This window comes from Solanum dulcamara, chromosome 11 (assembly GCF_947179165.1).
Source record: "Solanum dulcamara chromosome 11, daSolDulc1.2, whole genome shotgun sequence".
Taxonomy (NCBI): Eukaryota; Viridiplantae; Streptophyta; class Magnoliopsida; order Solanales; family Solanaceae; genus Solanum; species Solanum dulcamara.
This window is the reverse complement of record NC_077247.1, coordinates 14,751,468-14,823,556: the sequence shown is the minus strand read 5'-3', so window position 1 is coordinate 14,823,556 and position 72,089 is coordinate 14,751,468. Positions and strand designations below refer to the sequence as shown.

Genomic DNA, 72,089 nt, shown 5'->3' with positions numbered 1-72,089 from the left:
TCCATGGTCTAGCCCACTCATATCGACTTTTTAGCTACAGTTACCAGGTTTCACTCCGTGGTCCATCTTGTACGTAGTTAAATTCTTATTTTCCTTGATGAATCCTTTATTAAGTCTTCGTCTACTCTTAGTTATGGGTTAAGGTGTTAGAGTTGGATATGGTTCTGTTCAAGTCCGAGAAATGGTGACACCACTGGAATCCTCTAGTTTCATTCTCTTTCTCCTTCTATTATTCTTGTATCTGTGGGGCTTACAGGAGTCCATGCAGGTGTTTACTCCTTATTTGTGCATGAGCATACCTGTTGGATTTATGGTAATCCGGTAGAGTTAACTAGATTCTTTCTCTTTGTTTGCTAGTACGCCTATGTACATACCTACATTTACTTCTTGCCCTATCTTTGATTGTGATCTTTTACTCGCATTTCAGTTTACTTTTACGTATTTTGCTCAGTCGGCCTATGATGCCTATTGGGTACCTGTTGTTTTGGTACTCATACTACACTCTACATTTATTTTCGTGATGCAGGTTCGAGTACTAGCTACCGGTGTTGAGTTCAAGCCAGTTGCGGTCGTGATCCGATGCAAGGGTGAGCATATTGCGTCATGGATTTACCCATCTCCTTCTGTATATGCATTTTGCCTGTCTTTTATTTTTTGAGATAGCTTTGTTTCTGTGGTCCATGTTTGGGAGTTGTACTCTTCTTACTAATAGCTCTATACAGGTGACTTCCAGGTTCTAGGAGGGATTCATTTTGATTTTTGCATATTTAGTTGCTTTTGCCCGTTCATGTATGCTCCAGCTATTTTCATTACTGTTTTAAATAGATTTGTTTGTCTTTTACCCTGACATCCCATTACTTATAGTTTTGGGATACAGGTCGGCTCGCCTACTAGTGGATTATAGCAGGCATCATCATGACCTAAGAAACTGGGTCATGACAAGTTGGTATTAGAGCCCCAAGTTCACTAATCTCACTTGTACAGAGCTAACATCTTTTAGAGTCTTGCGAATCAGCGCAGAGACATCTGTGACTTATTCTCGGAAGGCTACAGGATGTCTTTAGGAATGTGTCTATTTTGTATCACTATCATGCAGTGTGTATCTTGTTGGTTTCTAGAAATCTCATTTTTCCACTTTTTTACAGAATGGCTCGCACATGTGCTAGAGGTAGAGGCCGACCACGGGGTCGTGCCAGGGTTGCAGCACTAGCCTGAGACCGAGATTAGACTTCTAAGCTGGAGATGGATCCACTAGTAGCTCCATTATATCAGCAGCCAATGGGCTTGGGACCAGCCTTCCACCGTTCGAGCCAACTGCAGCTCTAAACTTACAAGCGATGCTCGTACGGATATTAGCTGCCATTGGGGATATGTGGCAGGACTTAGCTCCAGTCGCTCCAACACCGCAGGATCACCAGCACCCATCCTCACCGGCTGTTCAGCCTAATGATTTGGAGGGCGTCATGCTACTCTAGGAGCAGAAGATGTTTGGGGTGTTCCTTCGACTATCACCACCGATATTTTCTAAGGATGTGGGTGAGGATGCCTATGAGTTTTTACTTACTTGTCGTGAGTGGATACATACCTTGGATTTGGTAAAGTCGAGAAGAGCTAACTTTAATGCCTACCTATTAGATGGTCCTGTCAAGAAGTGGTGGCATACCTACATAGAGACCAGGCTAGTTGGATCTTTACCGGTTATATGGGCTGAGTTTTCAAGGGCCTTCTTTGCCCGGTTTATCCCCAGGAACATCAAAGATCAACTCCGAGATCAATTTTCACAGTTGGATCAGGGCTCCATGACAGTATCAGAATATGAGGCCTAATTCCATGAGCTCTTTAGGCATGCCTCCATGATATTACCTACTTAGTAGGAGAGAATTCGGTGCTTTATCACGGGATTGAGACTCCAGCTACAGATTGAGACTAAGTCTTTAGTTTCAGCGGGCTACTCATTTCTAGAGGTGATAGACTATGATCGCACGCTTAAGCATCTCTATTGAAAAGGTTAAGGGGGAAGCGGTAAGAGGGCTAGGCAGAAAGATAGCCATGATAGGAGTCATTTTAGACCCCGGGAGTCCTATCATAGATCTTGCTAGAGATTTCAATTGATTCAGTCCAACAGTCTCTTCTAAGCCTCTCTTTAGACATCAGAGGGTGATTAGCACTATCAGATTGGTTCTAGTGTCGGTCTGAGTCAAGGTCGAGGTGGTTCGCAGGCGGGTTTGTCAAGCAGAGGTGGCCGACCCCCAACTTTCAGCCGACATGCACAGGGGTGCTATAAGTGTGAGGAGTTAGACCATTGGTCCCATGAGTACCCTCAGCGCAGGCTAGCCTTACCAACTCCACAGGCAGGTAGACCTATGCCAGCACCTCCAGTTAGAGGCAAAGGCTAAGGCCAAGACCGCAGGGGTGGTCACTAGGGTGCATGGGGTAGTCCCTAGGGAGGCAGGTCAGAAGGTAGAGTCAATGCGTAGGGTAGAGGAGCCTAGGCTCATTTCTATATTGCTCTAACTAGGGCAGATGATAAGGCCTTGGATGATGTGATCATAGGTACAGTTTTATTATGCCATCAACCCACATCCGCTTTATTTGATCCAGGCTCTAGATATTCTTATATATCTGTATATTGTGCCCCTCGACTGAGTATGAGTCCAGAGCCATTAGTTGATCCATTGCGTGTTTCTACCATGGTAGGTGATTCTTTAGTAGTGGATCAGGTCTTTAGATCCTATGTAGTGACTATTTAGGGGAGTGATGCTAGAGTTGATCTCATTTTACTTGATATTATGGATTTCGATTTGATTCTAGGCATAGACTGGCTATCCCTTCACCATGCGGTCTTTGATTATTATACCAAGACCATTACCTTAGCCATGCCTGGTATTCCGTCGGTGGTGTGGCAGAGCTCTTATAGTCGTACGCTGGTTGGGGTGATCTTTTTTATTCGGGCCCAAAGATTAGTGGCTAGCGGGTGTTCTGCATACTTGGCTTGTGTTAAAGATGTAAGTAGGGAGGGCCCTACAGTTGATTCAGTACCTACCATCCAAGAGTTTGCAGATGTATTTCCTATCGATCTGCATGGCCTCCCTCCTGACAGTGATATCAACTTTGTAATTGATGTAGAGTTGGGTACTCATATTATTTCTATCCCATCATACCATATGGCCCCCATAGAGCTCAAGGAGCTCTGTTCAACTTTTGAATCTCTTAGATAAGGGATTCATTTAGCCTAGTGTATCGCCTTGGGGTGCCCCAGTCCTCTTTGTTATGAAGAAAGATGGTACTGTGTGGATGTGCATCAACTACAGGCAGTTGAACAAGGTGATAGTGAAGAACTGTTACCCTATGCTTATTATTAATGACCTATTTGACCAACTTTAAAGTGTCGTGGTATTTTCTAAGATCGATTTGATATCCGGCTACCACCAGTTGAGGATTAGGGTAGCGGATGTCCCTACGACTATATTTAGGATGTGGTACGGCCACTATGAGTTCCTAGTGATATCTTTTGGGTTGACTAATGCCCTTGCCGTGTTCATAGATTTGTTGACCCTAGTGTTTGGGCCATACTTGGACTCATTTGTCATAGTCTTCATAGATGACATTCTAGTATACTCATGGAGCCCAGAGGAGCATGAGCAATATTTGAGAGTAGTGCTCTAAACTTTGAGAGATCAGCGGCTTTATGCTAAGTTCTCAAAGTGTGAGTTATGGCTTGAGTCTGTAGCATTCTTGGGGCACGTGGTATCCAAGAATGGCATTTGGTAGATCCAAAAAAGATTAAGGCTATTCGTGATTGGGCCAGGCCCACCTATGTGACTAAGATTCGTAGCTTTGTCGAACTAGCAAGATACTATAGGCATTTTTTGAAGGGTTTTCAACTATAGCAATGCTTCTAACTTGGTTAACTCACCAAGATGTCCCATTTGTGTAGTTGGAGGAGTGTAAGAGGAGCTTTCTAAGGCTCAAGGAGTTTCTTGCCAACGCTCTTATATTGACTCTTCTAGTTGAGAATGAGGGATTCACCATTTACTGAGATGCATCTGGCATTGGTTTGGGTTTGTATTGATGCAGCAAGGCCATGTTATTGCTTACGCATTGAGGCAACTTAACTTGCACGAGTGCAACTACCCCACTCATGACTTAGAGTTGGCGGCAGTAGTTTTTATTCTTAGGATTTTGAGGCACTACCTGTATGGAGTTCAATATGAGATTTACACTGATCACAGGAGCATTTAGTAAATTATGAGCTAGAGGGATCTTAATTCAATGCAGCACCGCTGAATTGAGCTCCTGAAAGACTATGACCTCTCTATTCTCTATTGTCTGGGCAAGAATAATATAGTAGAAGATGCCTTGACTCGAAAGGCGGTAAGCATGGGTAGTCTAGGCTTCCATTCTACTGTGTAGCGGCCATTAGCTTTGGATATCCAGTCCTTAGCTAACCGTATGATTCGACTTGATATTTCTGATTCCCAATGTCTGTTAGCTTAAATGGGGGCTTGGTCATCTCTATTAGACTGGATTCACAGTCGTCAGTTTGAGGATGAGGATTTAGTTGCACTTCGAGATCGAGTTTTGGGAGGTGATGCCAGCCTGGATACCTTAGATTTAGATGGGGTTTTGAGGTTCGATGGTCGACTTTGTGTTTTGAGAGTTGGAGGTTTGATTCAGATGATCCTTAGCGAGGCCCATGACTCTAGATATTCTATCCATCTGAGCACAGCTAATATGTATCGTGACTTGAGGCAGTACTACTAGTGGAGTGGCATGATGAGAGATATTGCGGATTATGTGTTGCGTTGTTTGAGTTGCCAGTAGGTTTTAGGCCAAGCATTTGAGGCCTGGTTTCGAGCTTCAGAGATTAAGCATTCCCGAGTGGAAATAGGAGCAGATCACTATGGATTTTATTATGAGGTTGCCTCGCACTTCCTGTAGTCTTGATTGTATTTAGGTCATCATAGATCGATTGACCAAGTCAGCATACTTTTTTCCTATTCATACTTCCTACAATGCTGAGAGTCTAGCCTTATCTATAATCAAAAAGTGGTTCTCCTTTATGGTGTGCCTATTTCTATCATCTCAAACCGAGGCTCACTGTTCATATTTAGCTTTTTGAGGACTTTTTAGAAGGAGTTGGGTACCCGTGTCGACCTTAGCACAACTTTTCACCCACAGACTGATGGTTAATCGGAGCACACTATATAAGTTCTCGAAGATGTATTGCGGGCTTGTGTTATAGACTTTAGGGGTCAGTGGGATCAGTTTTTACCTTTGGCAGACTTTGCGTACAAGAACAGCTACCACTCTAGTATTCATATAGCCCAGTTCGAGTCCTTATATGGTAGGCGTTGTTGCTCTCCAGTTGGTTGATTTGAGTCTATAAATCCTAGGCCGCGCGGCACAGACTTGATGCAGGAGGACTTAGATCATGTGAGGGTAATTTAGGATAGGCCTAGGAAAGCTCAGAGTAGACACAAGAGTTATATGGATCACAGACGTCGGCCGTTGAGATTTTCCATCAGTGATAGAGTATTTCTCCATGTATTGCCCATACAGAGCATGATGAGATTTGGGAGGTGGGGCAAGCTTAGCCCCAAGAATATGGGTCCTTTAGAGATATTGAGGAAAGTTGGCGAGGTTGCATATGAGTTAGCTTTGCCCCTGACCTTTTCAACTATTCACCTAGTTTTTCATGTTTTGATGTTTCGTCGGTATGTTCAAGATGTGTCCCATGTGAGCATGACGCTATTGACTTGGGTGATCATTTGAGATATATTAAAGAGTCAATTGCTATTTTAGCCAGATATATTAGAAAGTTGCATTCTAGATCCATTATTGTGGTTAAGGTCCATTAGAGGCATCGTCCAATTGAGGAGGCTACCTGAGAGATCGAGCATGAGATGCGGACACAGTTCCCCAGACTATTTGAGCCTTCAGGTACTTCTTGACTCTTACTTTCGCGAACGAAGATTCTTTTAGTAGTGGATATTATAATGACCATCTAGGTCATTTTTGAATTAAACCATTCAATCTGTCAGTTAGAGCATTCCTAGAGATACCCCAAGTCATTTATGACACGTGGCACTGACTGTTCGGTCTCCTGGTCGTTCATTTGGGTTTTAGGCTCATTTCCCTGTTTTAAAGCTTTTATAACTTGAAAAGTTGACTTCAGTCATAACTTCAAGAAAATGACCTCATAACAGAATTTTGATGGTTCCATCAACTCTAAAATGGCCAAATTAGGCTAGTAGCATGGTTGACTTGAGTATCGAGGCAATCGATACAAGTTTAAGACCATTTGGCGCTTTTGTCTTTGAAAGTTTGCCTATAATTGACTTTGGTCAATATTCTAGGAAAATGTACTCGGATGAAAATTCTGACAGCGCAGTTAGTTTCAGAATATCGAGTTTGGTCTAGAACAACCCTTTGCTCGCTTCCCGAGGCTTTCAGTCTAATCCTGAGGCCCGATGTGGAAGTTGGCTCAAAATGGCCTTTGGGTGTGGGACCCACTTTCAATTGTAATGACCTCGTATGGAAATTTCAATTACTCCATTGAGTCCGAAATATCAAATTAGGTGGGATAGTATATCTCATTTGTGCACACGGGGTTTCTAACGAATTCCGAGTACCCCATCAGAGGATTTGACATGCTAAGCTTATTTTTTCACCAGCTGTATCTGGTGTTGTCGCTTGAGTGACCCCTGGTCGCTAAAGCGAGTGTCGCTAAAGCATTTATGAGCTCGCTAAAGTGACCAATCTTGCTGGGCGAGGTCGCTTAAGCGACAACCCTGTCGCTAAAGCGAGGCCCGCCTTTTAGTTGGGTGTCGTTTAAACGATCCCCGGTGGTCGCTAAAGCAACACCTGAGGGTCATTCTTAAGACTTGATTTTCAGATTTTGAATTAAATTTCAAAGTGTGACTTCTTTTTCAATTCTGGGGCGACTTGGGCAATTCAAAAGGCTATCTTGCATAGATTTTCAAGGGGAATCCAGTGGTGTGTTCAGAATTAGGAGTTGAGGCTTCCCTTGAGGTAATTTCTCTGTTTTCCAGCATTTCTAAGTTCTTAAAGCTTGAGGTTGATCATGAATGCATTATAGTGTTGGGGATGATTTGGGGTGTGAATGTGTTCCTTCTTAGAGCATGAGCTAGGGATAGTAGTTAGAGCCTATTCTCAGAGTCAATTCCATGAATTATGGAGTGGGTCCCACAATTCTCGATTTTACACAACGAAATTAATCCGTCTTTGAATTTTATAATTTTATTGTCATAACAATCGTATTAACATTATGGTTCTATTGTTGATAGCGTGGCAGCATTCGAAGGCCGCTCGGAAGGGAAAGGCTCCAGTTTCATGAGTTGGAGCGCACGTGGTCGGCTTTCAGGTAGGCTACGGTTTTCCCCTCATAAGACTGAGCATTCTTAGTCAATTATATATTGATTTTTATGAGTTTGGAGGGGTTTGGGTGTTGAGCATGTTAATTTCCTAGAATCCATGTCCTAGGCCTTATTTCGGGTAATTATTGGACAGTGTAAGCATGACTCCTATTATTGTTGATCATCCATGCCTTGTGGTGAATACTGTGCCGGTGGTTATATTTTTGGAAGCATGTTTAGCCTTAGTATAGGCTTTGACTAGTATTGCCTTAGACTTGCATAGTTTTGGTGTCGTTGGGCCTTAGATCTTTTCCAACGTCGTTATGGGCGGTTAGCTCCATGTAGACTGATATAGCAGACTTGAGTTTGATAGTGTGAGCCTTAGCTAGGCAGTAACTCAGCTTGTGACTTTTCCTCCATAATGCCCTATTCTCCTATCGGCCCTGTATCATTCGGTTCTTGATTTTCGAAAGCTCTCTTGGTGATTTGGGGTATATTTGGTTTGGGCTGGAATGACATATTGATGGCACTTGGTTTGGAGGCACTCCCTGTGATGCACGGTTAAATGTTGATTCTAACTCGGTTTGGTTTCTTAGCTATAGTTACCCGGTTAAAGTCTGTGGTCTAGCTTACTTGTGATCGGTTCCTTAGCTACAGATACTCGATTCCAGTCCATGGTCCAGCTTACTTGTGTTCAGGCTTTCTAGCTACAGTTACCTAGTTATAGTCCGCGGTCTAGCTTACACGTGCTCGACCTTTAGCTATAGCTACCCAGTTAAAGACTATGGTCTAGCCCATTCATGTCGACTCATTAGATACAGTTACCCAGTTTTAGTCAGTGGTCCAGCTTGCATGTGGTTAAATTCCTGTTTTCCCAAATGGATCCTCGGTTAAGTCTTCGTCTACTCTCAGTTGTGGGTTGAGATGTTAGAGTTGGATATGGTTCAGGTCAAGTCCAGGAAATGGTGATACCATTGGAATCCTTTAGTTCCGTTCTCTTTCTCTTTCAACTATTCTTGCATCTATCGGGCTCATGGGAGTCCGTGTAGGTGGTTACTCATTATTTGTGCACGAGCGTACCCATCGGGAACCCAGCGGATTTAGTTAGATTCTTTCTCTTTGTTTGCTAGTATATCCATGTACATACCTATATTTACTTCTTGCCCTGTCTTTGATTGTGGTCTTTTACTCGCATTTCAGTTTTCTTTTGCTTATCTTGCTTAGTCAGCCTATGATGCCTACTGGGTACTTGTTGTTTTGGTACTCATACTACACTCTGCATCTATCTTGTGATGCAAGTCTGAGTACTAGCTACCAGCATTGAGTTCGAGCCAGCTACGGTCGTGATCGAAGGCGAGGGTAAGCACATTGCATCATGGATTTACCCATATCCTTCTGTATATGCATTTTGCTTGTCTTTTGCTTTTTGAGATAGCTTTTTTTATGTGGTCCACTTTTGGGACTTGTACTTTTCTTTCTAGTAGCTCTGTACAGGTGACTTCCAGGTTCTGGGAGGGATTCATTTTGATTTGTAGATATTTAGTTGCTTCCGCTGGTTCATGTATGCTTCTGCTATTTTCATTACTATTTTAAATAGATTTGTTGGTCCTCTACCCTAACATCCCATTACTTATAGTTCCAAGATATGGGTCGGCTCGCCTACTGGTGGTTTATAGTAAGCGCCATCATGACCTGAGAAACCGGGTCGTGACACTATATTATGGTATGAGGCATGGACTAAATCTAGGGGAACTAATCCACCTCCAACTAACTGGAAAGAGTTCTCCCAGGCCTTTATAGATCAGTACTTACCATAAGACCTTCAACAGGACTAAGCTGAGCAATCCTTATATTTGTAGCATGGCAGTATGAGTATGTGGGAGTATAGCCTCAAGTTTAATTCCTTGGCCAGATATGCTCCCCATTTGGTATAGGTAATGGAGTACAGAGTGTATCAGTTTGTATTAGGTTTAGGGTCTTATGTGGCTTGTGAATTCTTAGGAGTGTCTACTCAGGCAGATATAGATTTTGCATGGATACGGGTTTTTGCTCAAAAGGTGGAGGATTTATTTCATCAGCTACGAGATACTCGCAGAGAGCAAGAACAGAGGAACAGAGCTAGGACTATGGGCTTCTACAGAGAACCTCGAAGGGGCCTTAGGGCTCATTCATCGAGGCAGTTGGTTGGACCTGTAGAGAGTGCTCCATCCTATATACAGGGTCAGCGGACAGATTGGAGTTCAATCCCTTCACAGCAGTAGAAGTATTCAAAGCAAGAAAGATAATCATTCTGCATTGCGCTTAGTGCAAAAAAGCACATTCTGGACTATGTCGTCAAGGAAAGTATGTATGTTATGAATGTGATCATCCGGGGCATATTAAGCAATACTGTCCAAGCAGAAAAAGAGGTCGTATGATTCAACAAGCATGATTATCAATAGCTTCATGACCTTTAGTTCACCCTCCAAGACCTGGTCCTCAATCCATTTCAGGTTGTGATAGGGGAGAGGGGGAGAGGCATCCGATTCAAGGGACATGCAGAATCCATTTTATGCATTAGGTTGTCGCCAAGACCAGGAGGCATCACCTAATATTATTACAGGTACATTGATTATTCATTCTCATACAGTATATGCTTTGCTTGATCCTAGTTCTACACTCTCTTATGTTACTCCTTTAGTTCCAAGTCAGTTTGAAATAGTTCTTGAAATTATTATTTGAACCATTTGTTGTTGCTACTCCAATTGGCAAGTCTGTGTTAGCTAGAAAGGTTTATCAAAACTGTGCAGTGTTGGTATAAGGTGGATCTACCATGGCTGATCTAGTAGAGCTTATAATGGTTGATTTTAATGTTCTTATGGGCATTGATTGGCTAGCAGCATGTTGTGCTAATGTTTATTGTCGCGCCAAAATTGCTACATTTCTGTTTCCAAATGAGCTAGTCCTGGAATGGAAACGCAATGTTGTTATGCCCAAAGGTAAGTTTATTTCTTACCTTAGGGCCCAGAAGTTGATATCCAAAGGTTGTATTTCTCATTTGGTTCGGGTTAGAGATCTGGAAAGTGAACCTTCTCCTTTTTAATCAATTCCAGTAATAAATGAGTTTCTAGGAGTTTTACTAAAAGATCTACCTAGAGTCCCTCCTGAAAGAAAAATAGATTTCGCCATCAATCTACTTTCAGGTACTCAGCCTATATTAATATCTCCCTATATAATGTCTCCAGATGAGCTAAGATATTTGAGGGAGAAGTTGAAAGATTTTCTAGAAAAAGGTTTCATACGACCTAGCATATCACTGTGGGGTGAACTAGTATTGTTTGTGCAGAAAAAGGATCTTTACGAATGTGTATCAACTACAGATAGCTTAACAAAGTAATAATTAAGAACAAGTATCCACTCCCCAGTATTGATGATTTGTTTGACCAGTTGCAGGGAGCTTGGTGCTTTTCCAAAATTGATTTGAGGTCAGGATACCACCAGTTATGAGTTAGGGAGGTTGGTGTCCCTAAGACTGCCTTTTGGACTCAATATGGTCATTATGAGTTTCTAGTGATGTCATTTGGGCCTACTAATGCACCAGCAACCTTTATACATCTAATGAATAGGGTATTTAAGCCCTTTCTTGATGTGTTTATGATAGTCTTCATTGATGACATCTTGATTTATTCGGGATTAGAGGTTGAGCATGTAGAACACCTAAAGATTTGTACTACAAACTCTCTAGGAGCATAGGTTGTACGCTCAATTTTCTAAATGTGAATTTTGTCTAACATCTGTAGCTTTTATTGGTCATAGAATTATAGATGAAGGTATAATGGTTGATAGCCAGAAAACAAAAGTTGTAAAGAGCTGGCCCCGACCATTGAATCCTAGAGAGGTTAGTAGCTTCCTTGGTTTAATGGGATATTATCATAGATTTGTGGAAGATTTATCTATCATCTCCGAGCTGTTGATGAAATTGACTCATAAAGCAGTTAAGTTCCAGTGGTTAGAGGCATGTGAGGAAAGTTTCAAGAAGTTAAAGGATAAGTTAACTTCAGTACCTGTCTTGACCCTTCCTGAGGGTATAGAGGGTTATGTTGTTTATTGTAATGCTTCAAGATTTGGGCTGGGTCTTATTCTGATGCAACACAGCAAGGTTATCGCCTATGCTTCTAGACAATTAAGAAAGCACGAGCAGAATTACCCTACCCACGATCTAGAATTAGCAGTGATAGTATTTGCATTGAAGATATGGCATCACTACTTGTATTGGGTACATGTTGATATCTCCACAGATCATAAGAGTCTCCAGTACTTGTTTCAACAGAAAGAGTTGAACTTAAGGCAACGAAGGTGGTTAGAATTTCTAAAAGATTATGATGTGAGCATTCTATACCATCCAAGTAAACAAAATATTGTAGAAAATGCTTTAAGCCGCAAGTTTATGGGAAGTTTGAGTTATGTAGAGGCCAATAAAATTAGAATGGCAAAAACCTTACACCAATTGGCTAATTTATAGATTTGATTGCTTGATATCGAAGATGGAGGTGTAATTTTTCAGAATACAACAGATCCATCCTTGATAGCAGAATTAAGAAGCAATAGTATGACGATGCAGAGCCAGTATTACTAAGGGACAAAATAGTGTAGAAAAGCAGATCTATTTCATTGTGGACCCGATGGAGTTCTCAGATATTATAGTTGTCTATGTGTTCCTAATGTGAGAAAGCTACAGAATTAAATTATGAGTAAAGCTCATTACTCCTAATATTTAGTACATCCAGGTTCCAAAAAGATATATTGTGAACTTAGGCACTTACACTGGTGGAATAGCATGAAAATAGATATTACAGATTTTGTAGTTCAATGTCCTAATTTTCAGCAAGCGAAGGTCAAGCACAAAAGTCCAAGAGTCCAAACTCAAAATATAAAAATTCCATCATGGAAATAGGAGGTAATTAACATGGATTTCATAATGATTTACCTCAGTCGAAGAGGAAGCATGATTCTATCTGGGTGATTGTAGATAAATTAACAAAATCAGCTCACTTTTTGTCGGTTAGGACTACTTATGTTATAGAAGATTATGCAAAACTTTATATACGTGAGATAGTTCGCCTACATGAAATCCCACTGTCTATTATTTCAGATAGAGGTGCATAGTGTATAGCAAACTTTTGGAAATGCTTCCAGAAAGGTCTAGGTACCCAAGTGAGTCTAAGTAACGCATTCTATCCTCAGACCAATGGACAAGCTGAATGCACTATTCAGACACTTGAAGATATGTTGTGTACCTGTGTAATAGACTTCAAGGGAAGTTGGGATGATCATATACCTTTGATTGACCTTGCATATAATAATAGCTACCATACGAGTATTAAAATAGCTCCTTATAAATCATTATATGGGCGGAAGTGTAGATCACAGTAGGGTGGTTTGAACTTAGTGAGGCAAAGTTATTAGGACCAGATTTAGTGCAGCAAGATATTGATAAAGTAAAGCTTATTAGAGATAGGCTTCATATGGTATAGAGCCAACAAAAGTCTTATGTCGATATGCGCAGTCAAGCGCTAGAGTTTGCAGTTGATGATTGGGTCTTTCTAAAAGTATCGCCTATGAAAGGCATTATGCTTTTTGGCAGGAAAGGCAAGTTAAGCGCTAGATATGTTGTACCCTATAGAGTTATTCGCAAGATAGGAAAGGTGGCCTATGAGTTGGAGTTAGCTCCAGATTTAGGAGCAGTCCATCCCATGTTTCATATATCGATGTTACGTAAGTGCATAGGAGATCTGAAATGTATTATACCGCCTAATGAGGTTCAAATTTTAGAGGAAATAACCTATACAGAGGTCCCGATTGCTATTCTTCATCATCATGTCAAAAAGTTTATAACTAGAGAAGTCGCCTCAATTAAAGTATTGTATCGAAGTAATAATATTGAGGAGCTGACTTGGGAATCAAAGGAAGAAATGAGACAAAAGTATCCTCATTTATTTCCAACACCAATATAATATCGAGGTACGTACTTGACTAATCATTATCTTAAGTTAATGTTATGAATTTTAGAAATGTGTTAAAGAAAGGTTAACCCTCATTCGAGGATGAATGTTTCTAAGAAGGGGAGGATGTAATACCTCGTATATTTTAAGGCAACTAACTCACTAAGCTAAAGATGTATGCGTCAAAAATTGTATTTTTTACCTTACATAGTTGGTTGATGAGTTATTGAGACATTATGATTTTAAATGGGCGGTCATATTGAGTATTACTTATAGTATTTCACAATAAGTGTTATACCAAACTTAGAGGCCCAAGGAAATTTTGGAATAATAGTACAAATTAAAGGTCATGTCATGACGGATGATTTCATATGATCTCATATATAGTCTAAATTGGGACAGGTATATCTCCCTGTATATAAATAGTTAGAAGGTCTACTACATATCAAATTAACGATAGTTGTGTCTAGTTTCCAATGAATAAAACCTCTGATCAATACGACTTTAGAGTAAATAGATATATGTGTTTTACTACGAATTGCGCAGAGGTCGAAATTGGCCGCGCTGAGCACGTGACCGACACATGTTAAGGTCTAAATACTTTAGAACTTATATGAACAAGTTTAATTCATTAGATATTGATCCCAACTAATTTTAGAATCCCCTCTTTTCTATTTCTTCAAGCCTTCTCCTCTCCAAAATCCCTAGTTGAGAAATCAACCAAAAATCAAGTTTTGTTCTCAACCAAGTTTAGAATTTACTCAGGACAGCCTTTCTCCTTGGTTAGGGTAAGCTTAAGAGACTTTATTTTCTCAAGTTAAGGTATGATCAAGTTTCCTACTCTCATGTATCTGATGTTTTTGATGTTTTAGCTATATTTTACTAGTAGGACCCATGGGATGGCGATAGGAAACCGTGAGTCCAAGTTTCACCAATTTTTATTGATGTATTTGGTAAGTAGAGAGTATGTGAAGTTGTTTGTAGCTGCAGGTTAGTGTGTTGGAGTCATTAAAGTGTAGTGTATAGAATTTTGTAATTCGGAGGATTGAATACCAACAACACTGATTAATTTGAATGTTTTTTGAGTTTGTGCCCATCATGTGTTTATTAAATTGACGACATGACTTGGATTTGTTGTGTAATTGTTTAAAGTTGGATTTTCATTGTCTTTTGGTTTATATTGGAGGTTCAAGGGATAATTCAACCGCAATATTACATTAAAGGAAAAAATCAAGGTATGTAATGATGCTTCTTTCCTTCATTTTCAAGCACGAATCTACGTTGTTGGAAGGACTAGTGTTCCTATGTTTAAAACTCATATTAAGGTATCATATGGTTCTGTTAAAAGGTTGTAAAGATATGGTGATGGTCCATAATTGTTTTAAGTATTTATGATATAGGAATGAGACGTAAATGACGATATATATATATATATATATACAATTGTTTTCGTAATTGAAAATTGAATTTGGAGATAAGAAATAGTTGTGGTTATGAGTTCCATGTTTTCATGTGAGTAAGGCCAAAGAATCAAACATTATTTGTGATTATTGATACGATAAGTTAATAATGAAATTTCAATTGTATAATTATCGGCATATGTAAAGAAGGCACCTTATGAGCAGGATTTATATGTATATATGCAGATCCTAAATATTAGTGGATTACATAGAAATATAAATATATGTGCTCTTGTTAAATCTATAAGCTAAGGAGGCAGAAACATCTTTAGTACATCATTCATAAGCCTACTAGATTCCTTATAACATATACACCTTTTTAAGATTGTTTAAGTATTGAGTATGTATAATTATATGATATTTGAAAGCTTTATATGTTACATGGACATAGTTATAATTCACAAGTCTTGAAGAGACCTATTGAGGCCGCAGTCTTGGAGTCAACTTGCATATTTTCTATATTTATTAATTATACTCGATATGAGCATGGTCGACTCAGTGGGTGATAATTTTTATGACTTTATGTTACACTATGGGGTAATGTCGGTACGCAGATATAGTATAGCTACAGCTATAGTTCACTATACCACCACGGCAGCGATGTCTGGTAGGAAAATATTTACCCAATTATTACTCCACCATGGTGTGCATGTCTGGTGAGCAGATGTCTATTCACTTAATATACCACCGAGATGGACATTCAGCTATGCAAGGTCACCATTATGACTTGATTAGCATATAGTTCTCCATTAGGGAAGTATGATTTGTATATGTGCTTACTTAGTTGGACCTTATTGGTCCAAGTTGTTGTGGTAGGTGGCCTGATTAGCTCAAGTGTTACAGCTTTAGATGTTATATAGATGACTTCTTAATTCAGTCAATATCGAGGCCAATCTCGCCCTCTCCCAATTTTGGGGCTTGATGGTTCCTTTGGAGACTATTAGGGTAAAAGATAGTTTATCCTTTGTGGAGGTACCAGTTTAGATTCTAGATCATCATAGTTTATCTTTTGTGGAGGTACTAGTTTAGATTCTACAACATCAGATTAAAAAGTTGAGAACCAAAGAGGCAAGGTCAGTAAAGATTTTATGGAGAAATTAATTCATTGAAGAGGCTATGTGGGAAGTCGAAGAGGCTATGTGAGAACCCGCAGTTGTTCATTTCTTATGACGAAGATTCAGCACTATACTTCATGTTTAAGTGTTTTAGTTCTTACGTAATGTTCGTGCCTTGTGTCTTCCTTTAAAAGGTTATGCCCTTATTAGAGAGTTTTGTTCAGAAAGGATGACTAATCCCAGAGGGGGAATATTGTAACATCCAACAACTTCTAAGCAATGGCCTGAACCATTTTCAAAATGCGTATAGGCCCAAACTTAATGGTTTTTAATTGTATATATGTGTTAAGATCAATTCCTAAGTGTGGAAAGTCAATTATACATGAATTAGGGTCATAAAGAACCTCTAGCACTAAATCAAGTTCAAAACTTCCCTACAATTAAGTTTTTTCATGAGATCATGCAAGGATCAACTTCAAACGATCATATCTCTTTTAATATGATGAGTTAGGTGACCCAAAACCTATCAAATTAAAGGTTTATGAGTCTTCTTTCCAACATCACTAACCGTTCGTTAATCTGAGTCTTGAAAAGTTATGATTCATTTACTAAAGATTCTCTAGTCCAACAACGAGTGATTGCCAGAATGATGACCCATCAAAAAGGTGCATCACACTGAACCAGTAAGCTTGAAATTGGCCAATAGATGATGGTCTGAGTGATGACCCATCACTTAAACGACAGTCCATCACTCCGACAATGATACAACAAGAACTTTCACCAATTTTATTTTAGATGAGAGTATTTTTATCTTAAAACCTTTAAGGAGTTATCTAAATGACTTTACAACATCTTAGGTGGGTTAGAAAATCAGTTTTCATCATTTAAGACTCTCTCATCCTCTCACAAAACTTCACGCTCAAGAATCTTCAAGAAACACCTAGCTAGGGTTCCTTCTGCAAGGTTCTTCTTCATGTTTCATCACTAAGGTATATAAGGATTGAATGAGAGCATCCTTTAATTCTCATTCCTAAGTTGTATTTTCTTTCAAATATTTCTATATTTTTTTAGAATTCAAGTTATCGTGTTTACCTATCCTCATAAGCTCATGTTTTTGATTGGTTTACTTTAGTTTTCAAATCTTATTGAATCAGTTTAGCATAATTTCTACGATTTTCTTAACCTTAATGATTTTCAAGCATAAGATTAGCATGATACAGATTACAGTTGCAGTACAGATTATTTGAGGTGTGATTTTGAGATTAAACTCACACTTGATTAAAACATATATACAATTTACCTATTTATGAGATATCAATAGATGCATATTATTTTGGGAGGATTAGCACCGAGAGGACGCAAGTCCAGAAAACTCAAAGTCCCACAACTATTTCCATAATAGTATTTGAGTATACTGCTAGTAGGTCAACTCCTTTAGCCCAAAAGACTCAGTTAGTGGATCAACACCTGATAGATATGTTTTATACCTTGGCAAGGTATAGAAAATCCCTTTCAATTGGGATTATAAAGTGGGTATCATGAGCTCATATGGTGTATGTTGTTTGTAAGAAACTCTCCAATATTTATGCTATACACTAATTTATCATCATGATTTCTCCAATATGACATCTTCTATTTTCAGTTCAGAGCTACATAAGTAGATTCACCTTTATATATGTAAAGGTTAGATTCTCAAATGTTATTTATACACAGATCTAAATATGTCTTTCATTTATTTCAGTATGTTTATGATTATTGAAAACTCATTGATTCTTGTTACATGTTGCCACTTGAAATGAATATGTTTAATGTCACTTTACATAATTAATATATTCCACATTCTGAACGCATACTTTTCTCTGTGTTGCATTCTATTATGATATAGATTCAAGTGTTTGCTTTCAGAATCGTGGCTAGATAGGTGCATTTTTTCCCAGTCACTAGTTAGTGAATCCTCCTCATTCAGGGACCCCATGGAGTAGTCAGTAGCTAGGTTTTGTGTTAGAACAATTTTTTTTTAAGGTAGGTAGGGGCCATGTCCCGACAAACTTTTTTATCCCTGTTAGTAGAGGTTTTTATTAAGATATTTGATGTTCAGTTCCATAGATTTTTAGTCATTTCATTCAAATATATGTTAAGTATTTGTTTCAGTTAAGTATGTTTTAGCTTCTGCTTGCACTTCATAGAAGGACAGTTTACTTCAATAGTAGCATGCCAGTACAAAGGGTCCACTTGGGGTCAGTCGTGATCTTAAGTCCCGATCAAAACTAGGGTATAAACTTGCATTGTGACAGGCATAAAAGATTGGGATGTGTCATCTTCGACATATTAAATAATGTTTACATCTGGGGGAGTAAAATACATGTTATACTCTTTTTCCTTAATCAAGATTTTGTATCAATTGGATTTTTCTAATAAGATTTTTAACGAGGCAACACTCAAGACATGTTACAAGATGTGTGTATTATTTTTCCTTCACTAGATTTTTTTCCACTGAATTTTTCTTAGTAAGGTTTTAACGAGACACACTTATGAACATCCAAGAAGAAGTGTTATAAATTCATTGAATGTAGATGTCCCTTTCGTAACTTCTTTGGCAAATCATGTACTAAATGAATGAACTTATTTAAGTGTTGTAACTTGAGAAGACTACTTGTAACTTATAAATAGTATACTACTAGGAAAGAGATAGATTACTTAAAAGAAAGCAATAAGAATGACATTCTCTCTCATATCTTTTGTCTATACATCTTACCTTATGTTATTCTATATTGCTTATATTTTACAACAAAGTTCCAGATATTAAAATTACAACTTATTTGTAATTAGTAAAAACTCCTAATATTTATTACTTTAAAATTGACAAAAAATTTGTTCCTTAAATCTTTTTTTATTTGAATTATATTAAAAGTTTTAGCATTTAAGACTTTAAAATCAATATTTTTATCTTATATAAATCATATGTAAATTATGGTAAATAAAATAACTAACTAAATAAATAAAATAATTAAAAATATGTAAAAAAAAAAGTTCACATTTTTATAAGTAACTTCTATATCTTCCTATATGAAATTATTATCATTTAAATAGATATAACATTTATTTTAATTTATAAATATTTTTAAATAATTATTGTTTTTACACATAATTTTATAAGTGATACCAAACATAAGATACACATACAAAATAATTTTAACTAATGGTGACAAAAGAGTTTTTAAATTAAGAAAAAGTGACTCAAGTCTTAATTATTGAGTAGAGATGACAATTTTAAGATTAATCCTAATGACACTAATTTTAAAACCCTCAAATTTTATTATTTACACAAATGCCCTATCTTTTCCATCCTACCTCTTCCCCCTCCCCTCTCTACCTTCCTACCCTACCCTTCTGCCGTTGCTATCCCCTGCCCGTCTGTCGCCGTCACCGCCGTCATCACCACCTTCATCACCATCAATTCTTTCTCTTCTTCCTCCATAACTACCACCTACTCATCTTCCACCACCACCGTTGTACTTTCTTCTCCTCCACCATCGCTGCCACAATAACCACCACCTCTACCTTTGTTGTTATCACCACCTCTACCACCATCAATTCTTCCTCTTCTTCATCCATCACTATCACCACTTCCTCCTCCACCACCACCGTTGCCACCTCCTTCTCCTTCATCATAACAATCACCACCTCTACCTTCACTGTTACCACCAATATCAACACTTTTTTGCCGCCATAACCACCCTTTCCTTCACCTTACAACTGCTAAAGTTGTTGCAACAACTAAGCCATATGTTGCAATAGGTGTCCTATCTATTGTAACATATGGGACATATGTTACAACAGCTAATGACATAAGTTACAATATACGTCCCATTTGTTGCAACATATGTTCTACTTGTTGCAATATATGTTCCATCTATTGCAACATACAACCCGTTGCAATATATTGCTAACATATTACAACAAATTGCTAACATGTTGCGACATATTGTTAACATGTTGCAATATGTTGTAAAAATAATGGCCGAAAATAAATAAATAAATAAAAAGAGCGCAATGAAAATCGATGAACGTCGGCAACAATAACACCGGCAACAAAGACCATAAAAAAAGAAGCTGAAGAAGATAAGAAGAAGAAAAAAATAGACGAAGAGAGTGTAGCACTCCCTAAAACTTTATATGTGGTGTTCCAATTCTCGGTGAAAATGATACTTCTTCTGTATTTTGGGTATAACTCTTCATAGGATGGTCTAAATTATTTGATGCAAATTTATAAATAACCCCAACATCATTACCTATAACTTTTGTGGATCATAGCTTACGATTCAGAGGCTGACTGGGTTAAATAAATTAATTTGATGTAGTGACGAAATAGAGTATTTATAGAAGAAAAATCATAGGAGTCTATTAATAAAAATACAGTGCTAACTGACAACTCTAACCATATAATCACAGAGACAAGACCATGTATAATTAGACACTAACCGACCGGGCACACATACCCCCAGAAGGTACAAACAATGACAAACATACCCCCTCCCCCCATAAAATTAGGAGACCACACCATACAAGTATGCTGGTGATAGGCAATGCTAGTGAATGCAAGTTTGTAGTAAAATCCAGTGACATCATCGATGGCTCTCAGAGATCAACAACCACAAGTGTATAAACTCACCTCGGCCCTCGTCCTACCAGGTAGGATTCATGCGACTCCCTCATACAGTTCAGTGGTGCACTGGCCAAAGGGGCCCATAAGGGATACGGGAAGTCTGTATACACTGTCTAGGCCCAAACCAAGTCTTACATAGATAAATAGAATCTCTATAGTGGTACCGGAGAGTGAGCAACCAAGCCGATGTAGAAAGGGCATCACTAGGCCAAATATCAGTAAATCAGTAACCTCAACCGTGAGCACCTTGAAAAGGGTCTGCCTATCCAGCCAGTAAACTCCTACGGGCATGGCCCAGCTAGCAAGAGTAAACCCGGGGGCATTGGTGGGATAAGAAAGGGCATCGCCAAATAGACAAGTAAAATTGAGCGTATCCCAAATGCCTCCTATGCCTCAAGTAGAAAAAGTAGCACGTCCACGACGCCTCATAAGTTTCCAAAACCAGCGACGAAGTATCTAGGTGGCACGACTCCAGCTAAAACCAGTTTAAAAGTAGAAAAAGTGTGAGAAATCCTTCTCAAAAAAGTAGTTAAAAACCAATGAAATACCGGGATCGTACCATAAAATGAGTGAATATGCTCAAACAATGCAAGCATGTCATTACCAGCATTCAAACAAGATACACACAGCCAAAAGGAAATACCAGGTCCTAGCATACAACAAGTCAAGGGACTAACCTGGGATCCAATTGCTCTTTGAAGATGGCCTCAAGCCCAACAATAGTTAATAGATAAGATGGCATCATGAGTCTACCGCTAAATAAAAGCAAAACAATCGAGGCATGGCTTCAAATCATAAAGGGGGAGAAATATCTCTACGTATGATGCCTTACCCCAAAATAAGCCACCTCAGCTCCCAACCAGCACCGCTAAGCCAAACCTATGGTTATGATGAGCCTCATAGATCTCAGGCACTAGCATAAAAGGGGGTATCCTATCCATAATAAGCCCTACCAAAATCTACGCCTAGCTAAGAGGGCAATAACCATATGATAAGGCTCCTAAGGCCCAAACCTAGACTAAGGCCATTAATATCGATCCAAAACAGGATAATAAATGCTAAGTCGCCACCAAAACCAAAGCTTACGACCTAATCTAAGGATTTCACGGGACTATTCTAACCTAAAGCTCACTTGGGAACAACAGAACGGGATCAAGTGAGGAGAATGCTAATCTCGGAAAATACTCACCTATGTTACATGTAAAGTATACTATATGATATCTAATAGAGTTCAGTCAAGGGGGAGACCGTAGCCTACCTCGAAGCCGATCATGGGCGCTCCGAATCCACCATAATAAAGCTCTTGTCCTCCAAAACTCCTTCAATCACCGCCATGCTAACAAAATGTTAATCACATCATCAATACGATTATTTTGATACTAAAATCAACGAATTCGGAGACGGACCAATTTTGAAGTCAAAATCGGAAATTATGGGACCCGCTTAGTAATTTATAAAATTGACTCCGAGAATAGGTCCTAGATGCTAAACCTAGCTTGTATTCCAAAAGGAAATACATTTCTAACACTAAAATAGTTTTAAAAAACACACATGCACCATACTAATCAACTTAGCCCTAAAACTACTAAAATCAGGGGGAATGGGGAATTTTACCTCAAACAAAGTCTTTATTCTTAATTCTGGACACCCCACTGGGTTCCCCTTGAAATACCACGAGAAATAGCCGTTGGAATCACTCAAATTACCACAAAATTGAGAGAGAAATCGATCTTTAAAATTAAAGAAATAACTAAAAATTAAACCTTAAAACGACCCTCAGGTGTCGCTTAAGCGAACACCCGCTGGTCTCTTAAGTGATCACCGCAAATTGAGATTTTATTTTTGTTATATTATGCAATGATGGAGTTTTTAAAATATAATTTGTGAAAGTGTTTGATTGAGAATAAGTTGACTTTGAGAAGTCTCTTAATTATTATTTTGAGCATGAATATTTTGAGTATAAATGAGTCAAGAATTATTACATTAAAATACCTATTTTGAGATTGAGTTAAGAAGTTAAATTCATATATTTTTAAATGCATTTACTGAGATGAGATTATACCTATTTTAAAGAGATGAGATGAGTTGAAAGGAGTTGAAGATTTTGAGAAAGATGTTTTGATGACGATGTAAATGATGTTTGTTTGTAAAAAATGATTGGTGAAGAGGTGATGATGTTTTGAGATGAGTTTGATGTTTAAATTAAAAGTCCAAAAGAGACTAAATGAGTATTTTGAGTATTTTACTCACTTGATGTATATGAGCATAATAAAGTATTTTGGGGGTAGTATTGGGCACTGATATGGGGTGAGAACATAAATTACGTACCCAACATAGGATAGAGGCCATGCTTCTCAAGTCCCAAAATGATGGACTTTGATTGATTGTGAATCCAGAGATGTGATGTCCTTTACCCTAACAAGGTATCAGATGGATGTGACAACGACATTGCTTCGTTGTATCATCACTAGCTCATAAGTGATGGTTGTCGGTTAGAGAAACTCCCTAAGAGTAAAGTATTATATTTTTATATACTGAGCCGCATCTATTATTACATGTCATTTCAAGCATTGTATTATTTTATTGCATGCCTTATTAAGTTGAGCCATTTTCAGAGTTGAGTCCTATGAGATGAGTTGAGTATCTTTGAGTAAGTTTTTTTTCAGTTATTTTACATACTCGTACATTTCATGTACTGACGTCATTTGTCCTGCGTCATTTTTATGATGCAGATACAGGTATTAGAGATCATCAATAGATGTTCCATTGAAGATCCATTTCTATCTTGATAGTTGTGAGACTTCCTTACTTTCGGAGGAATCATATCTATTCCATTCATCGCTTTGAGTAGTTCCTTTTGAGGTAGCCGTGAGCTTGGTTCGACACTTTCTGAAGAGTTGATAGAGACTTCATAGATAGAGTAAAGTTGAGTAGAAGAGTTCTTTCAGAGTCTCTTTTTAAACCATAATTTTATTATTGAGTTTATGACGTTGAGTTACACTATACTTTGAGTATTTTAATCTATTATTTATTTATTGATGATGATGTTTCTAAATGTCACTTGAGTTAACGATCTATTGAGTCAAGTCTTCCGTTGAGTGATTGAATGAGTGACAGACTAAGTGATTTGGTTGGAGCCAGCAATGATCTCCGAGTGCTGACCACGCTTAGGATACCCTCTTGGATTGTGACAAAGGAAAAGAGAAAAAAGAAGAAGATGAAAGAGAGAGAAATTTGAAAAATAAATAAAGAGAGAGAAAGTAAAATTAAAAATATAATAGAGGGAATTTTCAATATTTGAAATTTAAAAAGATAGGAAAGACTTTTCAAAGATTTGAAATATTAATATACCCCCAAAATTTTAATTACTCTAATCAAATATACTTTTTATTTAATCTTATTTGACCAAATCAAACCACTTAAATCTTACACTAAACTAGAGCCCGTTTGGATAAAGCCCCTTTTTAGTTTTTGGACGTGTTTGTCTAATGCTAACTTTAAACCATAAAGTTCTTAAAGTCAGTCAAAAATGAAAAGTTAGGATTTCTAACTTTTTTTCTAAGTGCTTAAAATCATTTTGTTTGATCATAGAAATTACTTTTATATTACTTATATTTTAACTAAATTCCCAAACTACCCTTTTTATTCTTTTAACTCTAAAATTCAAACACTTATTTTCAACATAAGCACTTTTATCCAAACACTCAATTGCTTATTTATAAAAATAACTTTCAGTAGTTCAAAATTCTAAAACTAGTTCATAAAAATTACTTTTTTTAAGCTTATCCAAACGCTTCCAGCAACAAACAAGAGAGCAAATAAAGGACTCATTTTCATGGAACCCGGAAAGTTTTGTTGATCCGGAAAGGAAGTCGTTTGTGATTGAAAGAAAAGACTTTTCCTTTGGTGCACAAAACCTAAACACCACGGTACCAAAGCAGATTCTGGTTTAGAGAGAAAGGGCATCGGAATCCATGGCTCGCCAAGCCACAAGACTAATCTCTAACTTTAGTACAAAGCTTAACCCTAGCAGTCCGACGATATCTGCTTCTCCTTTGTGGCATCAGTATCGCCATTTTGGATCGCCACCACTACCGCCCGCTGTTTTCATTGATAAAAACACCCGCGTCATATGTCAAGGCATCACCGGCAAAAACGGCACTTTCCACACTGAGCAAGCCATTGAATATGGTACTACAATGGTATCCCATCTTTCACCTACACATCGGCTTTCTTATTTATTTGTTTGTTGAGGTGATCCATGTGAAATGACATTCTCCTGCTTTGATATCTATGATGTGGTTACAGTTTTGTGGATCCCCTGTCGATTCTATACGGTTTTTGTTTTTGCCATGAATTTATATTTATGTAACTTCTCTTTCATTTTTATCAACCAATTAGAAGGAAGAGTGATTATTCACTGTTGTACCGTCTTGCTCATTTTGAGTTAGCATTGAGGAAATAAATGCTCTAAAATTGGCAGTTAGCTCTTACACTTACCCTAGCTGAAGTGATTATACAGGATAGTTGCCTATTATATCATGAAAGTTTTTGGAGTGTAAATTGATTGTATTCAAGGGTGGCTGGACTGGAGTAAGTTGGAAGTCCTCTAATAAAGGTTAAGAAAATCAATGGAGTAGCTTTCTATTTGTTTCTCAGCAACCAATTCTTAGCAAGGTAACTCTTTCTCCCATGATAACATTTGGTTTCCTCAAAACTTTTTGATTCCTTTCTTCCGTCTCCTATGTAATCTAGTGCATGAAGAAAATGAAAATTATGTATGAAGTATCTATGGAAGGCATAAAATTGAAGTTAAAAATGAATTACCATGTATGAACAACTTGTATCTACAATAGATATAGGTACATTTTATTCAGGAGTTGATAGAAAAGTTCTTTTCTTATTGTTGTAATAGAATGCTCTTATTTTTAAGGAAACTGAAAGTCATTGAGGCTAGAAAATAGTTTTTATTTTTTACTATTTTTTAAAAAGTAAATAGGTTTTTCTAAATTCCTCATGTATGGCTTGTGTGCCTTAATAGGTTGGCGGAGTGACCCCCAAGAAGGGTGGAACAGAACATTTGGGGCTTCCTGTTTTTAATACTGTTGCAGAGGCAAAAGCAGAGACAAAGGCTAATGCTTCAGTGGTTTATGTTCCTCCACTGTTTGCTGCTGCAGCTATTATGGAGGCCATGGAAGCTGAGTTGGACTTAGTTGTCTGCATAACGGAGGGGATTCCTCAGCATGATATGGTAAGATAGAAGTCCTATCTACTAAATTCTCTCTTATTCCACCACCCAAAAAGAGGAAAAACAATGCATATGACTAATGATTTATTTGAAACCCAGAACTTATACTTGTTCTATGCCAGGGTTACCCCATTTTGTGCAATAAATTCTTGTTATCTAACTCATTGACTTATGTTGAAAAATTTCTGCTGGGTGTCGATCTACTGAGTGCATTCTATTCTATGCTTGCACAAGATTTTAGAACATTTAGTAGGTGGTTGGATATGAGTTTGATGATATTTTAAAAAAATATTATTTGAAGTTAAGTTGAAAAAGGATATATGGAAATTAAAGTTGAGTTTGGACATGCATTTCACTTGAATTTTTTTTTAAGATGTTTGAGAGGAATTCTTTTTTACTTGAAAAAGTAGTTAGATCAAATTTTTCAAACTTGAAAAACTCAACTTCAAGTTGGACTAAAAAAATTGACTATTTGAAAAAGCAAACTTTTATGTATAAACAGGCTCTTAATGTTATTTTATCATTGGGGGGGTGTATTTGATGATGCCTTGAAACTCACGAGTCCTATCAAAGACTTATCAGGGTGCTCATTGACAGAAAATGTTTCTTCAGATGATTTTTGCTTTTTTTCTGTTTGATTTTAGTAATTGTTTGAAAGTAATATGATATCTATCAACAAAAACAATCATTATAGTTAGTCTGATATTCCCGTTTTATGCTTTTGGACCCTTTATGAGCTTGAGCCAGTGACTTTCTTTCACTATATGTATATGGATGTTTTCCAGTTGATCTTGCTTTTATTCTGGACTCAAGGTTCTAGTTCACTGACAAATGAGGTGGAGAGTGGGGAGCAGTTGTAGGGGAACATTGTTGCGCCTTCTTGGATTATACTTTGGAGGATTGCATCTGTATATTTCTTTTGTTGTGGAAGTTTAGACTTCAAAACTGTTGAAACCTATGTTGCTCGGACCCTTCAAATCAATGTTTTAAAAGGCGCGAGCGCGAGGCGAGACGTTTTACCTGATACGTGGTGAGGTATAAGCCTCGAGGCACTGGGGCATAAGCCTCGTGTTTCTTTAACTTTTAATATTTTATAAATTAATATAATTAAAATAAATAATTAAAAAATTACATAGAAATTATAGAAAATTCAAAAAATAAAAAAAAGTTGAAATGTACATAGGACTGCTTCATCTTAAAACGTTAATCAAAATCAACACTTGACCAAACAATATATTTAGAACTGCCTATCTCAAAAGCCTAATTACAACAACATACCTAGTGTAGTCCCACAGTGGGGTCTAGGGAGGGTAGAATATATGCAAACCTACTTCAGAGGTAGAGCAGTTGTTTTCAATTGACCCTCGGCTCAAAAATAAAAACAGTCTAGAAAAAGAAGTAATCGAAATAAAAGAAACAATAGACAATAATAAAACAATAGATAGTAGCAGAACAATACTACAACAAAATAATACTATAATCAATATACATGAAACAATATATAGTAATAGAAATCAAAGAGCAAGAAACAAAAGTAATACTACGACTACTAGAATGGACAACAAGTGCACACACTCCTACCGATGAGTATGGAGACTCTCCAAGCTACTACCCTTCTACCTTAATCCGTGTCCTTCACATCTTCTTATGTAAGGTCATATCTTTAGTGAGATGCAATTGCTCCATGTCCTATCTAATCACCACTCCCAATTGTTCTTCGGTCTACTTCTACATCTCTTGAATCCATCCAGAGTCAACCTCTCAAACCTCCGTACTGGGGCATCCATGCATCTCCTGAAAAGACTTTAGACTTTTTTTAAAAAAGTGAGTATAAATTATTAACCTGTAAAAAAAGAAATATGAAGAAAAACCTACAATCAGAAGCATCAAACTAGAGCGAGTGATGAAGGATGATGCGTTTTTTCTTTGAAGTTTGCACATTGATCATTTTCCCCTTTTACCCCGTGAAGGACGAAGAGAAAAAATAAAACTTAGTGCTTAGAATAAAATATATTTAGATTTTTAAGCTTTTTAACTTGTTAAAATTTAATAACAAGCTAAATTTTATGTTTTTGGGTATTAATTTAAGCACTTGTTTAGCAATTTTAATAGTAATTAGGAGAGGTCTTTTGGTCTTACGATCCAAACAAAAATTCACCCAATGCCTAAGTGTATGCCCAAATTGATGGGGCTTGCACCTCATGATACTTTCTCCCCCACAGATTGCCCCGACCCATTTTTACTACGCCCAGCACCAAGGCTCGCCACAGGAACACCTATCTAAACACTGCTTCAAATTACTTGCCGCAAATTGTGTCAATTCAACACAGGTGTGGGATCCACACCGAATTTAGTCAACATAACTTGGGTACTTTGACTACACCTGTGGCCAAGAAGTATATGTGTATAGGGAATGTGGTTTGATTTTTGGTTTATGTCATACACATATTCACATAAAGCACTACAAGACTTTGCATATACTAGATAACTTATGACTAAAATATAAGTGTTCACATAGAATTTAATTATACTAGCTTTATTTTAATGACTACAATTTATTGTCAAACTATAAGCTTATATATGTAGTAATATGCATTTATTTGTTGTATCTTAACACCTGTACCCATACTCCTACCATATCCCTGAATTCTAATATAAAAAAGATACTACTCTTTTATCAATTTATAATTATGTAATTGTCATTTCTGATTTAACCTAATCAATATTTAGATCACCCTGTTAATCAAAATACAAGTTATTTCTCAACAATCTTAAATAACTATTCGTCATATATATTATTTTCATATATTTATTAGCTGTAACTCAACACCCCTATCTGCACTCGTATCCATACCCAAAATCCTAAAATTTATAAAAATGCAGAATTCAACCTCGTATCAGACCCGGTACGTGGGTCTGGGCAGCAACAACAACAACAACATACCCTGTGTAATCTCACAAAGTGGTGTCTGAGGAACGTTGTTTGGAATAGTTTACAAGGTTGTGACATGGATAAGGGTCCTTCTCACCCCCCTTTCTTTCGTTGTGGCGAATGATCACTTAATGATATGTTGTTTACAGAGGAATTGCTATATGGAATATTATAATGAGAAACATGAGTTACCCTTGAACCCCCCCCCCCCCCCCCCCCCCAAAAAAAAAAAAAAAAAAAGACTTGAGGAAGCACTGTAAATTTTGAAATCATGAGGACACATGCAGCAGCAATGACATCAAAAGGTCTTGTCTATCTTCAAAATTTAGAGTATATCTGCATTTGTTTTTGTATGGAGAGGGGTGTAGGAAGAAGTTGATTTCAGTTGAACCTTCATTTTAGGTAATATGAAGTTCAGAAAGTAAATTGGTATAATTTGTAAAGATTTTCTTTGCCATTATAGATGTCAAACTGGAATGAGCTATCCTGAAATAGGGATCAGATTAATTGATTGGCAGTGGAGAGAATACTCATTCGGTATCACCCATAGTAGAGTTGATCAACTTAAGACTTGCTTGATATGGGACAGTTATAGTGCAGTGCCATGGTTGATGTGAAATGACTTCCTATGGGAAAAAATAGTAGAAGTACATAACCATAACTGTTAGACACAAACTGATTTATTAGAAGCGGAGAGGTGAGGAATGAAATGCGAGAAAATCCAGGCTGGAAAGCAGCCTTTTCAGAAAATACAGGCCGCAATATAGTGCTAATTACTGAGAAGTGAGGTTCCGATGGCATACATCATAGAAGTTCGCAAGACAGGTGGCTTGGAATTACTTCTCCTTTGCCGTAAATGAGATGTCACCTCAAACTAAGATTTTGATCAAGTAGGAAAATGTAAAATCTTGTGACCTCTGTTAGACGAGCAAATGAAACGTTATATCTACAAGCTAAACAAGTGGCATTTCAGTCAACCCCCCTTCTGGTTAAGACTTTTTGATAGTTGATTTTGCTCGTACTTAGTTACTATATAATTGGGAGGTATGCGGGTGTAAATATTCAATTGCATTACTGGTTCTGATGCACTTGAAAGTTGAAACTCTAGGTTCTAGCTGTTTGATCCAATAAGAAATTACAGAAACAAAATTTGACTGATTGTCTTGGTTGCAAGACATAAACCTATATTTAGGTGGGTGAAATACAAGTTCAATGGGGGGAGTTCCACTTTTATGGGTATTTATTCATATATAAGCTCATGTGATTGCTTTGCAACCTTAGAGCTCCTAACAAAAATCATTACACACTTAATGTTTCTGTAACTTCCTTCTAATGTTTGATTTTCTGTTCAACCCTACAGGTTCGCGTAAAAGCTGCTCTTAAGAAGCAATCGAGAACTCGGCTGATTGGTCCAAATTGCCCAGGTATTATCAAACCAGGCGAGTGCAAAATTGGAATTATGCCTGGATACATTCACAAACCTGGACGTATTGGAATTGTTTCTCGATCTGGTACATTGACATATGAAGCAGTAAGATTTTCTCTTTCCAGGAATGTTTGCTGACAGTTTAAATTGTACATATTGTTTCTACCTCTGCTTCATATGGTGCAGTAAGATTTTTATTATTTGAAGTGTCTATATCGCCCAAAATCCAATGAATATGAGTGTCTTAAGGCTCGGTTAAACTAGAATTGCTTTCAACCTTTAACAGTCTGTATTTGTTGCATCTGATCTTTGTTGGGAATCTTTCTCTCGAAAAGCAAGATTTGGAACCATCACTATCTGAATCAGAATGAAACTTACATTACTCTATGTTGCGTTGTTTAGGTTTTTCAGACAACTGCTGTTGGTCTTGGACAGTCAACTTGTGTAGGGATTGGTGGTGACCCTTTTAATGGTACAAATTTTGTCGATTGCTTAGAGAGATTTATTGCTGATCCACAGACAGAAGGTAGACTTTCTTGAAGCATATTTGCTCATCTAAGTCGAGATTATTACTTAGACAGCAGTTCTTTCGGTCATTTATGAAGATGGTCAATGCATATTTTTTTGACCGAGAAATTCGCCTAGTGCCAACCCATTTAGGACTAAACCCAGCCTTGAAAGTTGGGGATAATGGGCCTGCCCCTCTACCCTTCACTTTTTTCTTTTTGATGCTCTGTGCGTTTCTTCGCTGATGAGTAATGCTAATTCTCTTACTTAACACGTGCTTGTGGGTTGTAGCAGATTGCCTGGTGTATTAGTCAAGGATCACACGAACAGGTCTTGACACCACCAACGTAAAAATTGAAGTTTGATGTTTATTTTTTTGTAGTTAACAGATCATATAATTACATTTTAAGATGCACTGACTCAGAGTTAAACAGCATTTAAAAGCTGGTAGAATATGAAACTTAAAATGCAAAAGTGCTTTTAACAAAAGACAGGAAGCAAAACCCAGACAGATGGGAAAAAGTGGTTTTGCTAAATCCATAATTGACCGCCCCCAGCATCCTTCGAGATGTCTGCATGATTAGGATTAACCTCAAAAGAAGTATTCCTTGAAAGTATGTGTTGAGACAGGGAATGAGTCCGAAGATCTGTACACAAATGAGTAGTAGGCTGAGATATTTTTTATCTGATTACATTGTTTTGCTCATGATTTATGTGAGGTGCACTTAAACCATGAAGCTAGGTGCAACACAAGTTGAGCTCTTTGTTTAGATAGTGCTTTCGTACATACTCTTAAGGGTCTGTTTAGTTTGGTGTACAAGGAAAACTAATATCCATGTATAATTCAGCATAGCTAATAATTTGTTTTGTTACCTACTTAGTCTCTGCGTACTGTTCAAGTACAGTTAATAATGTATTTGGTAACCAATTTGGACATGTGCGAAGGAGGTGTGTTGACGCTCCAGTGATGAGCTGTGAGAGGATGGTTGTAGGGGGGAATCGGAGGGGTAGAGGTAGGCCGAAGAAGTATTGGGGAGAGGTGATTAGACAGAATTTGGCACAACTCCATATTACCGAGGACTTGACCCTAGATAGGAAGGAGTGAAGGACGTGTATTAGGGTAGAAGGTTAACGGGGGGAGGGATTTATGGAGGATCAGCGTATTGTGTGGTGTATCGTGTCTCTATTATCGTACTTTTTTGCTGTTAACATTGTTTCTCCACTGTAGACTTTCATATTCATTGCTATGTTATCTTTATTGTTTCTTAATCTTTTACTTGGGTTTGACGCACTTGAGCCGAGGGTCTTTCGGGAACAGCTTCTCTACCTCCTTGAGGTAATGATAAGGTCTGCGTACGCTCTACCCTCCCTAGACCACACTTAGCGGAATTCCACTGGGTATGTTGTTGTTGGTAACGAATTTACTTGTCCTCATTAGTAATACATGCATATGTTATGCGGGATAGGATGTGTCAGAAATATGTGGAGCTATTAAATGAAGAAAATAACCCTTCATGTAGTAACGAATATATATATATATATATATATATATATATATATATATATATATTAAAAGCATATTATAAAATATATACCACATAATGTTTTTTACCCCTTAACTTTCATTTATTAGTTGACTTTATCCTTACTGTTAAAGTGAAGTTATTTTTATGCTCGCCGTCTACAAACTTGTCACCTGTACCCCTCAATTGGATGGAAAGCCCCAAATCAACTAAAAGTACCCAATTTCAATTAAAATTACCCAATTTCCTCTTTTAATCTAAACCCGACCCAAAAAACTTGACATTTTCAGATCTTATATATTAAATATATTATTATGTTTTTATAAAAAACATAAAACTAATTATCCATAAGCTATTTCTTGAAGATGGTGAATTTAAGTAAGCAATGAATGTGGTTGACGTAGTGATATATTTTAGCTGTTAAGAAATACCATGAATGAATATCTTAGTAATTAGGAATTTGAAATTAGATGTTTAGCACAAGAAAACTAGTCACCAAACCTAAATTAACTTTCATCTAAATCTAAATTTGAAATTGTTTTATGAACTTGTTTACTTCGTAAATTTCAGTAGTTGAAGTTTATCCAATTCCTTTATTGATATTATTGTTTGTATTTCTGGTGACTTTTTCCATGCATTATATATGTATATTTTTGTTTTTCTTCCTTGTGGATTCACTGAAGCTTGTCTTTTTACTTTGCTTGCATCTCAACCCCAGTAGACCTAGACACATTGTGATGCTTTTCAATTTGTTAACACTAGGTTATATGTGCCTGTTGCGTGTCAGGTATAGTTCTTATTGGTGAGATCGGTGGTACAGCAGAAGAAGATGCTGCAGCCTTGATAAAGGTTAGTGATATTTTGTAATAGTAATATCTATCACAAAGTACTATTTGCAATTAGGATGCAAGTTTTGTTATGATGCTCTGGTCAATCTTGTATGTGATGAAACAAATGGTATGCTCTTTGCTGGGTCATCATTTTCTTATGGTGACTTCACATCTTGGTCCACTACTTTGTTTGGAAGATCATTCTTTGATAGTCAAACCATGATAACGCCATATAGCAAATGGTAACATTTCGCTTGTAATTTAAGTTAGTACCTAGACCAGGATTAGTTTCAAATTTCACAGTAAATGTATTGTCTTGGGCAATATGAAAGATTATGTCTTCACGGCCTCCCCTTCCCAGGAAATTGCAAAGATCCATCGTTAGTCATCCCAAAATTATATCGTACAAAGTATTGAGGAATATCAAGGAATGATACTGTATTTTCTCCAGACTAATTTATGCTTTATTGAATTTCTGTCTGTACCTACTTTTTATGAATCCTTATTTGATAATATCGTAAATCTTCATCCCTCTCCTGAATTATCTGGAGCAGTTATTTATTAAGCATGCATTCGCTATATTGTTGACAGAAAATATAAAAAAGTAGAGAAAATGTCTGCATTTTCTGAATGTTCGGATATTTGCCATGTCATTGAGCTGTGATATGTTCTTAAATATCTTATTTTTGTATTGTTTTAACATGGTGGGGAATGTGTCTTTCGATTCTTGAAACAGGAAAGTGGAACTCAAAAGCCTGTTGTTGCATTTATTGCTGGACTAACTGCTCCTCCTGGACGACGAATGGGTCATGCTGGAGGTACTGTTCTGGTTCAGCTTCTCTGCAATGAATGGCTTGTACTAATCTAGACAAAATATGGGCAGGAAATTGTTAATGAACTTGTGTTTTTCAATTAAGATTGGTGTAGTACTTTGATTAATTGCATTTAATCAATCCGTCCTTTACGCATATTTTAATTTGAAGAACTGTTTGTCTGTTATATACATTCCCCACCCCCCTTAGTTGAAAAGAACACAATAGTCATTACTAGCAAGAAGCAACTCTCAGCGCCTTTCGGTTCGTGATTTCTTGTATTATTATTTTGAAGAATGAATATTGCATGTGCTGTAAAATATTGCATGTGCTGTAAAAAGATGTCTAAATTTCCTTTTCTTAACCGTGATCTGTTTTGCTTATGCAGCCATTGTATCTGGTGGAAAGGGAACAGCACAGGACAAGATAAAGGCTCTCAAGGAAGCTGGGGTTACAGTATGCGAGTCTCCTGCTAAAATTGGGGTCACAATGCTTGATGTGTTCAAACAGAGGGGTCTTGCATAAGCAAGCGGCATACATTTTATTTGGCAATTTCCTTTTTTTGCGGACATGTTCTTAAAGATGTGCAGTTACCCTAAAAACTCATTCATAGCCGAGAATAACAAAAGAGAATATAATGAATCTCCATTTGTTTATCCAAGCATCATTCAGATGCCCCAAAACAAACTTTTCAGTTTACACTATTTATGCAGTTCACATTTCTTGTTGTGTCGTTGATATTGAAATAATGCATTCTTTTTTCTTCTTTTACTGCATCTGCTCTGAAACCATTTTTATGTTATTTTTACAAATCAAAGCTATGGTGTTGTATCATTTCAAAGTTCAGTGCTTAAATTATCTCAATATTAGACCTTAGAAATTCTTGCTGGGGATGCTACCGTTTAATGGAATGGCTATTCTGTGAAGGACTTTTATCTCACACGATGTTTTTATGTCCTGAAATTGGATAGAATACTGGTCTTGGGTTTTGCAGGTGCTTCTAATATAGCCTTGAAATTGGAAGCATTAGATGCTTGTTGTGCCTTGCATAAGATGTTGGTCAATTAGTATGGTGGAAGAGAAAGGAATATAATTGAACACAACTAAATGTAATATGGTAATCGTTTGGCAAGGAAGGTGCGGTTTTTATCTTTTCTTTGCGGCAAAACTAGTAAAATTAGCTGAATAAACAAGCAATGGACAGCAGAGGGAACCAATGATTCTTATTGGACCTAGTTCGATTCATAAGAGCTGAGATTCGGAACACTAACCTAAGTAGACCTACCAGCAGCGAAGCAACATATAATTGATCGGGTCATGAAAAGGCCCTCGCAGCACGAAGAAGAAGTTGTCCAAGCTTGAAAAAGTAAAAAAAACTCTATTAGTAGATTGCTTGAATAAAATAACTGCCGTTTCTTGTATCACCCAAATATGAAACAAGTCCAAGCTGAAACAAGGAATTCAGACCCAAAATGACCACTTTTTCAAGCGAAAATGCATAAAGGTCAACGACTTACCATAATTGTAAAGGCTGGTGAAACGACATAAAGTTCATAAAAGTATAATTACCTAACATACATTGTAAAAATATAGCTCAAAACTTATCTTAAAACTTTTAAGTGTGTTGTTTTGTTTTTGCAGATTTAGGGGAAGTCTGAGTACCTAAATTTGGAGCTAAGGAACACATGTTGAGCTTAAGTGTGGGGTGCGCGCGACCCTTGATTAAAATTGAAGAAACATGTTGATAGTTAGGCCCTAGAGGGTCTCAGGGAGTATTATTGTGTTTTTTTCAGCTTACATACTAGTACATTCAATGTAATGACGTCATTTGGCCTACATCATTTTATGATGCAGATTCAGGTGCTAGAGAGCGCTCCATTGAAGATCTATTTCCCTTCCTGATAATGGTGAGACCTCCTTACTTTTGGAGGAATCACATTTATTTCAATTATTACTTATGAATAGTTTCCTTTGAGGTAGCCATGAGCTTGTGTCATGATCTGACCTAGGACCTAATTGTAACATGGCGATCGAAATCCCGATGGGCTAAATAAGGCAATAATGCAAATTTTAAAATAATAACTTTACTTTTCTTGGATAGTTCCTCTAACCGACAACCATCACTATTAACCTCGTAATGATACAATATTTTGTACACATTGCTAGAGACATCATACACCTTGCCAGAGCATAGGAAAAAACATTAACTTATGGATCCATCTAGAAAGCCCTAATCGAGGCTGGGTGAGAAGTCATCCGAATCAACGGCACAATTCTATCCACGCTGGCGATGCAGTTTATGGGGTTTGAGTTATCTTAACTCTTATCAAAATTTGTGTTCAATACTACTTGCAAAATATGTATTAACGCTCATAATAATAATATTGCATGTGTTGATTCAATGCTCAAAGTTACTTCTTTGAAGTTATACGAAACTTTACTTTGAATGATTGAACTTCTCTTCTAAAACTCATATGGTATCTTTAGAAATAGCAATGCTCTTTCCAAAATAAAGTAATGCATTTAGAACATCCAAGTTCCCTTAAAAAAAATTTCACTTATGACTTAGAAGTACTTTTACTTTAACTGAAAACAATGTATAATATATAACAATGTAAAATCTTTAAACAACTCAAATAGGGTTCATGTGAAAAATAAGCATGAACAACAATCAAGAACTAAAATCACATAAAGAATCATAAGTTCAACGATAGGGATTCGAATTCAATAATAAAGAATAATAGAAAACTTGAAATTCAAGAAAAGATTAGGTTAAAACCCTAGGTTTAAATTTTGTTGACTAAATTTAGATGTAGGGCATGAGAACAAACTTAGTACAACACTATCTGTAGTCTTACATACCTGGAAGAACTAGATTCCTGAAGAAAATTGAAGAACGTACTTGAAACCCTAGCTTTCTCCACTTGAAACCTTGCTCTAAGTCTAGGAAAATATTTTTAGAGAAAAAGGGTCGAATAGTACTATTAAGAGACTTAATTAGGTGTAAAACCATTGTTGTTTAGGGTTAGAAAGGGTGGAAAAAGACCAAAGTAACCCTCTTAACATCTGGGTAGAGCCATTTACGACCTTCTACGAATCGTACAAACTTCTACAAACCATAGAAGTCTCTAGAAAGTCTGGCTGACTTTATGAAGTTTCTAAACATTGGGTGTAGAAAATATACTGAGACAAGGGAAATTTTTAAGTCCGTAAAAACAAAGTTCGGGAAAAATTTCAAGTCTTTTCTGATCTAATCTGAGCTAGAATATTTGGGGCATTACAATATCTCCCCCTTGAGATGATCAACCTAGAAAGTTACATAAGGCATGAATGCAATGCAGAAACCAAAGCACTTATCACACAATGATGGCATGTATCTTTCATATCTTCTTTGGCTTCCCACCTAGCCTCTTCAACAAATCGATTCCTCTAAAGAATTTTGACTGATGCAACTTCTTTGTTTCTCAACTTGCGAACTTGACGATCTAAGATCTAAACTGGAATCTCTTCAAAGGACACGCTATCCTTCACAATAATTCTTTCTATAGGCACAATGAGTGAAGGATGACCTAATCACTTTTTTTAACATAGATATGTGAAATACTGGATTAACAACTGCTAACTCTGATGGTAGCTCTAACTCATAAGCTACATTACAAATTATGTTCGAAATTCAATAGGTACTAATGTAGCAGGGAATGAGCTTTACTTTATTTCCGAATCTCATAACACCCTTCACGGATGAAACCTTAAAGCAAACCCAATCATTTACCTCTAACTCCAAATCTCTTCGCCTAACATCAATAGAGGACTTTTGATGAGTCTTCACAGTTTTCAACCTCTCTTGAATAATCTTCAGCTTCTCCATAGCCTGATGAAATAAGTCTGGTCCTATCAACTCGGCTTCACCAAATTCAAACCAACCAATCAGATATCTACACCTTTGCCTATAAAGAGCCATCAAAACACTCGAGTGATAATTGCTATTGTACACAAACTCGATGAAAGGCAAGTGGTCATCCCAAAATTCCTTTGAATTTCATGACACAAGCTCTCAATATATCCTCCAAATTCTGAATCTATACTATGCTGCCAACTCGAGATCATGACTCGGATAATTTCTCTCATAAATTTTAAGTTGTCCGGCGATATAAGCTATAACCTTCCCCATATGCATTAATACACAACCAAGCCCAACTTTGGATGCATCAAAATAAATAAATAAAAACCTTTGTACCCTATGGTAGGGTCAATGTTGAAGCAGTAGCCAATCAAGTTTTCAATTCCTGAAAGCTTTCCTCACAAGTTTCATACCATTGAAACATAGTATTCTTAGTACTTCAAGAAATTATTATTATCTTTATTTTTAAGTGCATTATTTTATGAAACAACAACAACAACAACAACAAACCCAGTATAATCCCATAATGTGGGGTCTGGGGAGGGTAGAGTGTACGCAGACCTAACCCCCACCTTGAAAGGTAGGGCGGCTGTTTCCGAAAGACCCTCGGCTTTAAGAGAGGACAAGATAAAAGGTCAGATAGGTGCAAACATATATAAAACAAGATGAAAACAGGAATAGCAAAAGGGAAAGTCGTGGTAGAGTGGTACCGGAAGAAAGAGGCATAACTACAATAAATAAATAAATAAGATAAGATAAGATAGATAAGACAGTCAAAGTACAATGGCGCCACAACTAAAAACAACAATATCATGCATTAATCAAAAGGCAATAAACAATGGGCAGAACTACAACTACTATGGTGCAAAAGATGCATCACTTAGCCTTTAATCCTAGTCTTAGTCCTCCACAAAGGAAATTATAGTGCGCTAATACGCCTACTAATAGGGTAGGATAACACGACTATGTACTAGCCTTCTACCCGAATGCGGGTCCTCCACACACTCCTATCTAAGGTCATGTCCTTGGTAAGCTATAACTGCGCCATGTCTTGTCTAATCACCTCTCCCCAATATTTCTTCGGCCTACCCCTACCTCTTCTGAAGCCATCCATGTCCAACCTCCCACACCTCCTCACTGGGGCATCTGTGTCTCTCCTCTTCACATGCCCAAACCACCTAAGTCGCATTTCCCGCATCTTGTCTTCCACTGAGACCACTCCTACTTTATCCCGAATAGCCTCGTTTCTAATCCTGTCGCTCCTGGTATGCCCACACATCCATATCAACATTCTCATCTCGGCTACTTTCATCTTTTGGATGTGAGAGACCTTAATTGGCCAACACTCCGCCCCAAAGAATTTAAGAAATTATATTTAGCTTCAACTTCAGTAATTCTACCACAGTCACCTTATTTAGCTGTCAGTAGTCTATACACATGCATAATGACCCATATTTCTTTCATACAAACAATACAGGTGCATCCTACGACAACGCATTTGGCCTGATGAGTCCCTTATCTAGCAAGTCTTTTAGTTGCTCTTTCAATTACTTTAATTTTATTGGTGTCATTCTATACGGAGGAATTGGTATCGGTTTGATATCTAGTAATGTATTAATAAAAAAATTAATAAGTCATTCTTGGGGAATACTAGGGAGATCATCTAAAAATTCATTAACCACCGGAATAGACTGTAAAGTGGCCCCATTCTAGGTCAACATCCTAAACCATAAAAATATGATTAATGCAGCCTTTAGCAATTAATTTCCTTGCTGAATATATGAAATAAATGTACCCATTGATGTCGTTGTTTCACCCTTCCACTCTCAAACTACCTCTCCTAGAAAATAAAATCTAATAATCTTTGCTCAACAATCAACATTGGCGTAACAAGATGACAACCAATCAATAGACATAATAATGTCAAAGTCTAGCATCTTTAGTTCTATCAAGTCTGATAATCAATAATCTCTACTATACAACCTCGATAAACCTTCTTGGCAATAATAGAGTCACCAACTGGGGTAGATATAACAAAGGGTCATCATAATGATCTGATACTATGAAAAACTTCCCAACAATAAATGGAGTACCATACGATAATGTCAAGCCTAGATCTATCAAGGCATAAATAGAGTGAGAACAAACACTTAGTATACCTTTCATGACATCTAGAAAAAAGACTTTGAGTTCTGTCGACCCATTAATGCATAAGTATGATTCTGTCCACTGCCAGAAGTAGATTCTACCCCTCTTCCTTGACCTCTACCTGATGAAGATTGTAGCCTTCTCTTTGCAGAACGTTTGTTGATCCAACTCTCTATCATGAACACTATTGGACCCTAAATGGATAATTTCTCTCTACATGACACTGTTGGCCATAAAAATAGAAAGCAGTAGATTCCTGACAACATCTCCCAAGATGTGATCAACCACATGTATCATGCAGCGGTACAGCTAATCAATATTTCTCTAGACGGCGGTACTACTGCAAGCATGATATTTGTGAGCTCTCTTTTGGGCTAGACTATCCTCGAGGATCATATCTACTACCATGGGACTGTTGTGGTGGAGGCCTAGGCTGCCTACTAGAATACTTGGGTCTAGGACCCACATGATAATCTCTCTAAAAGTCGGTAAGTCTAGACCGCTTCTGTTGTTCCCTCTCAGCTCGTTCTTCCCCAAATTGTCAATGTTTGAACTACTTCAAATTTTGAGCAATCACCTTTATACAGGAGATATGAATATCCTTATTACCAAGGCTCAACATACTCCAAAGCCAACCCTCCTATAAATCTGTGTATCCTAGCCTCTATAGTATCTACAATCATTGGTGTGTACCTGGATAGGGAGTCAAATAGCATCCCATAGCCTCTAACACTCACACTTCCTTGGCAAAGGTTTAAAAATTGATCAACTCAGGCATCTTGGATCGTTCGAGGAAGATAGTGATCTAAAAAGTCCTCAATGAAGTAATCCCAAGTGGTTAGGGGTGCACTGGCCCTTCTAGACCCTTCCCTACCCTCATACCATAGAACTTCTATGTCTCTAAGTCTAAATGTTTCTAACTCAATAGACTCTATAGCTGAAGCATGCATAACCCTAAAAATCCTACACAACTGGCCAATAAAATGTTGAGGGTCCTATTTGTGGTTTGTTCCTGTATACTAGGGAGGACTCAAGGCAAGGAACTCTCTAACCCTTAAACTTTTGAACCCTTCATAAGGTCCGGCTATATCTATCGCCACTGGCTAGCATTGCATGGCTATTAACCGAGACAACATAAAAACTACATTTCTGAATTCCTAATTTGTAGAAAAGGAGGAGCTGGGGGTGCTGATGGAGATCCTGTATGTCTCGTAGGTCCTGAGTCTTCCTAATGTGAATGTAGTGCTGGGGAGGGATATAAAGATGTCTACCCTACTTCTTTTGCTAAACTACCCCGGTAGATAGTACAATGCTCGTGCCCTAACCTATGGGTGTATCTGAATTTTGGCCAACTATTATCAGATGTGGTACTGACATTCTTTTTCAATACAAGTACAATAACAATCATAAGTCGAAGAACTCAACCCTTATGACTCAGAACTATAGCACGATTTGAGTAGAAGAAGACTAACATTCCTGAATATTGTTTATAGCTTCTTGCTTATAGAATGTGGTGCACAACATATTTAAAAACAAGACTCTACCTAACACGCCTTGCATACTCCCTAGGATACGACATTACTCTAATACAAAGTTTGAAACACCCAAACTCGACGGATGCAACTGCACCTAATGCTAAAATTTAGGTGTGAGATGACCTTGTTGAACCACTTGCTAATGGTGTATGGTAGCCACACACAGTCATGAAAATAAATGAGTATATATTGGCTTAAAAATAAGACTCTGACCGGCAAGGCCTCTGTTAAAGACTCTACAAAAAAAAATAGCTACTCCCAACAATTTGTATAAAGCAATAACCAGCTAGCACAAAAGCCTGTTTGGACCGTCAAGGCTAACATGGTATCTAGAAAAGCATAAACTCTATGTGTGCCATTAAAGCCACCATGATCTCTATACATAAGCTGAAAGCAGGTAGATATCTAAATTGTATATCAAATAGCTATCAAACTACAACCAAGAACCACACAAGGTCTGCATGACTTTACAACCAAACACACTAATCTTCAAGCCTCTATGAATACAATACTTAGACGGGACAGGGTCTCGACCTATTTAAAATCTATAAACAACAAAACAAATAAATATCTAGTACTTTGGCAACCCCCTGGAATAAAAGATCCAACCAATCAGCTGATAGGCGGCTGTGCTACTCGACAATTCTGTCTGGTTGTCACTCAGGACCTACAAGCATGAATGCAGTGCCTCCAGGCAAGGGGCGTTAGTACTGAATAATAATGTATCGAGCATGTTAGGCAAATTGAAAGTTAAAACCGAAATATAACTAAAAGGGCAGGGGCTGGAACACAAGTATAATACATTATCTCCCTATAACAAGATAATATAAACACATAACAATCAATAATCTGACTTGCCCCCATAAGCCTGGTAGGTACAAATAGCACAAAATCACTATAAATCTTAACGAGCGCAAACAGTCACTAAATACCCATATTATCCCTTTACCTGGATTTGAATAATGATCTGATCAGAACTTTCGAAATATACAAATTCCATCAATTAATACAAATCTAAGGCTCTGTGGTACAATACATATGTGTTGCCCTGTAGGTACAATTTGTGAGTCTGTAGGTACAGTACAACCTGTAGGCACACTCTACTCAATCTGTAGGCATTGTCTACCTGGTCTCGTAGGTGTGGTCTACCCGGCCCATAAGCAAGGTGTAACACTTAATCTGTAGACTTAGGATCCCTATAATGTCAGTGTTTGCTGAGGCCAAACCAACCTCATAGGCCGCATCCAGACGATAAAATATCACAACAATAACAAGTAATCATAATTGATCAAACCACAATCATAACATGCTTTTATAGGCCATTATGCAAGGATTAGAGTGTTGTTGATAAATATTATATCATATGGTGGTAGCCAACTCAATAGGATAAGGCTATAAGTCAATTACGATAATATATCGGCCATAACAAGATTAGGCTATTAGGATCATACCAGAAGAGAAATTAAAGCCTAGAAATACCTTTCAACCAAGTCCCAAAAGGTGTCTCTATGAAGCTTGGTCAATCAAAAGTAATGCAACAATGCGAAAATCAACAAGGCTACATGAACAAGCCATAACTAATAGATAAGGCGGTAGTATAAAACTTGTGAACAGCCAAGTACTACACATCAAATGAGGCCAATAACAACAATAAGCAACAACTAATATCCAATGAAGACATTCATACAAAATATCGAAGGAGCGACAAGCTCCCAAGGCAATATAACAAGGGGTACTTCGCGTCGCTCAATCCAATAATCTTGTGCGCGACTCAAATCTAAATCACAAGAACCTCCATTCCCTCCATTAACTTAAAATCATCAATACACAACAATAATATCCAAACTTAATAATAAAAGGGGTCTTCCCACAACCACAATACCAAAACCACCACCACACGGCTCAAAAATCTATAAAACTGATATTAGGAAATGAAATTATGAAGGAGCATTGTAAAAATAGGATTATCTCAATAAAAATATTTGAAATAATAAGCTTAAGATTTTTCCTCATTGCAGCATCAACAAACGAATTCTAAACCGAGAAGAAAATTATACCATAACGATGAGCTCACGATGTAAAGCAACTTCCATTAAACTTCTGAGTAGAAAGAATCAACGCTCATGGAGGATTTAGTAGAATGAGTTCTAATTTTTATGGATTTTTTATCATTAATAATTAAAAAAATGAAGGAGATGAATGTATATAAAGATTAATCGACTTAGAGCTAGTGAGACCCACTTCAAGGTGCCTGCTTTTGTAGTTTCTTAAAATGTGCATATCTCACTATTCTTAATTCGTATGGACAAACGATTTAGTTCGTTCAAAACTAGACTCGTAGGTCTTCAATTTTATAGGTCATGAGCATTCTGACTCTTTATGTATTAGGAAAAAAGTGCTGAGACATTTGACCCAAAATTTCAGAGAATCCTTAACAGCATTTACAATAACTTTTGCCAACTAACTTCCTTGACTTTCACACTTAATATATGATCTTTGTGCAATTAAAATAATTTATTAAACATCCTTAATAATATGTTAAGAAGTATTAGTCTTATTCCAAAAGTACAAGTTAATTCCAATGTTCAAACGGGTGGGATGTTACATGAAGATATATTTAGGAGGTGTAATTAAGAGATTTTAGGGGTGACTTTTTTATTTTTACATATAAAAGTTAATTTTAAAATGAGAAAAGAATCAACAGAAAAGAGAAAAAATAAACGTAATTGGAGGCCATAAAGAGGTGTTACATTCCGTTATCTATATTTAGCTTTATATTGAAAATTAGATGATAAAGAGAGAGGCCTTGATTCAATCAGTAATGGGATTCTTGGCTAGAAAAACGTTCTTTGATATGGACGTCCAGCCCAACTTGGTCAGTTGGTTGGTGTGCTTCTGACTCCAAGCCTACCCTACCCAAAATTTTCCGCTATTAATGTAGCCTCTTGTCGATACTACTAGTCTTCTCGCTACCTACTAGAAATATCCCGGGAAATGTTAACTACTTGAATAAGAAGACTGGAGTCTCCTATTGGTAGGACTCTCTGGGTTTTCCCCCAATAATGTTAGGAGTTTTTCTCCTAACACTTTGGTACTCCACCACCTGTCCAGGGTTGAGCCCTGGAATTTGACAGCAGACTTAAAAAGATACTATAGATATTTTACGCCCACTCATTCTGGATAAGTTGGTTGAAGAAGTTGCAAAACCATCTAGAAAGCAATTTATATTGATAGAGTTTGCTTCCTGAAGCTCAATTATAAATTAATAGATATAGATATTTTTGAATAGTGATTTCACGACATTCAGTATGCACACAATTAATAATCATAAGAAAGTTTACTTCCATTATTCAAAGGAACTTATAATTTATAATTGCATTTATAATCATTAATTAAATTTTTGATTTAATAATATTGACATTATTTTAAAAATATTATACTACATGATTTGGCATTCACGTACAACACACGTGACTACCACATTTGTGGATAGGGTCCAGCATTCGCAGAGGTCAACTGACTGGTAGTTAAATACTTCAACTCGAGTTCCAACATGCATTTCTTAAACAAACAAACTTATTGAGGTGACTTGGAGCTCGATTCTTGAAGGTTTTCAATGAGAATTAAGGAAAATTGTCGGGGAATTGCGTGGGAGCATTGTGGGGGTCATTAATATTTTGTTAAACTTGTAAGTTATATTTGATTTTCCCTTTTAATCTCCATTTTGATCACTCTTGAGCTTAAACTAGTAAGGGTTATTTTACACTTAATCATTGCTCGTATTGAGCCTATTCCCAAGGCACAAGTTCCTTGAGCTAGTTGGTACCTTGTGAGAGAGTTAATTTTGTGATTCCACGCATGAGTCCCACGGTTTTATTTTGACCTAATTTTTGGATTCGAGATCTTTTATTACAATATGAGTATGTTTTGCTTGTTTTGACGTTCTCATCGTTATTTTGATATCGTAGCATCGTTTGGAGGCTGTCGGAACAGAAAATCTCTAAAATAGAGGTTTGAATGCAGTTTCGTCCTTGAGGTAGGTTATGGTTCCTTTTCTTTAGACTTGACTTAGCTATAGACTATATATATATTGTGTAGTATTGTTCGTTAGAAAGTCTTTAGGATTAGACTATAGGTTTACACGATCCTTAGACTATACTTTTGATCATTTTTGGGTTATTAGTTTAGTGTTTAGTTGAGGAGCCTTAGTTTAGGTTGATCCTTAGAATGCTTCTGGGTGGTTAACACTTAGATTTATGCGCATTGGTTTGATTTGGTTATTTGTTTTTCTTTTTGTTATTTTTGATGTTTTGTCATCTTATTATTGGTAAAACATTTATTTTTTTTGTAGATCAATCTGGAGAAGCCAGAAAGCTAGAAATATTTTTTTCACACCGGCTGCTAAGAACACGTCCCACGCGCCACCACTCCGTCGACGAACCATTAGCGGAGAGCACTTAACTCAATCCATCTCTTCTCCTTTTTCCACCAGATCTGGCGAAGACTAAAGACAAATATTTATAGATCTGCCTAGTTTGTGCTCTCATCGTCGCCATAATAATCATCTATGCTGCTGGCGTGTCGATATCGGCTCCTCGCCACCACCGGCAATGACGACGGCACCAACTTTTTCTGACTCCTTGACGTCGTCGGCAATATTAGCTTGGCAGCATTTGGATTCATTCTTCTTCTTATTGTTATTTAAAAGCTTTTTCTATTTATTCATCCTCAACATTTTATATATTTTGCCATTGTTGCTATTGCTGTTGCTTCTCTTTTGCTTTCATTTTTTGCAGGTTACAGAATAGGGCACGCTTCATCAGATCTGGTTATCTCTTTTATGTATCAGCCCGACACCGGCCAAATCGGTAAAGGTTTCGACGAAAGTTTGCCTGATACAGCCATTATTCCCGCAAGTGTCTGGGAACACAGCTGGTCAGATCTGGCCACACCAAGGAACTCACTTTTGACGGCAATCAGGTTCATTTTGATTGGAGTTGGTACCTCCGGTTTTCATATCTTTTATCCTTTTTATATCTATTCTTTGTCTATACACTTATAGTTACATTTTGCTTACTTGACCTTTGAATAATCTATTTGAATAATTTATTAATTCATACACGTTTTCCTGGCTTTGGATAGTGATGGTATACTAGGGTCATATTCTCGAACGGGGATGGGGATGGGGATAGGGCCGAGGGTATGGAAGGGTAAGTAGGTTAAAGGAGGGTCTAGACTGAGGGTAGGTTCTTAGAACATTGGGACGTTAACGGAAAAATCCATAGAGCTATTTAAGATTCTAAAGAAAAGAAAGATTAATATAGCTTGTGTCCAAGAGACCAAATGGATAGGCTCTAAAGCTAAGGAGGTAGACGGGTATAAACTTTGGTTCTCTGGTAGATCAAACTACAGGAATGGGATAGGCATTTTAGTAGACAGTGATTTAAGGGATCAGGTGGTGGAGGTTAGGAGTGTCACTGATAGGATGATGTCGATTAAGGTGGTCGTTGAAGGGATCACGTTGAACATTATTAGTGCTTATGCGCCGCAAATGGGCTTAAGCAAGGAGGATAAGAGGCACTTTTGGAAGGATTTGGATGAGCTAGTGGGAGGCATACCGCCTACTGAGAAGCTTTTCGTAGGAGGGGATTTCAATGGGCACATCGGGTCTATTTTGGGAGGGTCTGATGATGTGCATGGAGGCTTTGGCTTCGGGGACAGAAATGGAAGAGGAGTTTTACTTTTGGATTTTGTAAGAGCTTTTGAGTTGGTGATAGCCAATTCGAGTTTCCCGAAGAAGGAAGACCACTTGGTGACCTTCCGTAGTTCAGTGACTAAGACTCAGATAGATTATTTACTCCTTAGGAAGGATGATAAAGGTCTGTGCAAAGACTATAAGGTCATCCCGATCGATAACCTTACAACCCGACATAAGCTCTTGGTGATGGATTTAGGGATCAAGATGACGAAAAAGAGGAGGGTCGGGGATGACCGACCTAGGATCAGATGGGGGAGTCTAACCACGGCTAGTGCCTTGGAGATGGGAGAGAAATTGAATGATATGGGGGCTTAGGATAGTAGCGAGGATGGAACGGTATGTGGGATAGAATGACTAATTATATTAGGGATGTAGCAAGGGAAGTGTTGGGAGTCTCGAAAGGTAGTCGTAGCCGACATCAAAGGGACTGGTGATGGAATGGAGAAGTGCAAGGAAAGGTGGAAGCAAAGAAGATGACGTATGCGAAGTTGATGAAAAGCAAAGATGAGGTGTAGAAGTAGACGAATGGGGAACTTTATAAGATAGCAAGGAAGGAGGCGAAGTCAGTGGTTTCAATGGAAAAAATGGCAGCTTTCAAATGTCTTTATGCTATACTAGAAGAGAAAGGCGGGAATAGGAAATTATTCAGTCTATCTAGGGCGCGGAAGAGAAGGGCACGCGATGTGGATCAAGTAAAGTGCATTAAGGACGAGCATAGAAAAGTATTGGTAGATGAGACCCTCATTAAACAGAGATAGCAGTCCTACTTCTATAAACTCTTGAATGAGGAAGGGGACAGAGAGATTGTGTTGGGAGATTTAGAACATACAAGAAGGCCTCAAGATTTTGGGTGTTGCAGGAGTATTACGGTCGACAAAGTTAAGGGTGCTATTCATATTATACGTCGGGGAAGAGCGACCGAACCTGATGAGGTTCCTGTGGAATTTTGGAAGAGCGTAAGCTCGGCAGATTTAGAGTGGCTGACTAGGTTATTTAATGTCATCTTTAAGACGACAGTGATGCCCAGAGAATGAAGGTCGAGCGTAATGATCCCTCTATATAAAAATAAAGGGGATATCCAGAGTTGCAACAACTATAGAGGTATCAAGCTTCTAAGCCATACTATGAAAGTGTGGGAAAGAGTGGTGGAGATGAGGGTAAGGAGAGGCGTGTCTATTTTAGAGAACCAATTCATATTTATGACGGGACGCTCAACTACAGAAGCCATTCATCTTATGAGGAGACTAGTAGAGCAATATAGGGAGAGGAAGAGGGACTTGCATATGGTATTCATCGACCTAGAAAAGACCTATGATAAAGTGCCACGGGAGATACTATGGAGATGTTTGGAGGCTAAAGGTGTACCTGTGACATACATTAGGGTGATCAAAGACATGTATGAGGGGGCCAGAACCAGGGTAAGGACAGTCGGAGGCGACTCAGATCACTTCCCAGTTGTGATGGGGTTGCATTAAGGATCAACTCTTAGTCCATTTTTATTTTCCTTGGTTATGGATGGATTGACGCAACAAATTCAGGGTGATGTACCATGGTGTATGCTTTTTGTGGACGACATAGTCTTAATCAATGAGACTCACAGCGAAGTTAACACTAATCTGGAGGATTGGAGACAGACCTTGGAGTCTAACGGGTTTAAGCTGAGTAGGACCAAGACAGAGTACTTAGAGTGCAAGTTCAGTGAGACACCTCAGAAGGTTGGCACGGAAGTTAGGCTTGGTGACCAGGCCATCCAAAAGAAGAGTAGTTTCAAGTACCTTGGGTCTATTATGCAAGATAGCGGGGAGATTGACGATGATGTCACACATCGTATTGGGGCAGGGTGGATGAAATGGAGGCTGGCTTCCGATGTGCTATGTGAAAAGAAGGTGCCTCCACATTTTAAGGGCAAGTTCTACAAAGTGGTAGTTAGACCGGCTATGTTATACGGGGTAGAATGTTGGCCAGTTGAGGTATCTCACATTCAAAAGATGAAAGTTATTAAAATGAGAATGTTGAGATGGATGTGTGGGCATACCAGAAGTGATAGAATTAGAAATAAGGCTATTCGGGACAAGGTAGGAGTGGCCTCGGTGGAAGACAAGATGCGGGAAATGCGACTGAGATATTTGGGCATGTGAAGAAGAGAGACACAGATGCCTCAGTGCGGAGGTGTGAGAGGTTAGCCATGGATAGTTTCAGAAGAGGTAGGGGTAGGACGAAGAAATATTGGAGAGAGATGATTAGATAGGACATGATGCAATTACGACTTACCAAGGATATGATCTTAGATAGGAGGGTGTGGAGGACCCATATTAGGGTAGAAGGCTAGTTCATAGTCTCGTTATTCTTCCATATTAGTAGGTGTATTAGCGCACTATAATTCTCTGTGGTTTGATGTCTATTATTATTAATTACTTTCATTACTTTCTGTACTTTAATTGTTCTATTTTATCTGGGTCGCTTTTGCTTTCGTTACTTACTTTTCCATAAAGCTCTGAACTTCTTATTCTTATTTGACTTCTTTTTATTTTATTTTATTTGATTTTACTTAGCTGAGGGTCTTTCGGAAATAACCGTCCTACCTTGATAGGAGTCAGGTCTGCGTACACTTTATCCTCCTCAGACTCCACGTTGTGGAATTTTACTGGGTCGTTGTTATTGTTGTTGTTGTTGTTGTCATCTTATTATTGTATTTGTGGGTCTGAGGCCTTGGATGGCTGGTGTTTCAGGTTAGTATTAATATGTTGTGATGGATTATTACCCGATTGCATGTGTGATGGTTGATTGATTTTGAGAGTGGTTTGACACTGTTTGGTATGATATCATGTGCATGAAATCCGCAGTTAGCATGATTATTCTCGAAAACAAGAGAAAAGATGTTTTGAGATGCTTGAATGATTTTATTACAATTTCTACTTCTTTTCATCTACAAAGGAGTGGATTACTGTTTTTTGAAGGAAATTTGAGTTTTGAAAGAAAATGCTCTATTTTTTAGGATTTTGAGCTTTAAAGGGGTTATTATCATAAATTTTTTGGTTTTACTGTTAAGGCTCAACTATTTTGAGGAAATGTGGCTTTTTATTTGAAAAAAAATGAAAAAGAGGGAAGAAGTTTTCTTTAAATGTGCAGACTTCTTTGATTTTTATTAAAAGAGGTACTATTTTACTTGATATTGTGGGCCTGTGGAATATTTTCGGATTGAACTTTTGAGTTTTATGATTATTGCTCCAGTGACCCATAGACTGAATTTTGATTTTTATGATTATTTCATTTATAGTTAAGCTGAGTTGTATTCTGTAGTTATCCCGAGAAGTCCACGGTCCGCGAGATGGAAATTGAGACAATTTCGAAACCTTTTACCTTATTCATGTATGTCACACCCCAAGCTAGACCCTAGGAGTGACACAGCGAATGGAAATTCAAAAGGTCCCAACCAAGCCATCTTAGCATATATTGCATTCATAAGATAAAGTAACACATAATGAAATCAAGCGAAAAGACAATCTCAATCATAGAAGTCTAGGAATAAAAGGAAACTCAAGTCATATGCCCAAGAATGGACTACATCAACTTTATGTCTAAACATCCTCTACAAACTAGATGGGGGCTTAAAACAAGCTCCTAGATCACCCTAACATAGAAGGAGTAAAAATTAGCAATATGAAGCAATGTCTTGTCCTCGATGAATGAGGATTCACCAACTCTATAGAAATAATAGCAAAGCTCTAGCCATGAATAGGATGCTTCGTGTGATCATTCGTTCCTACATTATGACTCAATATAGGCAAATATTTGTTAGTACATAGAAGATACTAAGTATGTGAGATATGCATGGACAATGAGAATACGCACATAATCAATGCATGGGATGCATGGCCAATATAATGAAAAGCATGAATGAGACTTGAAAAGCATTTGAAATTGTATTAAAACTTGTGGTCAATGCATCATAAACATCATAGTAGAAATTTATTTCATGTAACTTATGTGGGATACGACCTTTAACTGACATCTAAAACCATGCGAGCTATAATATAAAATTCGATGTAAATCCCACACTGATAAGAAAGAGGCTACTTTCTAAGATAGACTCTATGAGAACATATTTAACATCATGAGCTATATGTGGATCCACTAGGTAGGCCATAAAGCAACCTACGGGGGCAACGTAGTTTAGAAATTTAGGTTGCTACTAGGATTTCCTTGGGTAACAAACCTTTGGTTATCAAACTGAACCCTACCTAAAATTTCTCTCGGTGCTTAGTCAATATCCCAACAGAATTCATTTAGACATCATCAATAATATCATCATGAAAATAATCATAAGAGTAGCTCATTAACATGGTTAATTCATAAGAATCCATAAACTTGGTGGGAATTGTCCTTATCACATCTTTAATCATGATTATATGAGAATTGTCCTTATCACACCCTAAAAAATTGCTTGAACATCATTGAAACATCATTTATAATCTTCATCAATCATTCATGAGTCTCAAACATCATTTATAAAAGCCTTCATTGAAAACCATTGAAATTCATGATCATAGTTCAAGGAAATCACCATTGAAAATAGCATTATGCATAGGCACTTGTAAACCGCCTTAAAAATCATGCAATTAAAATGGAATCATGCATACTATAATCATTGAATTCAAATAAAAACATAATTGAAACAACCCAATGCAATCTCGTCAATCTAGGGTTAGAAAGTAACTTGAATTAAGGAAATTTTTTAGGACAACATTGGGAGTCCAGGGATGAAATCCCACATACCTTGATGAATTCTATCCTTGAAATTGAAAAGGATACTTGTGTTGTTGAAATCCTAGCTTGAATTATTGAAGAAGACTTTGAGAGAAAATCCTTGAATGCCTTAGAGAAATCTAGAGAATGAATAGGAATAAGGGAAATTTGAATAATACAGTAGTTATAGGCTCTGAATCTTTCTCCAAAAGTGTCTAGCTTCAATGAACATAAAACGCAAAAGGAAGAAATTACCCCTCATTAATTATGGTCAGAGGACCCTATGATTGACCTTACAAATCATAGCTATCTCTACTAGTCGTAAAAATGACTCCTCCTGGCAATCCTGCAGAATCTTAAAAACATGAGCCTCTGATCTTCTCTTAAGACTCCCTTCTACGATTCGTCATATCCTCTACGGGTCTTAGACCCAACTCGTCAAACACCCTCATATTTAGTCCAAAAATCAAGCCTTAGGACTCATCCTACGAGTCTACTATACGATTCATCCTTTCTTTAACAACTCATCGTGTTGAGTCATCTGAAAAGTTATAAGACTTGTCAATTTGGAGGATCAGAGATCAATCTTACAACTCATTCCTATAGGTAGTAGGAATGTCTACGAGTCGTAGGTCAAGTCGTAGACCCTCCCTACACTTAGCCAATTTTTTCAGTTCCTAGAACCAACCCTACGAGTCCATCCTACAATCCATAGAAACTTCTACGACTCGTAGGTCGACTCATAGGAACTGGCACAGTCCAAGATTCTTCTTAAATATTCCTCTTTTCGACTCATCAACTTTTGGGTCTTACAATACATTGGCCACACGTGCATTGCACCATCTTGTGTGTTTTTTTGTTTGTGATTTGTTGACTTGTACAGTATGAAATCGTTGCTTTTGCCTTCTTCACTTTTTGGTGGTGTATGTTTCCTTCTAGTTACTTATTGAATCGTATTTTTAGTACTATCGTGCTTCTTACTTATATATATATATATATGATCTTTCTAAGCTCGGTCGGCTTGTGATGCCTACTGAGTACCCCATATTTTAGTTCTCATACTACACTTTTTCATTTTTTTAATGCAACTCCTAGTACGAGCTACCCTTGTTGTGCATTGGATCTCCCGTGGCCGTTGCATAATTGAATCTTGGTGGGCTCCTGGTGTCCGGAAATGTGTTGCTTTCCTTCTTTTGTATCTTTCTATATATTTTGTATTTTGATTAGGCAAACTTGATGTATATAGCTTTCTGTACTTAGATGTTCTTCTACAGGTGACATCAGGCCTGGATCGGATTTCTTGTATAGTTTTATCTTTCTCGATCACTTTTGAGCCCGTTTGTATATTTTGTATTGCATTTACATATCTATGCTATGGGCCTTATTGTATTCCTCTATTTCTACTTCCGCTTATTTCTTTCTAGTTATTATTGTCTTCCACTTTAGGGTTTGGCATGCCTACTTGGGGGGTTTAAAGTAGGCGCCGTCATGGCCAAATTTTGGATCGTGACAGCACGTGCATCAACACACACACACACACACATATATACATCTCCATAAAAAGGGGACAACTTTCGTGTAGTTTGTATTTTAACGAAAAAAGAATAAAGAAAGTCATCCCTCAGCCTCCCGTACCCATATTCCTAAACATCCCTGGGAGGAGAATAAGGATAGCTAGTCATGGACTTCTTTCTACTTCCGAATCTCGTAATAAAGGAAAAAAAGTCGCAAGCAAGTTGCATATCTTTCTTCTCTTTTCAAAGATGGGGCATTCGAGCGCAATGCAGTGGTGTTGGTTTCGATTTGACAAAGGTAGAATGCCTGGTCGAAGGTCCAGTATAGCTTTGTCGATCCTCTCAAGTTTCTTATCCTGTTGAAGGCTTATGAATCGTTTTCCCCAAAACAAAAGATCCTCACGCAGATAATCTATTATTTTTGCCTTCAAATAAGGATTGAGGTGCGGAGCCTTCCAATCCAAAATGCAAGAGCAGATAGGACAAAGGCCTTGTCTTTCCGTCCGCTCTTCCCGAAGTCGGACCCTGAGTTTGAGACTTTCTACACCTAAAATATTCTCTTAAACGACATGCTTCAAGATTGAAGTTTTCACCAGAAATCTCTATAAAAAAAGAACTGGAGGAAAAAAAAGTGTCCTCTCTTTCTGGTCCTATCGAACCAGACACTGAATACCTAGGGATTCTTGGGTCGTCCGGACCCATATCTGATAAAAGTGGTGGCCTGGTTGTCCCCACACAAAGCGCCATAACGACGTGCGTTAGAGCTTTATGGTTGGCAATCAAGATATCTTTCTTCTCATGGAGATATTAAAATTACTAGCTTATTTACAAATATAAATTAAATGAAAATATATCTTTTTTTTTATAAATTTTCTCTTCTTTTAAAAATCATTGAAGCAAAAATTATCCTAAAAATGTAACTCTATTTTTTCTAGGTTTCAAATCTTTTAAAGTAAACTTGCTAAAATAAGAAAGAAAAAAATCTAATTTAGATCAAAATAAGTAATTAAACAACGAAAGACGTAAAACTTTAGATTTGATAAAAAAAAAATTAGGTGTTCAGTCTGTTTCTACCCAATAATACAGCTGCTCCAAAAAGAAAATTGGGCCATCATTTTGTTGGATGAGTTAACGGTTAGTCTTGCAAGAGGTGAGTAAATTATTTCTGAAGTAAAATTAAAATATTTAAATAAGATACTCTCGTTTTATTTTTTCTATTATTAGTTTGATTGAATACAAAATTTAAGAATAATTTTTTTAAAAAAAATAATTTTTATGATCATAAACTAAAGGAGTGAATGATATATAATCTTAATTTATGTCATTCCTACAAAGGAGTGTTAAAGAAAAACGAGAATGTTGAAATTAACAGTTACTAAAATTTAGAACAGTGAACGTTTAGAAATAAACTAAAAAAAAATATGACATTAATTAAAACAGAGGATATTCAGTTTTTCTTTGTTCTAAAAGTTTTATTCAATTAATAGATTTATGTGCTGCCAAACAAATTGACATTGTGACTATAGAGTCTGTGGACGTTTTGGCACTTTTGAAGCAAATCTAAACTTGTCAAACTCTTGTGATGTGAAATATGCAAATATCTTCCACAAAAAAATATCTGTCCCAAGTTAAAAGGAAGAAGGCCTTTACTCTTGTTGACCACATCTTGGGAAAATGCATTCTTCTACTCTGCCCATACAAACCATTTCCACGAAAAGCATAAACAAATTTCCAAATCCAAGAGCTCCATGGAAATCCCATAACAAAGATATTTGTAATAATTCTGTCATATGCAGAGCTCATACTTCTTCAATCACTGATTTTGACCTCTATGATCTTCTTGGAGTTGAGAGTTCATCTAACCAGGCACAGATTAAGCTGGCCTATAGGAATCTTCAGAAGCGATGCCACCCGGATATTGCCGGACCATCCGGTCATGACATGGCTATCATACTCAATGAAGCTTATGCTCTTCTTTCTGATCCTATTGCACGTATGGCTTATGATAAGGTCAGTCCATATACTTGCTTTAGTTGTTGTATTCTGCACCTTACGTAAATCACCGTTATTCATTGAACTCATTGCTTTTGACTTTAATTGTGTAGAGTTGCCAATTTCAATCCATATTTATAAAATCAGTTCATTTAATCCATATTTTAATGAATTAGATCATCTATTTTTCAGTCTATGTTTAACCATAAAAATACGGTTCTCAAATGTCTAGAAGATTTAATGTACGATATCAATTAATCAAAAAATATGTTTCAACTTTTTGTACTGTTCTTACATGAAGCATGCTTTTTAATTAGCGTATAGGAAGAGGAAGCAGTAAAAATAGAAGGCAATTTGAAGGCTACTGGATAATATAAAAGTAGGTGTCATTAGGGGGTGGACATTGAGTAATCAATTTGGTAATTTCAAAAACGAGTTGATGTGTCGCGCTTTCTGATGCAGGAAGTGACAAAAATAGAAGATTTAAGGGGGTACACAGGAAAACCTTTGTATTCGGCATGGTGTGGTGAAGAGAATGAAGAAAGAGCTGTGTTTGTTGATGAAGTAAAGTGTGTAGGCTGCTTAAAATGTGCATTGTTGGCTGAAAAGACATTTGCTGTTGAATGTGTGTATGGAAGAGCCAGAGTTGTTGCTCAATGGGCTGATACAGAAGCCAAAATTCAAGAAGCTATAGATGCATGTCCAGTTGATTGCATCTCGTAAGACATAGCATTGTTGTTTGATAGCAATATTTAACTTAAGATTTGTTCTTTCTTTCTTTCTTTCTGACATATGAAATTTTCATAGAGTTGTTGAGAGGTCGAATTTGGCTGCACTTGAATTCCTAATGGCCAAGAAGCCACGAGGCAATGTTAGCATTGGTGCTGGCAATACAGTTGGTGCTCGCACCTCCAATATATTTGATGATCTAGACAAATTCCAGAGCAGATATCAAGATGCCTTCAACAAAGATTTCAAAAACAATCCTAAGGTAAACCTGTTATGACCACAATCCTAAGGTAAACCTGTTATGACCACAAACAAGGCAATTTAGTGGGACATACAACTGTTACTATATTTCAGGCTTTAGAAGAGGCACGAATGGCAGCATTTCAAGCAATCCGAGCAATGTCAAATTGGTTCTACTGGCAGTCACCAATTGGAGGAGCTGCAGAAGCCGTCCAAACTTTGGTACCAGTTAGGAGAAGGCTAATTGAACCCGATGTTAAGAAGCTCAGACATGCTGTAGAAGCTATGAAACAAGTCAAAAAAGAAACAACTAATCAAAGGAGCAACGATGAGTATTGGTCTCCATCAACTCCTACACTTCCGGCAGCAACAGACACTAGTTTGACAGTAGATGAAGTTTCCTCTCCCAAACTACCGGCGGAATTCTATGATGAAACTTTCTCACCTAAGGAGAAACATCAAGACAGTCCCTGGCTCCGGGGAGTGCCATTAACAACAGCAACAGCAGCAGCAATTATAGTTTGGATAAAACTTGGGGAAGAAGCGACAGTTAGACTCAACAATCATATTGGTGGTTCTCTCGCATTAGACATTGTCAACAGCTCATGGCTCAAGGTCATTCTGGCAGGTGTTACATGGTATATGATTGGTATGGCTCTAGTGGAACTCACGGGGTCTCTTCATAGTTTGTTTAGCAAGGACAGAACATTATGAAAAAATTCATTCTGGAAGAAAAGCGTGTAACTGGAAGGCATATAAATCTTGTACCATAAATGTAAAGTTATTATATGGTCTAATCAATTTTTAAAGTTATTGTATGGTCTAATCAGTTCTTGTCCTAAGGGCCTCAATGATAGTCTAGGAATTAATTATTTCAGTATAAAACAATTAAAATGATAAAAGTACCCCTAAAGTCCCTCAAATCCTTTTTCTACTAAATACGGTAGAAGTTATTTTTGTAAACAAACTTTTTTTTAGAAATGATGCAGTACATGTTTAATACAATAACTCAAACAGACAATAAAAAATAATACCAAGATACCTAATCTCAGCATAATTAATCCTAATATAATCACAACATAACTTATATTCAAACCAATCAACACCTAACAGAACATTTGATGTGTCGTACAAACATAAATAGTCCACAACAACATATCCACTAAATTCTCACAAGTGAAATTTGAGAAGGGTAGACTATACACAGACTTTACCCTTACCTCATAGAGATAGAGACGTTATTTCCAAAGGAGACTCAACTCGAGTACAAATATAAATAGTCATGGAACATAAAATCAATACTAGTTTATCCCTTGTTTGATTACTCTCGGTATAACTTAAACACTACAGCTAGGTCTATTTTATACCTATCAGATCATGAAATAATGGTACTAGGATTAATTATTCCTAAGTAAATCAGTTGGAATGACAAAAATGCCCCTAAAATCTCCAATCGCTTTTTTTACTAAATAAGATGGGAGTGTAATTTTGTTGACGACTTCTTAACAGTAATGCAATATAAGCTTTTTCTAATAGCATAAATGGAACAGTCAATAAGAAATAATACCAAAGTAAATAATCTCAACATAACTAATCCAAATATAATTCAACAGATCTAATCCCAACATAACTTGTTATAAAACCACACGACCCCCTAGAGATAACACAGAATGCGCTCAACCACACATGCACATAAATTAAGAGAGTATTTGAATAAGCTTATAACTTTTGACCTATAAACTAAAAGTCTAAAGTTAAGAATTCTAACTTATGATTTTAGCTTTATTCTCGTCTTTTTGGCCTAAATTAAGTGCTTAAAAATACTTTTTTAATCAATCCAAACACTATAAAAGTGCTTAAAATAAGCTAATCCAAACAGGCTTTTAATGCCAACTAGTGGCTCCTCCCTTCCATTAACGAAGGATCCAACCATCCCATTATTGGAACTGGGGATGGAAAATGCTTATTCTCTATAGCATTAGTAGAATTAATTGAATGTAAACTGTAGAGAGAATAATAGCTACCTGAACAGTTAAATATTCTCCCTAATCGGCATGCTGAAGCCGAAACCACAAAACCAAAATTACAGAAAGGTCGATATAATTGATCATAACATGGTTTTCAGAAGAGTTGAAGTCTTTCCACTTACAACTAATGGAAAGTTATTGTACACTTGGATCTTGACAGCAACTTGAGTCGGTCTAATGAGAACCACTTTAGCAACCGTATTTTACAGTTCAGTCATAAAGTGCATCATATTCCACAAACAAAATACAATATCAACAGACACTCAGTAACGATACTTGGTAGAGTAATCTTTGGGTGCAATAACTAGACCACGACCCTTTCGTGCACCACGGTACACAGTCTCAACAATATCAATGAACTCCTGTTTATCTTTGAGTGCCCAGTTGATCTTGTTATTGTTTCCTGTGCCAAGATCAATCATGATGTGCTTGTTCCTGAAGAAGAACATGATGGTTGACGGATCGTACAACTCATACATCGTGTTAAAATCAGGGACCTCTGTGATGTCCACCAGGTATATGACAGCAAAATTCTTTAATGTATCTGCGACTGAAGCCAGCACCTCATCCATCTGAAATGCCAGAAGAAATACGAACCAGATAAAACAAATAGAGTTTTACAAATTTTACAGCAACATGAGAAGGGAAAAAAAGAGAGGAGAAAGATCAATATGCCACTGTGAACCCTCCTCAGGAGAAGAGAGAAGCCAAATGATGTTAAGTTACTGCAAAGTAATGAATCAATTAAAAACATCATGTATGCCCATCTTTCCCCCAACCAACTAAAAAACAGCTTCTGATAAAAAGAGAGCTCTGGAAGACAAAAGTGGATGTGAGAAGCTACTGAAATGGAGAAGGCAGAATTAACAGCAGAAAAAACAATCCACATCCAATTAAACTGGACAGCCAATGACTCACTTGTTCTGGCAGTACCTGACTTTAATCAGGTTTTCATGGTGGAAACTAATGCATGTCAATCCGCTGTAGGGGCTGTTGTAAGAGATGGCCAATAGCATCTCTGAATAAACTCAAGCACCTAGACACCAGAGAAAATCTAGATATGAGAGATTTTATGACACCACTGAATGTTGTGTACAAGTGGAGGCACTATCTGCACTATCAGGGCTGATCATCTTACCTGCAGTATTGGGTGGAGCAGAAGGTCATTTAACAAAAAGGGCTCACTAAGCTGCTTGGTCTGGATTATGAGATTCAAACAAAAGGGAGCTGAAAATAGAGTTGTTGATCCACTACCAAAGAGAAATGAGGATGAAGCTATGCACAAAGAGACTGAAGGAAGGTTACAGGCCATAAGTTACTGTACCTACATGGATTCAAAAGATTCAACACTGCTATGAAGGAGCAACAGAATAGAGACCTAATTACTTATAGCTCACACCACAGCCTCAGAGCTCACACCACAGCCTCAGAGCAGCGACATGTCTAGCTTACAATCTGTGGTACGAAAAATAGAAGAAAAATTGTATGTTGGAAACAGAGGAGAATTAAGGCATCAAATACTCAAGCATGAACCACCAGTAGCCGGCAGTAGGTATGCACTCACGTCAAGTAGGCACATTTAGGAGCATTTACTGAAATAACTTTAACGAAAATGTGAAATCCAAGGTAGCTGTTGTGAAGAAGTGTATCAGAGTAGTAAGAAAGAACATATCCTATCTATGGCTTCAATAACTCTTAACCCTAAACCAGGCTTGGAAGTATAGCATATTTGTGTGGAATTTATAGAGGTCCATTTTGTGATAGTAAACAGGATGACGAACGGGTACAGAAGCTAAATTAAACCCCTGAAACCATCCTTTGTGATAGAGATGGTATATTTGTGAGTAACTGCTGGCAGGAATTATTATTTCAAGTTAATGGGTATACAACTATGTTAGCATAGCTTATCACCCTCAATCAGATGGACAGACTTAGACAGTGAATAAATTTACTGATACCTATCTGAGATGTATGACAGCTCATAGGCCCAAACAGTGGAAGCAATGGCTTGGTTTAGCTGAAGTGGACAATTCAAACATCCATAACTGTTTGAATTGTGCACCATTTGAAACATGGAATGGGTCCTCACCAGTCACCACCCAAGATATCAATTGGACCCTCATTAAAAGCTAATGTACCAGCAGCAAAGGATTTCTTAACCGAGAGGCAACAAATGCAGCAGCTATTGAAAGACGATCAAAAGCAAAGCATGAGAAAGAATGTAATTTAATGCAGATATGCCACAAAACAGAATGAGAATTTATAGACAGACATCAAAAAAAAATAATTGATCTGGAAAAAATTGAAGTTTAAGCTATATGGCCCTTCAAGGTTCTGTAAAGGGCAAGGTGGCATACAGATTGGACTACTTCTGACCCTAGTGCATATATATATGTGTGTGTGTGTGTGCGCACGCGCACGCTCAGTGAAAATGATTAATTTCTGGTTCAACCAGTAGCAATCTTGAAGAGACGGTAGGTCAAGCACACCAGCCAACCAAGAAACTGTTTGCAGAACGACTTAGACAGCAAATTACTTGACTCAATCTGAAACAGGATAATCCAAGCTTCTAAAAACTTAGGAAAAATTTACTCATTCTAGGAGGGCATGCGCTATTTTTTTAACTTATCTTACTAGTTTTTACTCTCTTCTTAATTTCTAGTTTAATTTGTTTTTAGGACAACCATTATTTTTCGTTGTGAATTAAATTCTATGTATTTTTTGGCATTTATCTAAATTAATTTTTTATTGTGCAGGAATCGGGATCATGATAAAAGATTTATCGATATTAAGAGGCTTGTTGATCTTATCAAGAAGCTAGTAGTGACAAAGAAGCATGGAACTTATCCCCATGTTTTCTTGGGAAATTAGTTATAATTTTGCAACTGGCTATTGGTACAGTTGAGAGAGCTTTCTCGGCGATGAAGTTACTTAAGAATGATATATGGAATCGAATGAATGATTGAGCTTTTGAGTGGTTATTTGGTGCCATAAGCACATTTAGAAGTATAAAAATTAGTCAAAGAAAGTTTTTGAATGGTTATTTGGTGTTTTAAGCACAATTAGAAATACGAAAACTTATTGAGGGAAGTACTGCAAGAGTTGAGAGAGCTTATATAGAAAAAGAAGTATTTAGTACTATTTTTTTGGAGAAGGGTAACTTAAGTATTTAGTACTATATCTAATGAGGCTATTATAAATACATTTCAAAATATGAAAGCTAGCTGAGGGAGAGTTGTAGTTATTTATATGAGTTATGTTTTACTAATATGATTTGAATAGTTCTGTTGTTAATATGATGTTATAACATTTTTTTCTTTGATGAAATAAGAAGGATATCATTAACAACAAGCATGAAGAAGATGCAAGCATTACAAAGAGATTATCATCTCCCGGAAAGGCAAAAAAACGCTATCACAACTTTCAACATAAATCTATGGAGCTGATAAATTCTAGGAAAGAGTCAACAGTAATTACAGAGGAGTGGGTTGACCCAACTAAAAAGACTAATCAGACATCTAGTCCTAAGAGAAGAAATGGGAGTTGGGATGCCATCAAAACACCTTTTGTTCCTCTGTATCCATAAGCACCACAACATACAAGCAGGAACTAAAGACCACATCTTTTTGATGGACTTCCCAACTTTCCAAAAGCTCCAACACACAAAAGCCTCTCTCAAGGAGCCTGGCATGGCCCAAGTCAGTCCAAAGAGAAAAAAAAACATGTTCCAAAGGTCTGGCGCAACGGTGCAATGAAGAAACAGGTGATTGACAGATTCTGGGTTGAAAAAGCACATGTAGCATATGTTGGCTATATGGAACTTCCTCCGCATAAGATTATTTTGTTCACTTTCACTAAATCTCGACAACGCTTACAAAATATTTTGTGTATAACACTGGGCTTTGCACTACTTGGAATAAAAAGAAAGTTTTTTTAAGGGGGGAGGGAGGCTAAATAAGTTGCAGGAGGTTCATCATGGTGTCAGCCAGTGGATCAAACCACAGAGTAGTCAAAAATATCAGACCAAATGAAAGTTGGAAAGGGTCAAGTGTTTTTGATTCCCCTAGTACCTTTTCGTAAAGGTGAGTGGAAAGAAGGAACCAGTCTAGCTAGAGTAATCCACAAGAACATGGTTTGGGAAAAGTCATCATTTAAGGAAAGAAAGCTGATAGTAGGAGTACTGTATATGCTAGATCTGCCCAGCTAGTTTTACTTTTTCAAAGATTGGAGCTAACAAAAGTGGGCACTTGCTTAGTTGCTTTTACTCAAGGACATCGAGAAACTGTAGATGTTACACCTATCTTCATCTAAACTTTTTTTCCTGAAGATGTCTTCACCTTAATTACAAATTACAGCAAGGCTACTGCAGCTATTGGCCTTGGAATGGGAGAAAAACAAAGTCTGACAGATGAGCATTCTCGTCCTTCAACCGAGAGTAGAAGCATTTGATGTCAATAATTAATGTTATAAAGCAATAGTCCTCTCTGCCCTGGGGTTTCTTCTTAGATGGTTGTATTTAGTTGTGACATTTCTCATATGTTCAAGTGCAGAAAACACCAATACTTGAGCCATTGCTGGAGTGATAGGCACATGCTTCTCAATAATGATTCATATGGAATTAGCACAACCCGGATAGGACCCATATTACCCAACTTATATGTGGAGCTATTACAACTGTTTGTAGCATTTGATGACCTTAAGAACAATAACATTTGCAGCCTCCATGAGAAAATCTTCTGATTGGGAGGAACTTGATTATCACTCTTTGATTCATTTCCAACCTTGAGGACAAGGTCTTCTAATTGGGATGGAACATAGCAATTGTGGGTAGATTTGAAATCAGATTTATAGTCTCGGGTTAATTAGATGTCTTCTAACTAGTTATTTTAGTCACCAAAAGTTTCTTTTTGTTAATTTAAACTCCTAGATAGTTGTAGAAGCATTTGAGACGCACATGGGGTTCTATGAGAGGGCTTACGAGGAAAGGACGTGGAATATTCCAGCTGTCCAATTTAGGCATCTCTTGTAAATACCAGGCGAAGTCATAGATTATTATCCATGTTGAATAATAATTTTTGGTACTCCAGAAGTCCCGTGAACAAGAATGGGGTAGGCATTCTTGTAGAGGGAGATCTAAGAGAGCAAGTGGTAGATGTTTGGAGGGTTAACGATAGGTTGTTGGCAATCAAGTTAGTCGTTGGAGGGCTAACTTTGAACTCTGGTAGTGCATATGCACTACATCCAGGCTTAGACGAGGAGGTCAAGAAGCATTTTGGGGAGGAATTGGATGTGGTTTTAAGAGGTATTCCGATCACCGAGAAGGTTTGCATTGGCGGAGATTTCGATGGCCACATTAGGGCAATTTCAAGTGGTTTTGACAATGTGCATGGCAGCAGTGGATTTGGGTTCAAAAATAGTGGTGGATCATCACTCTTGGATTTTGCCAGAGCTTTTGAGTTGGTGATAGCTAAATCGTGCTTTATAAAGAAGAATCATTTGGTTACCTTATGTAGCGCGGTGACTAAAACTCAGATAGATTACTTGTTTTTGAGGAAAGGCGGTAAAGGCCTTTGTAAGAATAGCAAGGTTATCCCGAGAGAGAATCTTACTACTCAGCATAATTTTTGGTGATGGACTTGGAGATTAAGCGAGGGAGGAGGAAGAAAAATTTATATGTCCGGCCTAAGACTAAATGGGGTGGTTTGACACCTACCCTCTCTCGTGTGATTGGGAAGAAGTTGACGGTGATGAGGGCTTGGAGGAGTAGTGGATATGTGGTAAGCATGAGGAATAAGACAACTAGTTGCATTACAGAAGCAGCTAGAGAGGTGCTAAGGGTGTCGAAGGGAAATTTTGGTGGACGCCGAGAGGATTGGTGGTGAAATGAAGAAGTTTAAGGCAAAGTAGAAGCAAAGAAGGCTACGTATGTTAAGTGCGAGAATTACACGATCGAGGTCGAGAAGCGAGCGAATAGAGAAATTATAAGGCAGCAAGGACAGGGGCTAAATTAGCAGTTACAGCAGCTAAGACGGCAACTTCAAAACACTATATATTGAACTAGAGGACACGAGAGGAAATAAGTAGTACAGGCTCGTGAAGGCGAGAGAGATGAAGGCCCAAGACTTTGGATCGAGTGAAGTGTATCAAAGATGAAGAAGGTAAGGTGTTGGTGGAGGACACCCTCAGTAAGTAAAGATGGCAAACGTACTTCCACAAACTATTGAATGGAAAAAGGGATAGAGACATTGTGTTAGGTGAGTTGGAACACTGGAGAGACATTGAGATTTTGGATATTGTAGGCATATTAAGGTTGAGGAGGTGATGTGTGCTATTGGTAAGATGAGCAAGTGAAAAGTGACAGGATCCAATGAGATTCCGGTGGAGTTTTGGAAGAGCATGGATAGAGTAGGTTTGGAGTGGTTGAATAGCTTATTCAATGTCATTTTTACGACAGCTAAGATGCCCAAGGAATGGAGTTGGAGTATGATGGTTCCGTTGTACAAGAACAAAGGTTATATCCAGAATTGCAACAACTACAATGGTATTTAGTTGTTAAGCCACACAATGAAAGTTTGGGAGAGAGTGGTGGAGATGAGGATGAGAAGGAGTGTATTTATCTCCGAGAATCAATTTGGATTGGATTCATGCCAGGACGGTCAACCACAAAGGCCTCCATCTTGTGGGGAGAATAATGGAGAAGTATCAAGAAAAAAAAGACTTACATATGGTGTTTATTAACCTTGAGAAGGCGTACAATAAAGTCCCGAGGGAGGTCTTAAAGCAATGCCTGGAGGCAAGAGGTGTATTGGTGGCATATATTAAGGCGAGAAAGGACATGTACGAAGGAGCTAAAATGCGGGTAAAAATGGCGAGAGAAGACTCGGAGCACTTCCTGGTAGAGATGAGGTTACATCAGAAATCAACTCTTAGACCGTTTTTTACTTGCCTTGGTGATGGATGAATTGACGCGAGACATTCAAGATGAGGTGTCTTGGTGTATGTTATTTGTGGATGACATAGTATTGATTTATGAGACACGCGGTTGTGTTAATGCTAAGCTAGAGGTGTGGAGACAAACTTAGGAGTCTAAAGGGTTCAAATTAGGTAGGACCAAGACAAATTATGTGAGAATGTAAATTCAGTGAAGTGATACATGAGGAAGGCATGGCGTGAAGATGAGGCTTGACACACAAAATATTCCCAAGAGAGAGATTCAAGTACCTTGTGTCTATAATTTAGGAGAATGGGGACATCGACAAGGATATCACGCATCGTATTGGTGCAGCATGAATGAAGTGAAGTCTTGTGTGACAAAAAGATACCACTGAAACTCAAGAGTAAGTTCTATAGAGTGGTGGTTAGACTGGCATTGATATAGGTGGCCGGTGTTGGCCAGTCAAAAAATTCCATGTTTAGCAAATGCATGTTGCGGAGATGAAGATGCTGAGGTGGATATGTGGTCATATTAGGAGCAATAAGATTAGACATGAGGATATTTGAAGTAACATGGGAGTGGCCTCCATGATAGACAAGATAAGAGAAGTGAGACTGAGATGGTTTGGACATTTGAAGAGGAGATGAGGGTGGTTAGAGGGTATGAGGAGAGGCAAAGGAAGACCGAAAAAATATTGGGGAGAAGTGATAAGACAGGATATGACTTTGTTGACTTGAGCCTTGGGGTTCGCTCCCTTTCAAGGTCTGAAGTTCGAAACCCACTGGGTGCAAACAATTTCTGAGGGCCATCGTACTGGGTAAAACCTGAATTAACCGTGGTGCAATTGCGGAAAAATTCTTACCGAGGGCCTGTGCACCCCTGAGGTTAGTCGGGGCTCTAAGAGACTCGAACACCCAATGCAAATCAATAAAAAAGAGATTACCGAGGACGTAACCTTAGATAGAAGGATGTGGAAGCCGCGTATTTGGATAGAAGGTTTGTAAGTAGTGTAGTGTTGTCTTGCTTAAGGTAGTTGGTGTTTTTCATTGTACTAGTTGTATTACTGTAGTTCTTGTTTTTTATATCCATCATTATTTATTATTGTTTTCAATATTTTATCCTTGCATTGTGTTTCAATATTGCACTATTTTGTTGTAGTTGTTGCTTCCTTCTGTTAGATTTTGCATTATTTCCTAGTGATTCACTACATCTTCTTCTTTGATTATGGAATTGTTGTATCTAAGCCGGGGGGTCTTCTGGAAACAGGGTCTCTACCTCCATAAGATTGTGGTAAGATCTGCGTGCATTCTACTCTCCACATACCCCACTTGTGGAATTTCACTGGGTATGTTGTTATTGTTGAATGAAGAAAAAACTCATAAGCTTATCCTCTTCTTCTGTTTTCTGCAAATTTTTCTTTACATTTCTTTCATTATGTTTGTGATTGTGTTATGCAATCACAGCGTTATTTATTAATACTTACAACTGTATATCTAAATTGGAATATGAAGAAACATCACTACAAATTGACTATCCTAAGAAATTAAACAAACAAAATTCGCAATACCAAAACTTATTCCTTCTTTTCTACAAAAATTTGAAAAAAAACGACAAATTTGGATAGTTCGCCTCAGCACAAAACAGAATCCGAACAGGTTCTATGGTTAAAACTAGAGTAATCAAGTAATCAAAACAACTAAGGGTTTCCTAACAAACTTAAGAACCCATCAAAATTAACCCATCATATTTAATAAAGCAAATACGAGATAAAGCGTTCTGGAAAAAGAGATTTAGGGCATGCATACCTGCATACAAGTTTCGTCCCAATCATGGCCAAAGCGGATAATGACAAGGCGTTCCTCTTCAGCGAGAATGGCTTGATCGACCGCCCATCCTGAGTGAAGGTGAGGCAACAAGTACGACATCTTTCTGAGTCAGGGGGAGCCAAACAAGGGTTTTGGTTCTCGATCGGCGACTGGTATAAAGGGAGGATTAAATTGTTAAATGGGAAAAAGAATAGTCGCTAAAAGGGAAACTATTTATATTTATAAATGCCTCCCTGTTTTCACCCGTTATTTCTTTGTAACTTTAGTTATTTAGTTTCTTTTTAAAAATTTTGTTTTTATTTTTCTACTTTTTCTTTTTATTTTTATAGTTTTTGGTTCACTTAATTTTTTTAAAATTATTTTATTCTTAATTTTTTCTATATCATAATCTGATATACATTTAATTTTTATTTTATATATTTTTTCTTCTTCTTCTTTTCTGATTTATTTTTTATTTGTTTATTTTTTCTACTTTTTGGTTTCTTTTTTAAAATGGTTTACCCATTTTTGTTTATTTATTTATTTTAATATTATTTTACACTCTAATTCATACTATTCTTATTTTAATATACATTTTTTCTTTTTTATTCATTTATTTTCTTTTATTTTTTTTATTTTTTCTCCTTTATTAATTTCTTCTATTTTTTTATTTTCATCTCCTTATTTTTTAATTTCTTTATTTTATGTTCCTTTTCTTTTCTTCTTCTCTTTTTTTCTGATTATCTTTTTATTCTTTATTATTTTTCCTCCTTTCTCATTTATTTTTTTCTCAAATCACAATATTATTTATTTTTTTGCCATAATTTAATTTGATATTTTTTTTATCATTCTATGTTTGTTTTTTACTTATTTTTTCTATTTTATTTATTTTTATTTTTATTTTTGTTTTTTTCACTTGCTTTAGTGTGTAATGATATTATCACAATATATCTATACATTTTAATGGTATCATTGATGTATGTTTCAATACTTTAGTGAGACTTCCATGATACCATCGCAGTATATTTATATACTAACATGATATCATTGGAATTTGCTTCTGTAATGATACCACTGTAAACAACAAATTCTCGAGCCGAGAAAAATAAATAATCAAGATCGGAAAATTGGAGTAACAAAGAGTAATATTTAATTTTAAAATGTAGTGCGTGTTACAATCTCTATAACAATCCTCTGATTCTTCAAATAATAAGGAATATGTTGAACTTGAATTTGATTTAGAGTCAATGGCTTGAATAACTTGATCTTGAATCTTCGTCTTCAAATTTGGATTTGAATTATTCGTCATGAACACATGTATGGTTATGACGAATAATAAATATGAACAAGTAACTTGATCTTGAACTTCTTGATATTTTCCTTCGTTCTTGATCTTGAACTTGAACTTGAATTTGATTACTTGAACTTTGTAGCTTTGTAGAAAATTTGTGGTCTTTGATCCACGGGGTCTCTTTTTGCTTCTTGTTCTTGAAAAAACCCCTCTGAGAATAACGAGGACCCCTATTTATAGTTTTAGGGAGTGGTATGAGGGTTTGACTTGATTGGTTGGTTTGAACTGACCAATCAGATTTCTTTGGTGAAGAGTTTTAATTTGATTGGTCAGAACATGTCACATATACACGTGGAATTATTCTAGTGGCTCATTTAATTTGACTTAGATTGTCACATAACTTCGACACGTAGCATGATTTTAGTGGCTCATTTAATTTGACTTGGATTGCCACATAACTTCCACACGTGAAATGATTTTAGTGGCTTATTTAATTTGACTTGGATTGCTGTATAATTTTGGCACGTGGCATGATTCTAATGACTCATTTAATTTGACTTGGATTGTCATATAAATTTGACACGTGGTGTGATTTTAGTGGCTCATTTAATTTGACTTGGATTGCCACATAACTTTGACACATGGTGTGCTTTAGTGGATTATTTATTTGACTTGGATTGTCACATCATTTGGACTATTTTCTTGAATTTAATATAATCCAAATTAATTTACGGATTTAAATCCAATATAATTTTAATGTTTACAAATGTCCCCTACTTCAAGTCTTGTCAATTTTTTTTTGAAGACTAGACTTGAAGTATTATTTTAATTGAGATCAATATTAAATTATACATGTAAATCTCGCATGCCATAATCGGATAAAAACCAAAAATTGAAGGACCTTATATTATGATGATCGAAGTTATAATAATAATTATTATTATATTCTTTAAGCTTGAAACCATAATCCACTTAGAGGGATAATTAATGTCGATCAATGACTACAATTAGTAGTCCAATAATTCAAGTCCTTTTAGGAGTATAATTATTTTAAGTGTTTCACATGAAAACAAATACTTTCACAACAATCTATAAATAGAGATATGCTCTTCATATTTTGCATCAATTGCAGCAAGCCATAACGAGGGAGCACAATATAAGGTAATTTCTTCTCCTCCCTTTTTTTGGACCGATTTTTTTTTGATCTTTGTTTTTGGGAGAGAATAAATTTGTACCATTCCACTAGAGTCCTAACCCAAAAAGTAATTATAGTTATTTTGGGAGAAGGACTTCTTCACCATCACTAGTTGTCTATAAATAGATTCTCTCCTCTTATTTTTTTTATCATTGGCATTGGCAATTTTGAAGCTCCTTTTTGCATACACTCTTGAGTTCATCAAGACACGAAGTACATTTTTTTTATTTGGGCCTTTTTTTGTGGAGAGAATAATTTTTTACCATTCCACTATAGTCCTTGTAAACATTAAAATTATATTAGATTTAAATCCGTAAATTAATTTGAACTATATTAAATTCAAAAAATAGTCCAAATGATGTGGCAATTCAAGTCAAATAAATGATCCACTAAAAGCACACCATGTGTCAAAATTATGTGGCAATTCAAGCCAAATTAAATGAGTCACTAAAATTACACCATGTGTCAAATTTATATGACAATCCAAGTCAAATTAAATGAGCCATCAAAATCACACCATGTGCCAAAATTATGTGGTAATCCAAGTCAAATTAAATAAGCCACTAAAATCAAGCCACGTGTCGAAGTTATGTGGCAATCTAAGTCAAATTAAATGAGCCACTAAAATTATGCCACATGTCGAAGTTATGTGATAATCTAAGTCAAATTAAATGAGCCACTAGAATAATGCCTCGTGTATATGTAACATGTTCTGACCAATCAAATTAAAATTCTTCACCAAAAAAATTTGATTGGTCAGTTCAAACTAACCAATCAAATCACACCCTCATACCACTCCCTACAACTATAAATAGGGATCCATATTATTCTGAGAGAGGGGTTTTTTGAAGAACAAGAAACAAGAAGAGAGCTCGTAAATCAAAGACTGCAAATTCTCTACAAAGCTACAAAGTTCAAGTAATCAAATTCAAATTCAAGTTCAAGATCAAGAACGAAGAAAAATATCAAGAAGATCAAGATCAAGTTACTTGTTCATATTTACTATTCGTCATAACCATACAAGTGTTCGTGACAAATAATTCAAATTCAAATTTGAAGACAAAGATTCAAGATCAAGCTATTCAAGCCCTTGACTCTAAATCAAATTTAAGTTCAATATGTTCCATATTATTTGAAGAATTAGAGAATTATCATAGAGATTGTAACACGCACTACATTTTAAAATCAAATATTACTTTGTTATTCCAATTTTTTGGTCCTGATTATTTATTTTTCTTGGCTCAAAAATTTATTGTTTACAAATTTTGGCACGCCCAGTGGGACGATCTCTACCTCTCATCTCTTTACATCGATCATCAAACTTCAACAATACTTAAATGGCATCTAAGAAGTTTAACTCCAGGACTATTATTGCTAAGGCTACTGATTCCAAGTTTTCTCTGAGGTGGAGAACATACTTGGATACAACTATGGAAAGTTTGGGACCCATCACTAGGAACAAAGCAAACTTGCTAGGACAACAAGCACTTTGAGTGTCATCCGCATCGGTTCCTATTTTTGATCTTCCATCTTCAAAGGGGGCAAGATTGTTTCCGAATGAATTGGAAGAAGGAGAGAATATAGCTAATATTGTTGAAAAGATGTTGGCTCAACTTAGTCCTTTTAACATAAGAAATTGCACTATTCAAGATAAAAATGATGTCTTGATCACTAGATCTGCCTCAGTCACTCCACGTAACTTGTTTCAGACAAATTTTAGTTTGAGGAAAAATTTATGCTTTGCTCCATCATCCATAATGGTCATCCAAGCGATGATGACTAACGCCTCAACTGTTGAAGAACAACTGGTAAGTTTGACAAAGGCAATTGAAGGTCTAACAAAATATGTGCAAGATCAGGATAATCGAATTGTCAAGTTAATGGACAAAGTTGAAATGTTATGGAGGGGGACTCAAGTCATGCACTTGGAAAACATCCGATGATACAAGAAAAGGGAGATTCAGTTACAAAACAAATAAATATGGGTGATGAGCTGCAAGTATCTACTGAAGGAGGAATTCCCATTCATCAACTGAAGGACTTCATTATGGAAACTATCAAAGATAAGTATGACATGTCTTCAAAGTCATCATTTACGTATGCAAAGCCATACACTTCAAGAATCGATGTTTTGAAGATGCCTGCAGGTTATCAACCTCCAAAATTTCAATAATTTGACGGAAAGGGAAATCCAAAGCAACATATTGCCCATTTTGTTGAAACTTGCAATAATGCTGGAACATATGGAGATTATTTGGTCAAGCAATTTGTGCTCTCCATACAAGGAAATGCATTTGACTGGTATACGGATCTCAAGGCTGGCTCTATTGATAGTTGGGAACAACTTAAGCATGAACTCACAAATACTAGTCAACGGAAAGATGAACCTGTCATCGAGTTCATCAACCGATGGAGAAATACAAGCCTCAATTGTAAGGATAGGCTAAGTGAAACT

General features: G+C 37.1%; 3 protein-coding genes across 3 annotated transcripts; 2 read left to right on the top strand and 1 right to left on the bottom strand.

Annotated features, from left to right (window-relative positions):
- The first annotated feature begins 24,378 nt into the window (after positions 1–24,378).
- Positions 24,379–34,588, top strand: LOC129873228 (succinate--CoA ligase [ADP-forming] subunit alpha-2, mitochondrial). Its single transcript, XM_055948277.1, has 7 exons — positions 24,379–24,743; positions 25,583–25,792; positions 30,082–30,252; positions 30,550–30,673; positions 32,965–33,026; positions 33,744–33,825; positions 34,208–34,588. The coding sequence occupies exons 1-7, from the start codon at positions 24,516–24,518 to the stop codon at positions 34,342–34,344; spliced, it is 1,014 nt and encodes a 337-aa protein (XP_055804252.1). The 5' UTR covers positions 24,379–24,515; the 3' UTR covers positions 34,345–34,588.
- Positions 34,589–54,997: 20,409 nt separating this feature from the next.
- LOC129874680 (chaperone protein dnaJ C76, chloroplastic) lies at positions 54,998–57,208 on the top strand. The gene is made up of 4 exons (XM_055950003.1): positions 54,998–55,431; positions 55,876–56,132; positions 56,221–56,404; positions 56,497–57,208. The coding sequence occupies exons 1-4, from the start codon at positions 55,096–55,098 to the stop codon at positions 57,094–57,096; spliced, it is 1,377 nt and encodes a 458-aa protein (XP_055805978.1). The 5' UTR covers positions 54,998–55,095; the 3' UTR covers positions 57,097–57,208.
- Positions 57,209–58,465: 1,257 nt separating this feature from the next.
- Positions 58,466–67,363, bottom strand: LOC129873318 (thioredoxin-like protein YLS8). Its single transcript, XM_055948391.1, has 2 exons — positions 67,149–67,363; positions 58,466–58,981 (listed from the first exon to the last, which is right to left on the bottom strand). Exons 1-2 carry the CDS (start codon positions 67,266–67,268, stop codon positions 58,673–58,675), a joined length of 429 nt encoding a protein of 142 aa, XP_055804366.1. The 5' UTR covers positions 67,269–67,363; the 3' UTR covers positions 58,466–58,672.
- Between the last annotated feature and the right edge of the window lie 4,726 nt (positions 67,364–72,089).

Bases quoted from the DNA above. Each gene is read 5' to 3' on its own strand.
- LOC129874680 (XM_055950003.1), top strand. From the start codon at position 55,096: ATGCATTCTTCTACTCTGCCCATACAAACCATTTCCACGAAAAGCATA. The intron at 55,432-55,875 runs GTCAGTCCATAT...TTTCTGATGCAG, and splicing joins CACGTATGGCTTATGATAAG to GAAGTGACAAAAATAGAAGA. The intron at 56,405-56,496 runs GTAAACCTGTTA...ACTATATTTCAG, and splicing joins ATTTCAAAAACAATCCTAAG to GCTTTAGAAGAGGCACGAAT.
- LOC129873318 (XM_055948391.1), bottom strand. From the start codon at position 67,268: ATGTCGTACTTGTTGCCTCACCTTCACTCAGGATGGGCGGTCGATCAA. The intron at 58,982-67,148 runs GTATGCATGCCC...CTGGCATTTCAG, and splicing joins GGGACGAAACTTGTATGCAG to ATGGATGAGGTGCTGGCTTC.
- LOC129873228 (XM_055948277.1), top strand. From the start codon at position 24,516: ATGGCTCGCCAAGCCACAAGACTAATCTCTAACTTTAGTACAAAGCTT. The intron at 30,253-30,549 runs GTAAGATTTTCT...TGCGTTGTTTAG, and splicing joins GTACATTGACATATGAAGCA to GTTTTTCAGACAACTGCTGT. The intron at 33,826-34,207 runs GTACTGTTCTGG...TTGCTTATGCAG, and splicing joins ACGAATGGGTCATGCTGGAG to CCATTGTATCTGGTGGAAAG.